The sequence below is a fragment of the Coturnix japonica genome, chromosome Z, assembly GCF_054131305.1.
Source record: "Coturnix japonica strain WE chromosome Z, WE-NBRP24, whole genome shotgun sequence".
Classification (NCBI taxonomy): domain Eukaryota; kingdom Metazoa; phylum Chordata; class Aves; order Galliformes; family Phasianidae; genus Coturnix; species Coturnix japonica.
The window spans coordinates 40,185,600-40,247,822 of record NC_140702.1 but is presented as its reverse complement, the minus strand read 5'-3'; the positions used below and the strand labels follow the sequence as shown (position 1 = coordinate 40,247,822).

At 40.5% G+C, this 62,223-nt stretch overlaps 1 protein-coding gene across 2 annotated transcripts; it reads left to right on the top strand.

Moving 5' to 3' along the window:
• Positions 1-13,631: 13,631 nt before the first annotated feature.
• Positions 13,632-45,063, top strand: GDA (guanine deaminase). 2 transcript variants are annotated; one of them, XM_015849128.3, is made up of 14 exons: positions 13,632-13,814; positions 18,737-18,825; positions 20,496-20,667; positions 23,751-23,838; positions 25,024-25,129; positions 27,793-27,820; positions 29,142-29,249; positions 30,047-30,154; positions 32,808-32,905; positions 33,624-33,691; positions 34,099-34,245; positions 35,872-35,990; positions 37,055-37,082; positions 38,442-45,063. In XM_015849128.3, the coding sequence occupies exons 1-14, from the start codon at positions 13,692-13,694 to the stop codon at positions 38,510-38,512; spliced, it is 1,353 nt and encodes a 450-aa protein (XP_015704614.2). In that variant the 5' UTR covers positions 13,632-13,691; the 3' UTR covers positions 38,513-45,063. The 2 variants fall into 2 exon arrangements, with proteins under 2 accessions (XP_015704614.2, XP_032297138.2); XM_032441247.2 differs by lacking the exon at positions 13,632-13,814 and adding an exon at positions 13,821-14,064.
• Positions 45,064-62,223: the final 17,160 nt, after the last annotated feature.

Genomic DNA, 62,223 nt, shown 5'->3' with positions numbered 1-62,223 from the left:
AACTGACTGCGTATACAAGGTCTTGAATTCAACTATTGGTTGTCAGAGTAGCTCCATTAAACACCAGCCTATGAAGTGAAATGACCTGTGAGTGTCAACATCTAGTACATATACAATATTGAGGACCTTTTGAAGCTCAGTAGAGCTTTTCTAATGACCTGATATAAGACATAAGAGGACTAACCTTCCCTACTAGCAAGAATGAATAAAAATTTACTGATGGTTCTCAAACTGTTAGCTAAATAAAAAACAACAACCACACTTTAAATGATGTTAACATGAAATAGAGGAATGACTTGGAAACATATATTATGCATTCAGTAATCTGGTGGTGATTTGTTACTGCAGAAAGCATTCCCACAACTATCAAACACTGCATTTCAAAATTAAAACAAGATACTTCCTCAAATGTCTACCTCTTCGTAAACAGATGTTAACTGGGGAAGAAAGAAGCAGCAGTTATATCTAGAGTTCTGAGGAAGAAATTGCATTAATAAGGAAAATTTTCCTTCCATTTCTTCAAGGATGTAGGGTTGATTTTTTTCAGAAAAAAAAATACGCAAGCTTGCTTATTTGGTCCTTCCTAGTACTATTCATCATACCATCCATAAATCCTATCTATGCAGTCTTAATCAATTTTTTCTGTGGTTGCTAAAGGTGCATAGCTGTTGAAAGAACTGCATTGCAAGAGCTGTATTCATTTATGGAGCTTCTAATAGGAAAAAGTGATTTTATTTCCCATGTGAAAGACACGAGTAGCTTTTTCTCTTCTTCCTTCCCCTCTTCTCCTCAAGCTGGTGAAAAAAAATCTGTATCTTAATCTAAAGTTCATCTAACCACAGATTGTTGTAATTAGGGGCTTGAAATGGCTCGGGGAACAAACATGTGATTTGAAGCCAGATCTTGACATGACAGAAATTGCTGTAGCTTTTGAGTCCAATGGAACATAGTGATTATGAAAGAACAACTTATTAACTGAAAGAACTAGCCGAAAGAACAACTAATTGTAGAGACCACTCCATTATATGGGGCACTGTGACCTCAGTTTTGTCTTCCTACACAGTCCTCGAACCCTCTCATTGATGCAAAATGAAAACTTATAGATTCTTAAGCAGTAACCTCATGGATCACTTAAAATGCTTTGGTGGTAGAAGTCATAGGGCTAATGTAGCTGTTATACATCCTTCTTATAGAAACCTTCTCCACATAACTTCTACACATTGGCTAGCAACCCAATAAGCAAATTTTATTAAAACTTTTTTTTTTTTTTTTTTTTTCCTGCAGGAATTGCTGCTAAGAGAAACATGCAATTTGTGGACTTTAAATCAGAAAACAGGAAAAAGAACAGCTCAGAAAGCACTAATTAAGCAGTATGTGCAACCTTAGCTATGCCATTTGTGGAATTAGATAGTTTGTTAGCAAGGAGACTTTAACTGTAAAAGTGTGTAACTCATTATCACACTGAAAAGAAAAATCTCAAGACAATTTAAGCTGGTGTGTTTGAGCATGACATAAAGAAATGAATTCTGAACAGAGCAGGTGGCTGCAAGTGGGAAGTGAATGGAACTATTTTGGGGTTAGGAGTTACTTAGTTTTTGTGAGTACTGTTATTTTTGTTTAAGGCATGGGAACTGGGATTGATGTTAAGCATTAATACAGTCTTCAGCTGATCAGTTGCATAACCTTTAACCACTATCTGCGTCTGCTCAATCTCAAAACTATTTCAAATCAGTTGCCTAGAACATGAAATACAAGTTGGCTTTTCTGGTTATGTCCTTCACTGTGCAAACTTATTTGACAATATAAATATTCTTTACAAGCCTTCTCCCTGGATAAATAAATTGGTCTCTATCAATTATAAAATAACTAATACACACAAAATCTTGGGTCTCTCTTCTTCTGTCATCCAGCCCAAAGCACAGATGCTTGTAACCACCCCCAATTTCATTTTGTGATTAAAAAATTCCTCAGTTGACCATTTCCTCTACTGCTAACAGGGCAGTGTGAGGAGCTGGAATGCCCTTGGCTCTGTGCAGCATCACTCAGCCACAGCCAAGACACAGGTGTGTTATCATCATTATGCTCATCTTCAATCCATTACGCAGCACCATACAGCAGCTACTAGTAATAAAGCTAACTTTATCCAGCTGAAACCAGGACAGCAGTGACTGATGCCGACCCTTTCACAGTTGCACAGCCATGGGAAAATCAGAAGATATAATGACCATAATTATTTCAGAGTCACTACCAATTAATTAGTTCAGTCATCTTCTGTATGCGTCTGGATTCCCAAATGTACACAGGATTTCTACCTTGCAGCAAGCAGGCTTGCTTTTAGGTTGGAGTTTGGAGAGGACGACCACTCATACCACGTGGTTAATAGAGGCACCTTGGAATGTTCACGAATCTCTCCGCTCAGAAACTTTGCTTGGATATTTCACTCGTCTGTACTGTTCTATTGGTGTGATACTCCAGGTCTGTCTTTACTAGAATGTGGTAACTCCCTTGTTTAAACCCCTCTAATGTTGGCAAGCACGTATCTCTGAAACAGCCTGATCCCAGATAATCAATCATTAGATCAGTAACTACTTGAGATAATTGCTTTCCATCGGATATCAGCAACCCACTTCCACATAGTGCAGTGGATAAATCATTGCTGCAGTGCTGGAGTCCAGGCATATTACAGCTTCTAAATCTTTCCTACTATATCCTAGAATCCATCTATCCAGTGACTCCACTGAAGGCTGAAGAATGTATGTGATGCTGGCCAAGCACTGAGGTCCTTTGGGGGCACACAGCTAATGTTAGAACAGCTGTGAGCTACCTGTCTCACTTTCCAGCTTTTAGAAAGTAAAAAGCTTTACTTAAATTTCTTGAAAATAGAACAGTTAAAAAGCAAAAGGTAAAACTGAGCATCTTCTCTAACATCCCTGTTGAGAAGAAAACTAGAAATAAGTACCGATATTGTGAGAGATAAAGAATTCCTCCTGGAAACGTAGGGGAGCTTTTTTCCTTCTCCCTCAACTCAGCAGGTGTTCTGCCTTGGGAGGTGATGTGGCATGGAGGCACATTAAAAGTGATGTGGCTGCAGAGTCAAAGAGATGTCCTCCTCAAACAACAGAGCCAGAGGAGATACAGTTCTTTTGATTAGTAGCTACCTGTTACTCCAGTGATCTATTTCTCTTGCTCTGACAAGACAGCTGGTTAAATTCATCCCCTGAGAAATGAAGCATTCACAGATAATCCACGTAGGTGCCTATGCTGATTTTCTCCAGTGCTGACTGTGTGGTGGACAGAAGAAAGCAGCCCATTTGAAGGCTTAGATTTGTTTCTCTGTTGCATCTAATCCAAAACCTACAAAAATACAGCACTTTAGCACTGGCTGTGTGTGAATGACATACCAGGAACCAAGATTCTCAAAGGAAACAAGTCACTTTGCCTGCTTCGCCTTTTTGTCACAGCCTACTATTTCAGGAGCCACACTTACATCTCAAAAGGGCCTGTGAGTCACGAAAATCATTCTGAATCACAAAAAACAATCTTGCTTGTGCCATGTGTGAAAAGAAACATCTTAGCTGTGAGGGCTACCAGGCAGAATATAATCAGGTAGAAATGCGCATGTGAGATTTCCAAAGCTGAATTCCTGCACTCCCAATCAGAAGCCTGATGCTTGCTAATTGCAGCTGGAAGAGGAGACTGTAGTAAAAGTTGCTAATACCTGACCTACAATAAAAGAGATACCTCCTGAGTCCTCCCACTTGTAAAGAGACACAAGACAGAACACATCATTAAAAGGTTGGTCATATGTCCTTGCTCTTGCACACAGACCACTGAGCCCTGGAAAGGAGCTGCTGAGGATCCTGGATGTAGGAACCATCCTGGAAGTGGAAGAAGATCCTGGTGGTCAAAGAGATTTGCAGAGGCAAGCTCCAGGGATGCCCTGCACCATTAGCCAGCAGCTCCTTGAGGCAGACAGCTTCCAGCAGGAGCTGGTAAGGGTCTCTGACCAACCATCCCAGATTGTTGGTGACCACCCAGCTGGAGCTGGCTGGGCTTTGGGAACATAGTGCTGGGAAGTGAGGGAGGGAGGGAGGGAGTGTGTGAGGAGCCTTACTTCTATGGGTTCTGAAACAGACCCTGGCACTCAGATTCACTATGAGCTGTCATTTAACTTGCTTCACCTGTAGCAGCTTGACAGGTTACTCCATAGATATTTTGGTGGATTCTGAAAGCATTTCTGAGCTGACATTTAATAGTATGTGCCAGTTGATGCACACAAATCCTCTGTAGTAGAGATCCTGCTCCTCTTCCATACAAGTATCAAAAAGTGATGAAAACAAAAACAACAGTAACAGGGTCAAACTCAACCAATCATCCGAGTGTTTTTGTTGCTTTTTTGTGTTTTTGAATAAGAATTTTTTCCTGCAGTGAAATAATAAAATGCAAAAATAAAAAGCAAAATCTGTTTACAAAATATTGAAAATTCAGAAAAACATCTTCAGGTTGAATGTTTTAGCAAATGCATTTTATCAGATAAAACACAGTATGGCATACCATACACAGTCTGCTGTTGACCACCGTCTCATATTACAAACCAGACAGATATCTAAGCATACTATAAATGCAGAAGTACTTTGTGGTTTGTGCCTCCCACAATTCTTCAGATCCTTTTGGTTTGTTCTACATGGTTATTGCCAGCCATTTGGAAGAAAATGCAAAATCATCATTGTTATAGATCTTTAAAGAGAGGAAGGATGGGACTGTAGTAAATTACAGAGGATACAGTTCTCTGATTTGAACAGCTTAACTACCTTGTCTCAGAGAAATAGGCCGTACTTCAACATAAACAAACATACAGCGTTTGCTAAGGAAAAAGGAACATAGAGTGTATTCATTCAGCTGCTAATCATACCATAGGCTTGAGTGCGATCAATATTTGAGTGAATCTGACTTCCCAGTGCAGCAGCAGGAGCAAAATCACAAATATGATAGTTCCAGAAGTATAAATAGGAACATTACATAACCTCTGCATTTAGCATTAGCACGATTGCTTCTGGCATACTCTGTCCAGTTCTCAGTGTCCATGAAAGACAGTGAAATCAAAGATGATCCAGAAAAGAGCCATTAGAACATTAAAGGATTGGAAAACAAGCTAAAAAGTGAAAAGACAAAAAGCACTATCTATTTAGTTTGTCAAAGGAAGGTAAATGGATCTGCTTGATCACAATCTAAAAGCATGGTGTTCAATAGAGGTTTCTTCTAATCAGTATAAAAATATTGCTTGTCTGGGAATCCAAGGTACAAAAATTCAGACTACAAATAACATGTTTTATTTCTTTATTTTTGACATGAAATGTAATTAGCAGTAATAATAATTTGGCATATCCTACTATGGGTCATAATGAATTCTCCATTACTGGCAAATTATATATCAAAATCTTCTTAGAGATATACTCAAACATGCATAAGCTCAAGGTGCATACTATGTAGGCTGCTTCAAAAGTAATGCCTCCTAGTTACATCCATGGAAATGACAAAAGCTACAAAGAGTACACTAACGCTTCCTGATAAATTAGATTCTGAGATACAGAATAAATTTTTTAACATAGTCACCACCATGAGCTATGCGCTTTTGCCATCAGTGAGCAAGGGATCACATGCTGTGCTGTCAAAAATCTGCACAAGTGGAGGTGACCCCCTGTCCCTGTTGTCACTGCTCAAACACACCACTTGCTGCCTCACTGTGCTCACATCCACTGTTTGGTCTCCATAAAAGCTTAGCAAGTGTTAATGAATATCAATGAGTGTCATTTTTTCTGCATGGTGGAATTCAGTGTTACCTCTTTGCTTCATATGCACTTCCACATCAGACGCCATTGTGTCTGACTGCCGCTCTGCTGCCATCTTTCACATGGCAATGAAATGCAATGGAATACTGATGGGAAGGTTCAACTTCCACTGCCATACCACCAACTTCCACCTCTGGTGCTGTGAGCCAACATAATAAAATATTGTCTTAAGAGAAGCATTGTTTTAAGAGAAGCCTTTCTAGATGGATGGTCAGACAGTATTTCAGTCATACCTTCTTTACTCCTATAAATTTATCTGCATGTAATATGTGAAATTGTACAGTGTGAAATGTGTAGAAATGTCCAGTGTGAAAGAATATTATAATGCACAACACTGTAAGAACCTTAAGTATAGTGTGTTTCAACTTAAAATTTGAAATAAAAAGGGAATCTCTTAGTATTGCTAACATGAAAAGCTGAAAAACGTACTTTTAAGGAAAAATGGGAATTTTACTTAAAGTTTTATGGAAGTCTAAAGAAAACACTATATAAATCATAGAAAGCCTTTAATGCTGCAGACCAGCAAGCAAATTTGAAACCAAATCTCTAAGCAATAGAAAGACTGCATGATAAACAGGAGCTATGGGAAGATAGTACAACAAAGGTCTACAAAACATGATGAAAAAATAAAGAATGACAGAACAATATTTTGCTTAAAAGGAGTACTGATGCAGTGATTCTTATCACAGAGACATGGCTGCCATGACAGGTCACCACACTGTGTCATTTTGCTTTGTGGTGGTAAGCTGTATGTGTTTGTGCAGTCAGTATGGCTCCTCTACAGCTTTTGTGTTTCTAGCAGGACTGTTTAACCTCAGCACTGGTTTCACGAGAAACCTTCTGATATTTCTGTGAATTCTGTCAGAATTCCTTTCTGGTGGCATCAACAAGAGCACAGGGCGTATGACTGTGGTTCTCAGATAACAGCCTGGGATTCAGGAGAAATGGCACTATAAAATTATGAACAGTAGTTGGAAAAAAAAAAACAAACCACACACACAAAACCCAGTATCTCCAGAAGTAGGCAGATTCTCAACGACTTAAGGACCCTGACTCATGAGTGTGTCTCAAAGGGACAGAAATTTCATCTGATGCTCTTTGTTGCAGCCCTAGGCTTGCAAGATCACATTCTGACTACCAGCAACACAGTTCATGCTACTTGCTATCCCTGGGCATATCCAATGTCCCCACACCTAGCAGCTGATTCCGAGTTGAGTATGCCTGTACAGGGTAAGTAAAATCACATTTCTGTACTGCACATTGCCTGTTCATTACTAACAGAATCGTGCTGTACACATTTAGAGGTAAAGTTCCTGGAGGACCTTGTAGACATATTGCAAGTGAGGACCATTGTGTGATTTTCTGTATAGAATGTAATCATGGATTCCCTGACACAAAGAGGGAAACCCAGAAGTAGTGAACAGAATATTAACATGACTGTTAAGTATAGGCACAAGACAAATATGCATTAAAAAAAAAGAAAAATGTCTTAAGAAATGTGCATCTTCAGCACAGTAAATAACTAATGTGAACAGACTGACTAAGTCCTAATACGGCATACACTTGTAGTAGTTCTGCTTCACTGAGTCAGTGAGCATGGTAAAATAGAAGTCTTTCATACCAGTGAAAACCCAGAAGAAAACATAAGCAAAATGCACACATACACACACACACGCACATGAAATAAAGGACTAGAAAAATGGATACAGAAAAGATTAATGGCCTATTGGCATCTGTTCTTTTGCAGTCTTTGTTAACCATGCTTTGCAACATGGCGTGGTCCCAGCAGATGTTCTTGATTGCTACTTGATGTTATAGGTCTTCTTCGTACACAGCATCCTGAAAAAGTCTACAAGGGAAGATGTGAGGCTGTGAAACACTTGGCAGACAGTAATAAATTTTGTCCAGCATCTGAGTGATGTAAACTCCACATTTTCCCACTCGTTGCATATAATTGCTTTTTGGGAGGCAAAGGAGATCTTATCAACTTCTCAGTCTGAATGTGGGTAATAGGTGAATGGTTGGACTGGATGATCTTTTAGGCCTTTGTGATTCTGTGATTCTGTGGGTAAACAGAATGCACGTATTCATCTATGTAATAGCTATCATCAGTCTCTCTCTTTCTTTCTCCTCCCTTCCCCATTCCCTCTCCCTCTGCCTCTCTAAGAGGAACTGACAGGAAACTGGAGATGCAGTATACCTCAAATAAGAACATGATGCTTTAGAAATCCCCTCCTCTAAATGAACAAAAAAAAACCAAATACACTTTCAGACAACTGAGCACAGAAGAAAAATCCCTTTAATTTCCAAAGCTGGCAACCCATTAAACTATGCAACTGTAAGTGAATATATTTGCTTTTTCAGTTACCCACTCCACTATCACCACTGGAATTCAATGACTGAGTTTTTAGCTTTTATTTTTATATTCCCATGGTATATCTCTATTTGTTTTACTTTTCGGGGTGGACAAAGTGATGAAATAACAGCACGGTGGTATTGTTTTCATATCTCTAGTAGACTTCCTCCAATCTGATCAGAAAATCTTTTTGGAATTATTTTACTTCTTAACTAGTATGTATGAAGGGGTCTTTCGTACAGTTTAGAAATGCAGCTACTGGTCAACATATTGCAATAATTCAGCAGTTTTACAGGATTATGCTTGGGCGCATATGTTATTTTTTACATTTCTAAGTTAGACTACTCAATTTTGTTCACAGATCGCAAAACACTCCATCATAAACTGGAGTTGGAGAACTAAGTTCCTCAGGATCATCAGTCACCACTGTCAGGCAAGGTTAGAGACAGAAGTCATTTGCTCTTTTTCAAGTAGGAGAGACATTCTTGTGTGGGCAGCGTAAAGAGAATGCCAGTAAGAACTGCTCATTTCAATTCCTTGTGACAATTTATTTTTGTCTATGTCTTAAGGGTTTTATCTTTTGCTAGTAATGTGAAGTCAGATAAAAGTTGCATCACTGGCATAACCTTGAAGTGCATTATTTGGCTCTTTGGATTTTGAGCATGAAAATGAGACTAGCAAGTAAAACAGTTAATTACAGTGGTTTATGATAATGTCTAAATTGACTAATTCTGTTCTCTCTATTATATTTGTTTCATTTACCAGATAATGGTATTCCCCAGGCAGAATTTTCCAGGTGAAAGGGCTCTGTCAACTACACCTAATCTTGTTCCAGTTTATTCCCAACAAGCCTCCATTACAGTAGCAGATATCTAAGTTCTGTTCAATTCCTTCTTAACACAATCAGAAGTAAAGTCTAACAAGGCTATTAACGCATGCTGTCCATCTTGTGCAAATGGAAAACATATTTGCAAACAAAATCTTCTGGCAAGTTTTACTCACTGATGCTTGTAATTCTAGTATATGCTGAGCTTTTCTGATGCACAAAAATTTTACTCACAGTTACATAGTATTTCTGGCTTTCTTATTAATTAAGTAATTAAGTGAAGTGCCTTTCACTTAATTACTACAATTCTTTGTAGGAACAAGCCTTTGTAAAAAATCAGAAAATCTTTAACAGTGTTAGGACAAATACAGTCAATCTGAACTTCAAGTATATAGACATAGATCACTCCGAAAGTAATGCCTCCTATTTATTTCCATGGAAACTACAACAGACATAAAGAGCACAATAACAGCATTTGATAGAGCATACTCTCAGTTGAAAAACACCACCACATGGTTCACAGCCACCATATGCATTCCATAGCTAGCAATGAACACAAGCCAGTGTGCTGTGTTCATAAAAATCATCACAGCCATACCACCAACATCTGCCTCTGATATCATGGGCCATTATAGTAAAACATGAGGCATTACTTTCAGAGCAGCCTTCGTGTATCAAAAGACAAGGCAAGTATGATCTTTAAATTTTAGTCATGGGATACTTTATGACAGTATTGTGTCAGCGCTGGACTCTTTTGGAGGTGTAAGACATCATAAAGTAGCTACAGCTTCCTTGCAGATGTCTTCCCAAGCCCATTCAGACTTGAGGACCCAAGGCTGAGAGCTCTGCCCAGGACCCACATGGTGGGCAATGGACAGGACCTTATACATAAGATCACCTGCTCTTACTCTTCTTGAGTGGGGTGATTTTCAGTTTTAGGCAGATTCAGAAAAGTAAGGAATTGCTAATGGATGTTGATTACATAAATGTTTCAGGGAACACAAAGTGTTTGAAATGGCAGTACTAGGTTAACCTCAGCTTCCAGGTTTAATGCTGCACATATCTGAGAGCAGATGTTTGTCATGCTTCACTTCTTTCTTTTTTTTGAACAGCTCTAAGTATCTGCTGCACACTCAGCGCTTTAATTTTTGGACAAAAGTCATTCAATAGCAGATAAATCAATTATATTTTGTTGTGCCATTGACTTAGTTGCTATGTTACAAATTATACATGGGGTACATTTTGACAATCACATGAAATAAGAACAAGCACTTCTGTATCAGAACAATAATTATTGTGCCCTTAATGCTCATGCTTTGAAAGCATTTATAGCAGTGGAGTCCTAAAGACAGAAGCTTTTGTTTGGTGACATGTACCCAATTAACTATTTTCTGAAAGCAGAAGGAAAAACAAATTCCATTTGCTCACATTTCTCAGATATCTAGGATCACCTTACGTGCCCCAAAACTTTGAAACAAGCTGCTGAAATCTGGCCTTGCACAGTTCACCAAGTGAAACAAAAGTTCAGAAAGTATAAATTTTAATGGGAATAAAGGTGAAATTGGTCTTTGTGCTCCTAGATGAACACTGACTGAATATCTTACAAATTCTCAGCTTAAGGACTCTGATGAATTTCCAAAGTTGGCTAGAAGACAGTGATTCAAGACGGCATCTGAGAAGGTTCTGAATTGTGAGACAGACAATTTAACAGCACTAGATCAAAGTACAGTGACTATGCACTTTAACGCAAATATGTTAAACCAGGCATGATGATTTCAAACAGCTTTTAAAGCTAAGCTTTATTTTAAAATGATTCTTAAGCAAAGTATTTCATTATTTTTAGAAAGCTAAGTGTTCTCACTCTAGACCCGTAACCATTTCACAAAGTAAATAAAGATCTTTCAGCTTTATTAGTAACAATCACACCACAGCATTCAACTTCTATCACAGCAGGTAGTGCCTAGCCGAGTGTATCCCACCAAACACACTCCAGCTTAACCATCTAACAGTATTTTGGAAGGATGGTTCAGTATTCGATGGCTGGCCAAGTCTTCAGTCTTCCACCTGCCCTCATAAGGGTCTTGTAGGTTTTCTCATGCTGCAGCTGAAAAAAGCAGAAGAGCCCACTACTTCTTTTAACCGCCAAACTATTTCATAGGATTTAAAACATGCTTATGTAAAAAAATCCTTTGTTATTGCCTCTTCTCCCTAGATATACAAAAGGAACAGACTGTTTTCTGATTTCTTCTCCTGCATTAAGGCTGAATTAAACCTCACTGAAGCTGCTTTGTGCACCCATTGTGTAGTACCTGGAGGTAACCTGTGAGGTGCTGAACAGGAAACTATGGCTGAAGCAGTCTCAAAAGCTCAGGAGCAGCACACATCCCCATCAGAGGCAAATGTGTGCTTCCCAGGAACACTGAATTAGTACATGGATGGAGTTCAGCTGAGCATTGCTTTGGACAGCAGTGTGCCCATGCCTGCCAGCTGAGAGCTCAGGCTGTGTAGTGAAGAACCACGTATAGCTCAGTGCCAGTCAAATAAAGCACATGAGTCCCAAGGGCAGCTTGGCCTCAATGGGCTTTGGAAAACGGGGTGAGCAGTGTCCATAAAAAGAGGTAGGTTGAATCAAGCAGTGGCCATTGCTGGTAAAAGTTTTCACTCTGCAGGAGTGAAAACGTTTCACTCATTCACAGGAGGAGCAGCAAGCTCACTTCTGCAGGGCTCAGTCTCTGTTTATCCCATTGCTCAGCTTTTCTCCTTTTACCTTTTGGCTCTCAGTGTCAAGAACAGTGTACTGCTCACTTATTGTCCTTCATAAAACAAAAGGCAATTTTTTCCTCTTGGTGGCTCAGCTTGGAACACAGATGGGTTGAGCTGCAGCCTTAACAAACCCAGGAGTATCACCCTGAGAAACATCATTGCAAGAGGGATTTTCATGTTCTAATTTAAAGGAGTTCTTATGTTTCTTCTCTTTCCTTTTTCTTTTCCATGTATTACTCCACTGCTGAAGGAAAAATGAAGTACTATAGTCTTGAAAGCAAACAGAATTGCATGAAAGATTATCACTCCAATTTCCTTCGAAAACTACACTAACTAGTTTTGTTTTGTTTTGCAAGCCTATCTGGTCAAAGAGCTTAGAAATACAATGAAAAGCTGCCTAGTGTCTTAAAAAGCCATTTTCTCTCTCTGGCATCTTCTTTAAAGGCAAGACCTCTCACAAGATGTTAACAATGTCAGAATGTAAGTCCATTTTATTTAGGACAGTCCTTACGGCTTGCTGACAGTAAAGTCAAGGAGGGTTTTTATCTGGCTTCAGTACACTCACATGGTTTTAAACTTGCTTATTGGTAACCTAAAAGATTCTTGCTCAAAAGAAGACAAGATAAATGCTGATGATATGCCCATAGCAGACCAAAATTAAATTAATCCTGTGCTTTTCCCTTTTTCTCTTTCCACCATTGATCTGGAGAGCTTGCAGAAAAGATAACCTCTGCTGTGAGTTTGTACACTGTCAGCACAGAGGGAAGGGTAAAGGTCCTTAATGGCAAACTTTGCATTGCAGCTTTGACATGAATAGTGCCAGCACCCGGGTGCCAAGTTCATTCATTACCTGGCTGCCTGATTGTGCAGGGTGACTTCTGACAGGAGTTCAGAGAATGCTCATGGCCTTAACTATGCTTGCAACACTGTGGCACCATGAAGCCTTATCCTAGTATTTTCACTAGTGGTGCTCATAGCATATAGCATCATAGGATCATAGCACTGAGGGAGGGAAATGGATCCTTAAAGGCCATCTAGTCCAACTGCCCTGCAACAAACAGGGACACCTACAACTCAGTCAGGTCCCTAAGAGCCTTGTCCAGCCTGACCTTCAGTCTCCAGAGACAGGGCAGCCACCACACCTCTGAGCAGGATGTTCCAGTGCTTCACCATCCTTATTCTGAAAAACATTTTCTTTATAATCAGTTTAAATCACCCCTCTTTTAGTTTGACATAAACATAAACATATATTTGTATTGTTTTTCAACTTAGGTTGTGGTCCTGAAAGTGTAGTTCTCTGGGTTCACAGCATCGATTCACCTCTACTTTTTGCTTCTCTGTAGCCTTTTTCACACACACTGAAGGCCACCTCCATTGATTGAACAAGGCATCTGGCTGCTGCTTGGCAGCTCAGGCACCTGGACTGGCATCTATTTCCTGCTACCAACAAGCAGCGCAGGATCTAAGGACAGGAGATACAGTCAGTGAGAGATTTATCGCTGATAACTGGGTACAGAATGAAGTGGTAAGCGCCATGAAGTGATACTAAAGATACATATCTAATGATTGCCATGGTTAAAATCGGGTCAATTCCTTCGAAAACGTCCAACAGATTTGCCAGCGACCCGGGCTCAGTGCAACAGGTGCCAGCTGGACCGGGAGACGCTGCCGACGAAACTTCGGGAAGCGACCTCAGCCTCCCCCGCACTCCACGACCAAGCGGCACGGTCGGACCGAGGCTGGGAGCGGGGCGGGGGCCGCCGAAACCCCACCCCGCGGGGCAAGTCACCAGGGGGTGGGGAGATGGTGACAGCTCCAGGAAGCCACGCTCGGCAGCGGCAGACAGCGGGAAGCAGCTGGCCGCAGCAGCACTCCTACCAGCGCAGCCGTCCCCGCTATGGGCTCCCCGCAGCGCCCTCCGCTCGCCCATGTCTTCAGGGGCACCTTCGTGCACTCCCGGCCCGACGCGCCCATGGAGATCCTGCACGGCCGCCTGCTGGGGGTTGACGACGGCGGCACGGTGAGAGACGCGGGGCCGCGGGGCGATGCGGGAACCTACGCCGTACGGAGGCGGTCGGGAAACGGGGACCTGTCCGATCGAAGCGGGTGGGGTGGGACCTCGGGGAAGAGATCGGAGTCTGGGGGCAGCCGGAGGGGACGGAGCAGCGTGTCCGCGGGGAGCTCCAGCCTGCTGTGGGGCGACGTATGTTCCCAGAGCACCTGGAGCGCGGCTGTGCTCGGCTGGTCTCCGTTTTCCTTCTGTCTTACAGGTGAATTTGTCATTCTCCGTGTCAGAACAGTAAGAATGGGTGTGGATAGTTGCCGAGTCCCCCCTGTACAGAGTGGTCTTTTTCTTCTTGTTACAAGAAAAAGCATGGAATGTGCCCTTAAAAAGTTTGGAGAACGGTACCGCTGGGCACGTTAATGGCACAAACTGAATCTAAAACGAATGTAAAACTGATAGCACAGGGCCGGTCCTGGCAGGAAGCTCAGCCATGTCACTGGTTGAGACTCAGCTTCACGGTGCGTAGGCAGAGCAGCAATTTCGCCTAGACTTAGCAATGCATGTAGCAACCGTAGGTATAAGGAGAAAAGTCATTTTCTTTTCTTCTGATGACTGTACAATTGCATCAGGCTTTGGTAATGTTTGAAATACATTGAAAATACACAGTTAGTTCCTGCAGTTCACCATCCTTCACCATCCACACAGGTCCATGAAGATCTCCTTCAGGTCAGTTCTCCTACAGCTATTCTGAGTCTGGCACAGTGTATAGCAGAGTCCCTGAAAAGCTGGATAGGAGGTGAATAAAAAGATAGAAAGTTATGTATTGAGAGATGTCAACTAAAAGCAATAGAGCCGAATGAATAAACGTTTTGGTTTGTGTACCTTGGGCGCAGGAAGTGGAAACTTCTGTCTCTCATCTTCCTCTCTTAGTGCTAATTCTTGGTAAATGTCACTATGTTGTGTTCTAAGCAAATTATTGCTTTCCAAGGATTTTCTTGAAAAACACACACTGTATCTGTACCATGCTCTATCTATTGATTTCTGCCTCAGGAGAGTTGCTCTCCTCCTCTGGAGGTATTCAAGACCCACCTGGGTATCTACCTGTGTGGCTTGCTGTAGGAGGCTGCTTTGCAGGGGGGTCTGGACTCAATGATCTCTGGAGTTCCCTTCCAACTCCTACAGTTCAGTGATTCTATGATTCTGTTTCTCTCTCCCCCTTCTCTTGGTGAACAAGGATGCACTGGATGTGTTTGCCATGCATAAGTTGATGCATTCCCACGCTGTTTAAGAAAAAAATCTGGTAAAACACTATTGTCCAAAAGGAAAACTTTAACCAGAATAGATTGATAAGGACTTTCATAATCTTTTCTGTTTGGGAATTCGTGACATTTTACAATTCCAGGGTCTAGCACAGTGCGGTTTGTTACCATTTAGCCTGTTATCATAATTTTGCTACATGGAGAACTTCCCCTGTAATCACTGAATATGTGCTTCTATGAGAAGGACATGGTAGTTCAAAGATTTTTACCTCTATTGTCAAGATATACACCAATACAATTTTGCTATTGCTTCCAAAGAATTAAGCTTAACTAGGTTTAAATAAGCTTAACTTTTGCCTCACGTTGCTGATTCCATCATGCAAAGTTGATCTCAGGAGAGCTGAACGGCTTTTGTGGTTAGCCAGGTGCTGTTCTCACAGCCGCAGGAGTGCACAGCCAGGACACAGAGTGCTGCCTGGTCCCGTGCTGCATGCTGAAACACAGCTGTAGAGCCACAGATGGGGTGTCAGCTCTCTTTGCTTTGCCTTCAGATGAAAAGGGAGCTTTAATAAAGAAAGCACTGCCTTCAGGAATGCACACCCAAATTATCGTAAGTTAACAAAGTAAGTCTATGTTTAGAGTGGTTTGCAGAGCAGCACAATGCTCTTGAGGAGTTGCCAATAGAAAGGGTAACATTTGTCAAGGTAAGGAAAATAAAGCCAGCTGCAGACTGGGTTGTTGTTGAAATGCTGGTGTGAATAATATAGCTGAGTAAAATATTAAGAAAGTAGAACAAGTATCAAGATAAAAGCTTCCTTTGAATGACTAGGAGAAAATGTAATGGAGTAAGTGTTGATATTGTCAAGTAATGACAATTTGGCTTATACCAGCTGTGATAGCAGGCGTCATGTGTTAGCTGACAGGGGAGGAAGGTATCAAGTCAAAAACTGGTATGTGGGGTTCATTGATTCATCCTTCTCAGCAGTTTGGGCTGTTGAGTTTTTGAGCAGTGTAGTTTGATAAGCAATGCTGTCTCTCATCTAACCCTGTATTTCAGTTTTGAGAATTAAATAAGCAATAGACATCATATCTGTAATGATCAAACTGTTGAAGATGGTAGCCTCATTAAACAGTGCTGACAGCAGCTCAGTGAGGCCAAGAATGGGACAGCATAATGGTAGGAGGCAGGAAACAGCTGTGTTAGTGCCAGCAGCTGACCACTGTGGGCACAGAGTGAGATGTGAAGGATGTGGGAGGGAGAGAAGAAAGGACTTGTTGCTCATGTTCAACTCAATGTCATAATTGAAACAAATACAGATACTGCTGCTGGATCCAGAGGGAGGAAAAGATAAAAAAAAAAGAAAAAAAAAAGAAAAAAAAAGCATGTTTCATAGGGCAATCTAACTCACGTTCTATCTTCTTTCTCACACTATAGTGCTTGGTGGCACTCAGGGTTTACTGTATCAGGGTTAATATATAATTAACTGGGCCATCTATGTGCTCATGTTGTCTGAGGCTTTGGACATCTCCTGAGATTAAGAAAAGGGGCTGATGATGACCACTCAGCTCATCATCTTCTGATCCTTTAGATGTATCACATGGATGGCACATAATAGTTGATTAGCAGCTGTTGGCAGCTGGTAGTAGCTGTTGATCTACCTGATTTTTGTGATAATATCTTTCTTAATTGCTGGTTACTGTCCTTGTGTTCTGTATTTACAAGAGGAAATTCATAGCCTTACCAGTGTACTTTTCTGATTCTGTAGTTATCTTGGCGCAGAATTTCTTTTTGACTTCACAGTGATGGGTGTAGAACTAGTTAAAAGGTTTGGTTCCCAGTGAATCATGGCAGCTGTATTGAATGTACAAGCAAATATTCCGGATAATAGGCAAGTCTCGGTTTGCAGAGACTTTAAGCAACTCACTGCTAGAAAGACGGCCAAAACAAAGGCCTCATGAAGCAGTGGAGAATGTCTTGTGCAAAACTGAGCAGTTCTATTGGGAAGTTTGTTTGAAAAAGAGTACAGATGCCCCGCTTATTCATCCACAGCTGTATTTGGCAGTAATAGACAAAGTGCGAGGGTTAGTGCTGGTTTTACTTGTCCGTTCCCTTCAAAATTATTTTTTTATTTCTTCCACAATTTGTGTGTTTTATTTATCTGCGCTGTATGTAATAGTCACTTTTCCATGGCAACGCCTGTTTCCAGCATTTGCCATTTCTTTTTCTTTTCTTTCTTTCTTTTTTTTTTTTTTTTTTTGGTTTAGCAGCTCTAACATTAGTCATTCTGAATCCATTTTTACTTCAGCATCTGAGTGACATTTTCTTTATTGCTCATCAGAAATTTTGGTAGGTCTGTTTTCTGATCCCTCAGCAGATAGAGCAATGGAACGGGCTGAAGGGTTTGAGCATCCTTCTTGAGAAGGAAAGAGACACTGCTTCTTGTGAACCTGTAATGGACTATAACCTTACAGTTATTTCTGGTATGATATTTACTGGTACCATATGATATTAATAGCTTTTTTTCTGCCTAAAAGAGTAAAACCTGCTCTTTAGACAAGGTAAAAAATACAACACAAAAAACCTATATGTGTCCTAAAAGATCAGTCTTGAGCTTCTGAGAAAAAAGCTCTTACTTACACCATGGGACCCAGGTGACTATGTGTTATTTTTAGGCAGAAATTGTGGTTTGGCAAAAATTTATAGGCTCTGAAAGCCCAGAATATACTGTCTTTGGTTGGAGGAGGCAGTGGGTTCTTCTGCTCATCCAGTGCCATGGAAACCTGGATCCTGCCTGGAGCTTGTTGCAGCAATCTCAGTGCCTGGGCTCCTGCTCCTTGTTTCTTGCAAAGTTGTTGAGCCTAGCGTTGTCAGATGAGAGAACTGAAAAACTGAGAATTCAGCCTGCAAGAGTCATGTTTTAGATTAAAATACCATGGAATCTGAAAATAGAACTAAAGTGTGCTAAATCTCTTAGTTGGCAGCAGAAATGCACCAGCAGTGGAGCTAATGTCCTCTGGGAGCAGAACAGGAATGAGTAACTTGAGACTGTAGGGTTAAGTCTTTTTGGTTTATTTTTTGGTTTATTTTTATTTTTATGATTATTATTAATAATAATCATAAAATACCCTAGGCGTATTTTAAATCCGTTCTGTAAAACTAAGAGATTATTTGATTATTATATTTTTTCCTTTAGTTTCTTTCACCTTGCTGTGGTCTTAGAAAATAAAATAAACGACATTGAAGGTATGAGCAGAAAGTTAGGAAGTACTTAGTTCAGTGCTAAGTCTTGGACAGAGTAGTTAATTTTGACCCCTCCACTATAATTACCTTCCAGTAGGGGTGTCACCTACTTCCATAACTATTGAGTGTACTGCTGGCAGCATGGTAGTTTAAAGGAGTAATACATGTTACAGGTACAAGTACAATTCTACTCGTGTATTACTTCTGAATGAATTCATTTTTTTTCTTACATGTTAGAAACAACTGACGAGGGTTGTTCATTTATTGTGGATAGTTAGCTGGAAATCACAGCTGGCAGTTGGGCAAGTATTTCAATGCAAATTTATCAATTTGTGTAAAATGTGTGTAAAATCCATTGTAAGATATGATGTCCTTTGCCACCATTTAAAGATAATGTGGGAATTCTACTTATATGACTATTTTTGCCTTCCTTTCAGATTGTGTTTCTGGAGCAAGCTGATCAGCAGGAGCAACTGGCCAAGAAGTGGGGATTCAAAGCATCTGACATAAGAGAATTGACTCATCAGTATGTGTTTTGTTCAGATCAACTGCACCAAATGCATTTCACTCTCTAAGCAAAGTAGTGTAGGTTCATGTGAATAGCTTTAGGCAGGGAACATGTTAAATCCTGTCTCAAGGGCAAAGATCTCTTTCAGTTCTGTTGCAGTTTGTAGTCAGTGGGCTGCCTACATCCCGTGTGAGGCCTGGAGTACGAGCCTCTACTTGTGTGTATTTTGCATTCCCCAGTTTGAGATTGCAGCCATTCATTGCAGTGAATTCTGCTGGCAGACTTGTACTGCACAGACCAAAGTGCCATATTTAGTTCTTATGCATGAGTTCCTATGCCTCTTTGGCTCATACAACAGTATCAGACAATGATCACCCTTCAGATGGTTGTCTTTTTTCACATTTGTTTTCTGAGCAGGGGGCTGTGCCTTGCTAGCCAGCTTGAAACTCTAAACATGATAAATGTAGATAGCCGTGGCATTTCAGATACAAAACTAAATTGCTTGAGCTTTGACACACTTCCTTTTAAAAACTAATAAAATTAGAGGATTAGAACTTCTAAAAGGAGATCCTCGTATTTCTCATTGTATTGCAGCATGAGTTTTGTTGTTGTTTGTCCAATGAAATTCCTCACCTTCCTAGTAAGTTTTGGATTGTAACCACCATGCTTTACTGTAGCACAGCTGTAAACAAGGCATGGCTTAAGGACTAGAACTGCAGGGTAGCTTTAGAATTCAGTTGTTGAAAAATCTGTATGCCTTGTTGGAACACTAATCATACAGAATATATGAGTCATCAGATGTTTTCCTCACTTGAAATAGCCTGGGGAAAATGGAAGGTGCTGGGAATATGGATCGGACTAAGAAAGATCTTTCAGCATTTCCAGTATACAGGGAAACAGAAAGAAAGGAAATTATAAAGAGACAAAATCACTGTTCATTCAGTAGCCAGGGAGAAGGAAGGAAGGCTGGGAGCAATGTTATCCTCTATGGAGTTCCAGCACCAAACAAAATAATTATAGCAACCTCCTAATGATATTGCTATATTCATCCCTGTTATCTTGTGAGTATTGCATGGCAACAAACTGTATTACACTTTCATTGTAAAGACGCCTTTCCTGTCAAGATACTGAAGAGATATTTTTTTCAGATGCATCTTTATTTGTATTGGTAGATAAACCGTCTATTCTTTCATTGAACCTTGAAATTCCTAGGCTGAGTAGATGCATAGATACAGATACATACACTGCGGGAAAACTGGGATGCATGCAGTTCACATTTTAGTAAATGAGTCTTTATAAATATATCTATATTAGGAAGCAAGAGTGTATTTTCTTTAAGTGAAGTAACGTTAGTTGTTGTGAAGCCAGTTAGCTTTTACTTCTTATTATTTACTCTGGGTAAATATTAAACACAAATAGATTTGTTGTGCTCTTAACATTAATATCTAACTCCAGATTGCTTTTCTGTCAGGTAGCTGTCTGTTATTCTGTATAAAAGATAGTCAGCTTGGAGCTTGGGTAAGGCTGTAGAAGGAGTGGATATGCTGATGCTGAAAGAGTAAGGTTAATTTCTACTTGTGTCTTACTCCTGAAGCTTCTGCTTAAGCATACTGCTTAAGGCAGAACTACTTACCTTGAAAAAAACTGTGGACTTTTTTTACTATTTGAGTTTTCTTTTCTATTCCCAGTGAATTCTTTATGCCAGGACTGGTTGATACCCACATTCATGCTCCTCAGTACTTATTTGCTGGTACAAGAGTAGATCTACCTCTTTTGCAGTGGTTAACTACTTACACATTCCCAACAGAGGCGAAATACAAAGAAAGTGATTTTGCAGAAGAAGTGTACACCAGAGTTGTTGTAAGTATTGCAAATGGTTGTACGTATTGACCACATTTCTATTTTAAAATACATGCAAGTGTTCAGAAGGTCAGCAGAGCTAAGATAGCGCTTTTTGATGTCATGAAAATCAGATAAAACTGACAACACACCCACTGTTGTAACAGCCAGCCAAGTTTGTTTCCTACAACTTCCAGTCTTGTTCTGACAGTTAATTTAATCACATGATAGATTAACAAACATCTTTTCTTATATCTGAGTATAGTGACATGTACTGAAGAGTACTTTCAGTGTACGTTTAGAAGTAGTCAGACATAGTAAAAAAAACCAAAACCATTCAGAGATTGATTCTTTTTATGTGCACACCCTCTGTTTGATGAACATATACTGTGCAAAGTTTTGGTGAGGAAAGAGACGAGTTTCACTGACAGCAAAATGGGTGTTTTGGAGCAACTGAGAAAGAAAGTTCTACAGGTTAAATTTCTGCAGCAGGAATACCTTTCACTGCTGCTGAAGTCTGTTGATGGTATTGTGGCACAAAGGAAGAGACTGTGTTTGAGCTGTGCTGGTTCTGAGCAACAAAGAAGCTGAACTTCTGAACAATAAGCAGAGATGTCATCTTGCAGGGTACTGATTCTGTGATATAACTTAGAAGTATCCTTTAGTATTTTAGGCTGAAAAACCTTCACAAGATTAAATGACTTGACCAATGTAAGCTGCCTTGCATTTGTATTATTCTATGAAACCATGCTGTCAAAACAATAATATAGTGAATCTGAAATACACAAATCTCTAAAAAATGACTTTATGTCATCTTACCCTAATAATAGCAACTAAGAGAAGCTTGGTCATAAAATTTAGCAGCAAGCACAGATGTCTTCAGGTATGTAGAACGTGGAGGTGATCTCACCTTCCAGCTGTGTATGTCAGCAAACTGTTATGGTCTCCATCAGTTCAGATGGAGTGACATCAGCATAGATCAAGTGCTCACTGTGCAACATATTTAATAACACCACCTGGAAAAGAATTGCCAGAGAGAGCTCAGAGTTAGCTGAAGAAGCATCAGCACAACAGTTAGACTTGTCTTTTTTGTATCAAGGTAGATAGGGCAATGTCAGGAAAGTGTTTTTATGCCCAAATGCTGCAGAATATTTGCAGGTCTGCAGAGCTTCATGGCCAAGTGTCAGAAAGGTATCCAGCTGTATACATAGATAATACTTCCAGAATTGTCTTTAATGTCCCTTTGTTGACAAAACAAAGCTACAGAACCAATAGTTTCCTATCCAAATTGGAGAGTATAAAAAGACTCAAGGCATAAAGGTACCCTGAGAACCACCTTCTCAGTGATTCTCTGTAGTCTTAAGTTGGAAGACAGAATGAATATACTACTTCTCAAGTAACTTTGACATAATTGTTATAGGTTAGTAAAACACCCCCCAAATCTTCAGATGTGGTCTTGGAAGAGGCATTTGAATGAGTGAAGTTCTGTTATAAATCAGTAACACAGCATTATTTTGAATTTTTCATGCAGAGCTGAGAGAAGGAGGAACAGGACAGAATGCACTGGAGGTGGAAAAGCATGGTCAAAGATATGGGAAAATAGGATGAGAGGATAAAAATAGTTGGTCTGTTTAGCTTATAAAGGCAGCAAGTAAAGAATAAGACAAAAGTCCATAAAGAGTAACTGGCCTAAGTAAGATATACTGGAAGTTATACTGTCCAAGTGCTAAATTTGAAAATGTAATTTCTTTAAGTTTGTAATGATGTGGAACTTCCGCATGAGCTGAGACCAAAGGTTAACAAGAGTGATGGGTGACTAAACTAATGAATTTGAAAAAATTTTGAAAATTATCCCCTCTTGTTATAATGTAAAGATTGTGACATTTCTTTTAAAGGACTCTGATCGTGCTTTGGTAGTATTTTATGGTAGTATTCAATTGCTAGAAATAGCCCTAAGCCTACAGGAATCAGATATGTGTCTTTGTACTTCTGGAGCTGTAATTAAAACATGGTGAAAATTTAAAGAAAAAACAATATTCTGTTTACAATAATCGCTATACTCTGTAAAGCACATGAACTGAGTGAAGTTGGCTGGATTGTAGCTGGAAAATCCTCTGATGCCTCAAATTTTGGAAAAGCCAATTCTCCCTGCTGATATTTTCAGAAAATAAATAAATAAATATATGGTTTTAGTCTTCACTTGACAATGATTTTAGGAATCCATAAACACAGAATCTGGGATTTCAAAAGCTGAGGAAGCAACTCTAGCCATTCTTAAAATATGCATTGCATGGAGAGTCCCACCTTTTATCTTCTTTAAGAAAGAATTCTCAAATTACATTGTAGCCAGAATCCAATTTAACCCTTTACTGTGGATAGGAAGTCAATACACCATCCATTAGTCCCCAAATCAAATGAAGTTATGAATGACCTCATGACTTAACGTAACTTTAAATGAGCCTTCATCTGCTGTTATGTCCTCCAAAAGTAATATGAACAGGAATCAGCCACCCTCTTCTTTCAAACTGTGTAATTACATAAATAATTAAATTTCTCTCTGAGCTGTTCTCAGCTTACTTTTACCCTGGAGTTTGTTACTTTGGGTTCAGGGATAATGAGGGATTTGTGTACCTGACAATTTATTACGCCATACAAAGGTGCCAAAATGAAAACCACTACTTTATTCCCAGAGTCTTGTTTTTTTCCTTCACTTTAAGAAATGGAGAGCCTTTCCAAATGAGGAAATAACATAGATGACTGAATGTTTGTGTTACTCCATATGGTTCTAGATAAGCATAAATCAGAATTCAGTTTTCAGTTTGAATGAAGAAAATACAGACTGGTTTCTATGGGCTTAGCAATTGTTGAAGACCTACATCACTTTGAAAGAGGAGTTTTTGTATTTCTTAACATTCATACTCTAAAAATGTGATTATGGAATTAGAAGGCTATATTTTGCCTTCCCTCTTGACTGTAACTCCTGCGGAATTTCACAATAACTGAATGTTCTTGCAGTTTGAAATCAGACTGGCAGTTCTGCATTCTGACAGCTAGACCAATTTTTTTTTTCCCCTGAAATTACTGAAACTGATTTCTTTTTATAGAGAAGAACTCTGAAGAACGGCACCACTACAGCTTGCTACTTTGCAACAATTTACACAGATACTTCTCTTCTTCTGGCTGACATCATAGGTAAGACTGCTGGAGTGTGTTTGGAGGGAGGTTGTGCTGGCTGCTGAAGGAAACAGAACTTGGCAGTTTTAAACTAGCAAGGGATGTGTTCTTCAAATAAATTGATTTTTTTTTAAATTATTTTTTTCTGTCACTCCAGCCCCATTAACTTTCACTTAATCACTTCTCTCCTACTGTTTGCTCCTTCTCTCTCTGCTTTTCATCCTGTTCTTCTTTCCTAAATCAGCTGCTGACTGAGCTTGAATGATGTATGCTGGAGTTTTTCTTCAGCTGCAGTCCTCTGCTGTTTCCAGCCTTTTTGCTGTTTGAGGATTAAAGGGCTGAATGACAACAGGTGCAGTGAGTGCTTTAATTTCCTGATACGCTGAAGTTTCATATAGAAATCAGCATAAAAAATTTCCATGCACCCTTCATCTCTTCCCTCTTTCTGTTCATGGTCACAGATGGCTGCTGTTTCTGTGGAAGTTTTATGTTTGTTGCAGGATTTCTTGAAGGACATCTCCTGCAGGAAAGTGATTAAATCAGAATCTCACCCAATATTTACCAGTCTTCCTGATTTTTGTAGGAAACCTAGGAATTTGAAGCCAATGCATTCATCAAATCAGACATCAAAGACAGGCAAAATAAATCCAACTTAGAAACATTTTTACAAGCTTATGCATTTTGTTTGTGTTACACCTGACTTCTCAATCCTGGTATTGATGAATCTCAATAAAGAGGCTGGAAGTAGCTCCAGCCACAAATGGGAGGCATGCTGGAGCCCTCTTTTCTTTTTCTTATGGAGAGAAGGTTTGTTGATGTCTTCTTGGCTTTTTCAGCTCAAAGTGCTCATCTGCTGGAGGACATAATCCATGAGTACCTTGAAGCATGAGTTCCTCATGCATCAATTTGCAGCAGTCATCTTCAGTCACTGCCATGAAGAATTTTGGTTGCGACCCTCAATTATAACTCAGAGTTGGATATTAATGTGAAAAGGGAGAACTCCTACTTATCTCATTTTTGGTTTAAAGTTTTCAAGTATAGCCCCACCTTGAAGATTCTTATCTTCAAATACCATGGATTCTCTTCATTTTAAGTGATGTTCTCAGGGGTGGAATTTACTATTTTGATTTCAATGCAGTCTTTGGGAGCAGTTTTTTAAGAGAAGCAGTAGTTTTGAATTTTATTTTCTTATCATCTCAACAGATAAATTTGGGCAAAGAGCATTTGTTGGCAAGGTCTGTATGGATATGAATGACGCTGTACCACTTTATAAAGAGACTACAGCTGATTCTGTTCAAGAGACGGAAAGGTAAGATGGTTAAAAGGATGGCACGGCCTTTAGAAGTAAGACATTTTAGTACATCTGAGACATGAGCATGGAGCTGATCAGGGATTTACAGATGTAGGAAGTGTTACTAGGAAGTGATCTTCCTGCAGTATTGTTTTCTATTGTTCTAGTGATTCATGCTTACCCAGCTGCTGCACTGCATATGCAGTTTCTCTGTGGCTCTTCCAAAGGGAGAAACTGCAGTGGCATGGTTTGGAAAGGACATATCTGTATTGTAGCCTGGCTTCTGCTTCCTCTTCACAGTTGTGTGGGGAGAAGTTATATGACCTGACAGGAATGGTGGGTTAGGGAATTGGTTCCTTTTCCCTCATTAAGTTCTTCTCCCATTAAGTTCTTCTTCTCATTAACTATTTCTCCTGTTTAGAATAAAGTTTGATTCCTAAAGTGGTAGGAATTGGCAGTCATAGATATTCTGTGTTCCTCTTTTCCTACAGTGTAACACCATTGAAAACACTCTAACTTGCAAATGAGTGGATGCAGGAGAATCAAGTAAAAACAATATGCATGGTGGATTTACTGTAGCTCAGAGGGGAATCCAGGACTGAAGCATGGGTGCCTGCTGACTCGGGTTTCCCATGTCTTCTGTGTCTACCCTCTGAAGATACTTAAACACCTTTGCTGGACATTTACAGCATACAGTTACATTCACAGCATTGAAATATGACTTTGCTCATGCTACTATTTATGCATCCTCGTAAATGTTTCAAATACCTTGCTGTAAGAGAAAATACTGAACAGTATTTTAAATCTCTTACAGCACTTCAGTAAAATTGCTAGCTTGTTTTTGCAAATCATACTGGAACAGTGTCATTAAAACTTAGAAACAGTAATAGGTTTCTAATGGTGTTTATATTTGAAGACATTTTAAAATTTATAGTATTAGTCATTTGTGCTGTGCTAATATTTGCTTTTATTTATCTAAATCCCTCTTTTTTTGTAATACGGTGAGTACTGATGAAGGGGCTTGAGACTGTCAGAACTAGCTGTGCCATTTTTAAAGTATCACAATGAGCTATATAGCTTTCCTTTAAGTACATTTCATGTCTTTGCTCCATTCTCATGAGGTTTGGTTAATAAGTGATGTTCTTCAGCAGTGGGTGAGAGTGTGCCACAGATACTCCACAGCCCTCTGGAGAAGTTTGCTTGTTGGTGGCACTCACCTAATCAGGCCTGAACCTCACCAATACAAGTTTAGAAGAACAACACAAAACCAAGATAAGAAATGTGATATATCATACCATCAGAAAGCTTTCAGTTCTTTGCAGTTAACCTATGGAAATATTTGTGTTGTATGCATGGAGGCAGTGTGCAATTCCAAGTGTTTCATTTCAGTCTGCCCTTCTGCTTTGAAGAGTACGGAAAAAAAAAGCTGATGAAATGAAAGCTAGAATACTGCATGTGCCACTGGTAACGGTCCACTTGGAAGAGGAAGACCCATGTCCAAACCCATTCTACAGAAGATGTTTGAACCTGAGCTTATTTCTTTATAGAGAAGTGTGCATACCAACGAAGTATCGATTGATTATGGCTAGGTTTTTCATTTTCAAAATAGTGCTGCTGACATTTAATGGATGTGTAAAGGAATGAAAATAACCATCCTGAGGTTTTGGATGATGCTTGTGTTGCAGTTTGTGATATAGCAAATATTCAGTTGACATATCGGATGAGTCAATAAGAAGAAAGACAGAAATCCAACTCATATTGTCTGGCGATGGCGTGAAAGTTCCTTTGCTCATTACAGAAACTGAGCATAGGTGTCACTTCCAGATGGTGATATGGCACCAGCACTGGTATTGTGAATCTAGCCTCCTGTATCATTTTCTTTTCCACCTGAAGAGAAATGTGATCCAGTGTTTGTTGTGACTAAATTGAGGGTATTCTTGGACTAAAATCTGTGATGTAAAAATTCAGAGGCCCTGTCCAATTTGGGGATTTTGTTTCCCTTCAAAGCCAGAGAGGATTTCATTTGCCCCACGTTGCTCCATGAACAGCCTTAACTATCCGTATTGGCAGTTTGGAGCTTTCTGTAGTTGTCCCTGAAGTAGCTTCTTTTATGTAAGAAAGTAAGTAAATCTGCAGTGTATTTTCTTTGATGTACAAGCATTTCCTGAAAATCAAGGGTTCAGTAAGTGGATGAGGATGTTTATAATTACTGTAAGCAACATATGAAATATGTCTGCATCTTTTAAAAGTGGTATTTAAATTCAAACTCTATTTATTTCTGGGACTGAAATTTGTGGATAGGTAAGATTTCTTTTTCTTTGAATTTGCAGCAGCACTGTACAGTTATATTTTCAATGAATTTACTGTAATGTATTTTGTTTCCAGTAAGAACTCAAAGTAATTACCACTTGTCTAATATTATTGTGAATGAAGAAGCTTTTGCATTTTCAGGATCAAATTCCTGTCTAGAATAATGTCTTGTGACTGTCCTGACGTGGTTGTGGTGCACATTTTTATGTAAACTGAGATTCTGGTCCAAATATTAACCTATGCCTCAAGTGTTCAAAAGGACATTTAAGTAAATATTTTCTGTTTTTTTCATAAATTATGATACAGATTACAGATGATATTTATAACAGCTTTTTTCTTTCTTTTTTTTTTTTTTTCCAATTCATTTTCAGGTTTGTTAGAGAGCTACTGGAAAGGCAAGTAAGTAGAGTTCTCCTATTCTATTCATACCTGTATTCAGAAAATGTTGTGTGCATACAAGAAATAGTTAATCCATTGACAGATTCTGCTGACTTCATGACAAATCAATAAATACACAGACCTTTCTGAGTAGCAGACAGAAGTCATCGTTCTGCAAAGTGTTCTGCAAGTCATGATGCTGTGAAATTGATTCATAGCAAGCAGATTCAGATTTGTCAGAGCACAAAAATGTAATGTTCTGTGAATTTTCTTTATTCACTTCAAACTGTTAAGCATCTGGCAGAGAACAGTTTTCTGTTAAGGAAGGGTGAAAGTCAGTCCCGAAGTCTCTGGCACGTAGCTAGATGAGTAATAGAAGTTTTCAGCAACAGGAAGCAATGTCTTTTCAGCACAGTTACTAATCCATTATCAAATCAGTATTTTGTGTCACCACGTCTTCCAGTGTGTTTCTAAAGATAGACACAGGCTGATGCTCCAGTATTGCAGTCAGGAGTACTACTTTTCATATCAGCCTTTTGTTCTTGATGGTTTAATTTGTTGTTAATTATATCTCTGCACATTTGAGGATAGACGCCTCAGGCTTAATATCTAGATCATGTATATTAATGAGTAGACTGAAGTGCAGATGCCTTGAGCTTGTTGTGTCTCAGAGATGGTATAAGAAATTGCAAGCCAAGTTACCACATACTTTCCTCTGCTGGTTCTATGTGCACAAGAAGGGGAGGTACTGCCAGTTTCTGAAGGCAGAGCTGCAAAGGCATTGTCTAACTCTTCATGACAGTTTTAACCCAGGAGAGCTAAAGTAGTCCAGGTAACCACTGTTTCCTCCTGTACAGTGTATCTAGTGGTGCCACTAATCATCCTATCTGTTCAGTATAGGGATGGTAGGAGCAGTTTGGTCCACTGCAAGGTGAGAGGAGAGGACCAAGCAAGCAAATGCTTTGGCTTTACATAACTTTGCAGTTTTACTTTACTAGCAATTTGGTGCTCACAGTTGAAGGACTCAAAAACAAATCTGGTTATTCATCTGGCTCATTTCTCATGATGAATGTGGACTGTGAGCAAATATGAAGAAGCATCCAGTGATTCTGCTGAAGTCTTGTAAAATCACTGGAGGAGAGAATTCTAATAAGAACTTCAATTCATTAAAGCTGTTTTCAGAGAAACCTTGATTCTCTTCTTGTGCTGACATTTCTGATAAAAATAAGAAAATGACTATAGTTTTATCCATATGTAGTAAGGAATGACCAGTAGATATTGTTATAATTCTGGTTGCTAATACGTATGAAGGATCACAGTCATGTCTTTTTAATATTTTCAGTATCCAAGGGTACTGCCCATAGTAACCCCCCGCTTTGGCCCTTCCTGCACAGAAGATTTGCTACGTGCACTTGGTGATTTAGCACAAACTCATGATCTCCATGTGCAGGTAAGTTGTGAGCTCTGCTTACAGTATAAATGTTGTGGGCAGAAACCATAATGACCAGCCAATTTAAAAAGTTTCCACAAGACAATTGAATGACATCGTTAACTTTTAAACTCTTCTTAAATTAAAATTGTAACGGTACTGTACAAGAGCACAATGACCTCTACAGTGCTCATAGCTTGAAGGATTCACAATTCATCTATCCCATATGGTGCATTAAATGGCAGACTGGCACAAAGTATTGTGAGTTAGAGCAACCCTTGTGTTGGTAAAGGTCACTGACTCTTGTCCAAGGTTGCACTGTCTGCTTCTCTGCCATCTGCTGTTTCTGTACAGGGCAGATGTGTAGAAGAGAATTCCTTATCTTTCTGTCTCAGTTACTCATCTTTTTTTTTTTTTTTTTAAAATCTTTTTTTAAAGCTGTTAATGTTCTAGAATTTCCTGTGTTTGCCTGACTTCTGTGGTACACTGCTATTCTTCTTTTACATCATGATCATAACTATCGTTTTATTTACTACTTTAACATCTGCCAAATACCTGATGATTTGCTATGTTACCAGACCACTGGGATGGACTATCCAAGCATATCTTCTCAAATGGGTTTTAAAGGAACAAATGGAACTAATTTTACAAGCATCTCTCCAATGAAAATAGAAACCTAAGTGCTATGTCTAACAATAGGCTTTACAAAGATTATTTTGTATCATTATGCACTTAGCAGCAGCAGGTTGCTCAGAAGTTTGAAATGTCAGGTTTAATGCTATTTAAAGAACTCACTGTTATTTATTTTCTTATTGCAGAGTCACATAAGTGAGACTGAAGAAGAACTCAAAGTTGTGGAGAATATGTTTCCTGCCTACCAGAATTACACAGATTTGTATGATAAAAACAAGCTGCTTACCAGCAAGGTAGCTGCATATAAGCTTCCACAAAACAGATTAGATTAATCTGTGTAGAATATATAAGCAGGTTAATTGTAGTTATCTGGAAAGTCTGTATTGTTCTGTCAACATAAGTGGTATGTGGGAGAAATTGTTTCTATGTTCTGCGTTGCACGAGTGTTAATGAAGGTACTGAAATTTTAGACAAACACATGCTTTACCTCAAATTATGGGAGAGAAACACTGTAGTATGCTTATGTGAATTTCTTGACTGTGAAGAAAAAGGGGACTGAGGGGTGTTTGTTGATGCTCAGCTGAACATGAGTTGACAGTGTGCCCAGGTGGCCAAGAGGGCCAATGGCTTCCTTCTGTATTAGAAATAGTGTGGCCAGCAGGAGCATGGAGGCAATCATATCCCTGTACTCAGCTCTGGTGAGGCTGCACCTTGAGTACTGTGTTCAGTTTTGGGCCTCTCACTACAAGAAAGACATTGAAGCCCTGGAACGTGTCCAGAGAAGGGCAACAAAACTGGTGAGGGGTCTGGAGCACAAGTCCTATGAGGAGCGGCTGAGGGAGCTGGGATTGTTTAGCCTGGAGAAGAGGAGGCTTGGGGGAGACATCATTTCACTCTACAACTTCCTGAAGGGAGGTTGTGATGAGGAAGGGCTTGGTCTCTGCTCCCAGGCAACAAACGGGACCTGAGGAAATGGCCGCAAGTTGTACCAGATGAGGTTTAGATTAGACATAAAAAAAAAACCTTTTTCTCTCAGAGAGTGTTCATGCACTGGAATGGCTGCCCAGGGAGATGGTGGAATCACCATCCTTAGTTGTGTTCAAGAGGCGTCTGGATGAGGAACTACAAGATATGGTTTAGTAGCTTGTGGTAGTAATGGTGATGGGAGGATGGCTGGACTGGATAATCTTGTAGGTCCTTTCCAAACCTGTGATTTTATGATTCTATGATTCTATGTTCCCTGAGCCTGTATCCAAGGATCTTCAGAGGACTGGGTGGAGACTAGGCACCACTGGTAATGTAGGACTGATAATTCTTTGGCAGTACTCCATTTTCCTCATATTTAAAATTTAAAATTTTCAAAGGCATGAAGGAAAGCTGGAAACTTGACAGGGATTAATGATTGAACTTCCCTTTTCTGTCTTTGAAAACTTGCACAAGCAGTATTAATTTTGTTCTGTTGCATTGCACTGTCCACAGTTTGTTTGTATCTATGTAGTAGAGGCGAAACTTGTGCCAGGAAAGATTGAGTCTCAATTCTGTCAAATGTTTATATCTGTAGCACTGACAGTGGTTACTTAAATGTGGGGTTACCAGTCACTCTTGATGCTAGGCTCTTTGGTGTGGAAGCATCCTATTAAATACAAGCATAACAAAACAACACTCTCCTCTCCCATGCCATCAGTACTAAGATAACAGATTTTTTTAATGATCTTTCTCAGGGCTGTGGCTGAAATATTTAATAGAAACATAGCATGATTTAAGTTGAAAAAGACCTTCAGGGACATCAAGTTCAGTCATCAACCTGATCTACCATCACTAAAGCATTATTGTCATGTCATATGTCTCTTAAATACACCAGGGATGGGGCCTTCACAATTTCCCTGGGCAGCTTGTTCTAGTGCTTGACCACGCTCTCTGTGAAGAAATTCATCCCAGTGTTCAAAAGTCAATCAAAACCTCCCCTGCTGCAACTTGAGGCTGTTTGCTTGCATCCTGTCATATGTTACCAGGGGAAAGAGACCAGCACTTTTGCTACATCCTCCTTTCAGATAGTCGCAGAGGATCCTCACCCTCCTTCTTTTCCAGACTAAATAACCTCAATTAAAATGAAATGACAGCTACCAAATCTTTGTCCTTAACTTAAGATGTGACTGTTCCCCCTGCTAGCTCAGTTTAATTTGAGCTTAATTAATAAAGAAGGCAAAGATACAGTGACACTAGTAGATGCTTAGCGAAAATAGTCCCAGTGCACTTGTCATTTTTATCATTAGATTACAGGGCCCAACAACTCTTGCCATATCGTATTCTTTTCTTTGAGTGGGTATTTGGCATATGAAGTAATCCAAAGTAGTCTGATCTAATAATTGTTTTATGTCCTTTTAAATGATACTATCACATTTCTCTGTTCAACATATGCAAAATATACTTACTTATAAAATCAGAAGCACAGGGCAAGAAAGCAAACATGGACACATAGCAATTAAGCTGGTTTGATTAAAAGAATATTTCAGATGCAGTCTACTTTGTTAAAAACTCTAGATGCAGTGGGACACGCATTAAATGTTCAGCATATACAGTCTTCCACTTCTTGTGGTAGTTGTGAATACACATAATAAAGTTGCAAGTGTTATGCTAAGTAGAGTGTTCTTGATTTTGTTTCATGCAGCTACTGTGTGACAATCACAGCTACCAAAAAGTACCGTAGCACCCTGTCTTTCTGTATAAATAAATGCATAATAGTTCAGGGAGCGATATGCCAAGCCTACTGATGCTAGTGAAAGCTCCCCTCCCCTCTTGATTTCAAGAGCTTCATACAATATGTGCATTTATTTCCCTTGCTGGTTGCAGGTGGCCTATTGGCTATTAAAAGCAATGCAGCAAAGATACACAGGTACTGAAGTAAATGCTACTTTGAGTAAAATTGGTGATTCTCTTTCTTTTTAGACAGTGATGGCTCATGCCTGTTATCTGTCTGAAGAAGAGCTGGAACTTTTTAATCTTCGAGGAGCTGCAGTTGCACATTGCCCTAGTTCTAACTTTTCGTAAGTTAATAAAAGAAGATGATGGTGTATGTTTGGATAGAGCTGTTTTTCACAGAGTACCCTCATTCCAACAGCAAGGAGTTTACTCTGGACTGACTTGTAATCTTTGAGTATAATCACATATGTATGAATATTTCTTGTTTAAAGCTTTATTTCTTATATCTGTTGTATTAATGGCAGATTCGGGCCAGCTTCCCTTTTGCCAAAACTACTTACTTATTTTTGCAAAATGGGAAGGTGCTGCATAGTCTTTCATATTTTAACTGCAGTGAGATACGGAGCAGTATATGACCAGGGAACTGTACTAAATGTTAAAATGTCATTTTGCTTTTAATGTGATTAGTATTATCTTGTTTGCCATGACTTAACTGGCACATGTGAAATGACCTCCCACCTTCATGGATTATATTTTATACCATATTTGGATTTTTTACACATATGTGCTGAGAGCTCATTTTCAGCACATAACTCTAAAACTATTTTCTCAGGAAACTAAAATTTTCTGTTGGGAAAATTTGCTTTTACTTTTAGTGTTTAAAGTCTGTCATCCAGATTTATGAATGTAAATGCTCTATTCTCATTTAGAAGACCTGATCCATCACGTGTACCCTGAGAACCCTTCTCATGAAACTGCCCTAAAACTCACCTCTTACTGAGTTGCAGAAACCAACCTTTCACTGTATGTATCACACAGAAAACATTTCTTGTTCCAATCCAGGTTGCGCAGTGGCATCTTAAACGTAAGAAAGGTTTTGAAGCACAATGTGAAGGTTGGCCTTGGCACAGGTTGGTAATTTGCTTTAAGAAGGGTCTCTTGTAGAAGACACAAAAACTTACCCTCATGCTTTTACTGGAAGTCAGCATGCCTCCAACTTGTGGACCTACTTTTTTATCACTCTCTGGAGGTGGTAAAAAAAATAAATTAAAAAATTGTGAAGTTTTGTTCCTTTCACAAGTGTGAGCAATGCCTGAATAACAGCTTTTCTGATTTTTGTTTGAGTTCTGCATTGTGCTTTATTTACCTGACCTTGTATGTAAGAACACGTGTTAGGAATCACATAATTAAAGACAGTGCATAGCACTACACTTGTTGTGTTCAACACCTCCTACGCTTTGTAACACTTAAGTAAAGCTCATAATAAATTACCAAAGTTGTTTCCAGAGTGTGTTTCTAAGTTTCTGATCCCTTCTAGATGTTGCTGGTGGATATTCAGCTTCTATGCTTGATGCAATCAGGAAAACGGTGATAGCATCTAATGCCCTTAAAATTAATAAAGTGAGTGAAGCAGGACTAACTCTTAAAGAAGCTTTTCAACTAGCAACTCTAGGAGGAAGCCAAGGTAAGAATAAATTTACTTATGATATGCATTGAAAGCCACCCCTGTTTTTGATATGATGTCTCTATGTGTATAAAGGTGACTGAAACTCAAGGATTTCCTAATTCCAGAATGAAGTTCAAAACACGTTTTTTTGGGCAGAGATATTCTTCTGTTTCATAACAGTACCATGATCATGGCAGTAATACGCTTCTGTAAATATTGATAGTTTAATAAAAGCATCTTAATGATTTTCTAGGGCTGTACATTTTCTTTGAAAGAACCTTAAGCCCTTATTCATTGGTGCTTGTAACTTTGTCACACCAATTAGAAAGACTCATGGATGGTTTCCATTCCTAGGTACTCTCAGGTGTTTTTTTGTCTGGGCTCTTAAGTTTACAAGAAAAATTGTTTTATGTGCTGGTTTTGAATTGTTCTATTACTTGCAAGGGTAGAATATAAATTATTAGTACAACCTTCCAGTACCATTGCTAAATACAATTCAGGGAAAGTTAAATTAAATTTTTTTCTTACCATAACTTGATTGCTGAAACTCTAAATGCTTGTCACCCTCTTGTGTTTATTCTAAAAATTGCATTCTGCTCACAAATGTAAAAAGAATACATCATATTTAAACATTTTTAATGTACTGTGAAGTTCTTGGCATGCACTACTTATAACTGAATTTCCTCTGTCAGATGGGAGCTATATGAAAGCAAGTGGACAAATTCTTTGCAGAAATTAACTTTTTTGATAACTTAGTTTAACGCCTGAATGTTGGAAAAGCAGATTGAATATGCAGATGATTTAACAACTTCAGACTATCCTGAATTATTTACAAGAAGCCTCAAATGTCTGTGTTAAGGTATTCCTTCCCGCCCTCCCTCCCCCCCCCCTTCACTTTGGGTGAAACTACTGATTTTCAGTGTTTGTGCACCTAAGAAGCAGAGACTGCAGTGATGCTTGGATTAACAAAGCTGGATAACAGACTGTAAGATAAGTCTGACAGCTGGGCATGGGACCAGCATACCTGGATGCAGCATTTCTGTCACCATACTGTTCTTGGTTGTTATTAATTACCCATAGTCATCCTCTCAGCACAACTTGTCATTATCTACTATTGTAAGATGTCTATACAACCTGCCAAAGATACTTATGCTGTTTTATAAACACAAACAATTAAATCTTTGGCTTCTTTAGCAAGGTGAATGTTATTATATACATTGTTATTTCTTTTACTTCCTCTCACTGCCTCTTATAGAACTTCAGTATTTTGGCATTGTTAGTAATTATTATTCCGCTTTTAACAGCTAGTTGTCTTTATGTAGGATCTGCAATGACACAAAATCAGACGACAATATTCAAAAAACAAAAATTAAAAGAAAGGTTGCAATTGTTTCCCAGATTTCTTTTACCCTTTAATGATGCCTTTCACAAGTTCACCAAAATAGGCATGATTTTAAGGAACAGTTGCTTAAAAACGCTGCTGACCTACTTACTTTACTTGCTTCCATGTTTTTTTCCATGCATTCATCTAAATTCTTGCTTTTTTAAAAATCACGAACACCTGAGGTAAGTCCCTAGCTGCTTCCATATAACAGAAAGAGACTTGTGCCAAGGATCTGTGCAAAAGCTTGTTTTCTCTCTCAGCTCTAGGACTGGATGATATTATTGGGAACTTTGAGGTTGGCAAAGAATTTGATGCACTGCTGATCAACACTAAAGCCTCAGACAGCCCTTTCGACTTGTTCTCTACTGATACCTTTGAGGTAACCTGATCATGATTAATGATCCAGAAAATAACTGGAAATAATGTAGCAAAGGTCTGTGTTATAGCCGGTGTGAAAGTCTCTTCGTGGCTGTTCCAGTAACAAGAATTGTGTGAACTGCCCTACTGCTGTCTGTAATTCAGCCCAAGAGGTGCAGAGGTGTTTTTATAAGGTTTCTGTCCTCAGTGGCAGGCACAGTTATGTCAGTTTGAGGGGAAATACATGTAGCATGTCAATGCACAGATTGTTAGAGCTGGCTGATCGTTAGAGCTCACTATTTGCAGTACCAAAGCACTGCCATAAAGAAAAAGCAACTTATTAATGTTCTGAATTCACACTCAAGAATGGCAAGCTGTTCCTAGTTAAAGGCTGAACTACCATGGCTTCACTAGGACTGTAAACTGGAGGAAGAGCTAAAGATAACTAATCTGAGTTCAGAGCACAGCTTTTTTGCAACATATGAGAACATTTCATGTTAGATAGTGGAGACACTTTCTCAAACAGATTTTTGTATGATCAAAAAAATTCAGTGAACAGCAATAACTTGAATTTACTGATGAGGCCAGATGGCTATCACTGTCTCTATTTACCTAGAAACGTGTGCATAACTGGATGAGGTAATTTTTTTCTTATTCTGTTTCAGCTACAAGAATTTGGGTTAGATTAAATTCCGTAATTCAAAATCTTGTTCCTAATTCAAATAGTTCCAGAACGAGTTATTTTTAATATCTGTCTGAACCTTTTTAGCTAAATTATCAGTTCCTAGGACTAAAAAACTTGCTTAGAATTGTGTCTTATTTTCCTATAAGTAAATAAATTGGAGAGCTTATTATTGTTTCACTTATATTTTTGTTTATGTTGTCAGACTTGTGCAATATTTCCTTTCAGACACATACAGCTTCTTTGATAAAAATCAATTATGCAAAAACATGTAGACTAAGTTTGTTTTAATTTCATTAGCATATTTACAAAAACTATTCTTATCAGTTGTTTCAGATTTTAAATAATTTTGATCTGGGACTGTAAATATTGCTTGTTGAATGTTTTTCTTCTGTTTCTCACAGGACTGTCTCCAGAAGTTCCTCTATCTTGGTATGCTCAAAATATTCCTGTATTATTGTATATGTCTCTGTTCTTCTCGCAGTGTGGAGGTTGCTTTACATTCATTTCAAACTGCTTGGTAAAAATTGTGTAGTATAATTTTTGTTCTTTCTGACATACTAAAGCATGCAGTTTGACATGAGTGGATACACAGGCTTAGCTGCCGGATTTGTAACCACAGTTTTCTTCATCTGTGGCATGAGCTAGATTGTTATTCACGGTAAAGTAGCATTGACTTTTTTTATGCGTTGCCAATCACCAGTTCAGAACAAACAACTTATGCAGGTCATTTGCTCTTGTAGTACGTGACTGGTACTGCCACCTGTTACCTACATTAGTTGAGACAATCTGCAGCAACTGTCACTGTATAGATGTATACTTACAGGTTTTGTGTCTACTGAATTGCATTTGAAAGGCCTGGACAGCAGGCCTGGAACCAAAGGTTACCTCTGGATGAATCTCACAACTGAGCGTTATATGCCATCATCCTTGTCTGATCACTACCAAAATGTTTATGATCATTAGCAAAATACGTATCTCGGACAAAAGATCCTGTCAGCAAGAGATGTAGCTTAGATAAAGTGTTTTGTTGTGTTCACGTTCCTTGTTTAGAAGCCTGGTGTCAAGGCCTACTTGTACACAGACTTCCTTGATTTCTCTTTGAGCTCTGACCAGGCTTGAGGTAGAATCCAGAGGGTGAATGAAACCAGATGTTTCTGCCTAATCCTCATGTAAACTTGTTTATTCAACTACATAAAAATGGGCCCTCTTGTAGCAAAGTTGGAGACCTCACCTATGCATAGACACACTGTGTAGGACCTCCCAGTTTCTGGGAAAGGCTCTCCACATCCTCGCTGCAACCAGGGCTCCCTAGTGACTGCAGATCCGGATGATGGTAAAGTATTAGGGCAGTTGGGGATGTATCTTTCTTAATCACTGTTGCTATCCTCATGCAGTAATGGTTAGGTGTATTGTCTTGTTCTGTATTATTCTTGCCGTATCATTTCACTTATCTCAGTGCTTTAAACTTAAGATAAAGGCATTTCTGTAACTTGTCTGTAAACTTTGTGCTGATCATCTCCACTGGCAAAACATAAATAGATACAAAATACGCGACTCAACTGCAGCAGCTGAATGCTGCGTTTATTTCTTAAGATAAATGATGGTAGTCCATTGATCTTTGTTGTATTTATGGTTAAATACTCAGGGAAATACACTTTCTCAGTTTTAAGAAATGAATTTAGGTTACTGAAAATTGTATATTCCAAAACTAATTCTGAGGATTGTAACATTTCAGTTACTTAAATCAGTGCAGAGATTTATGTGCAAATCTCTCTTCTGTTATTTCAGGTGATGACCGGAATATTTCTGAAGTGTACGTGGCTGGGAAGCAAGTGGTTCCTTTTTCAAGTTCAGTATAAATCCATTCCCCTTTTGCAAAATGTTCTGCTGATTACTCTGTATCTGATTTGGAAAATATTTGTTTAAAACAGTGCCTGATCATTTTGGAATGACACCTCATTTCTGTTTCAAATCTTGCAAATTTGAAAAATTCTGTTAGACCTTTCAGGAATTGTGTGACCAACATTGTCACAGTTCTAAGAGAAAACAAACTTCTAAATTTGTCTGTAAAAAAAAAATAACATGTGCATGGACAAGGAGTTTGGTAAGATTCTTACTTCAATAAATAATTGGTGTTCCTTTCAGTTATACCATAGAAAGTATTAAGAAGAGCAAGGAAGCTCTCACTGCCTGTATGGTATTTTAGTTGAAAAAATGGCCAGTGCAAGTAAATTGTTCTTGCAAATAATGAATGTCACAGAAGAATGTAATTTCCTTTATATTATCACCAAGTATGGAAAAATTAGTGGCATTTGGGGGCATTTGATAGTGTTTTTCATTTTTGTTTATCCATGTGGTTAATTTTAAAATACTGACTTCTTTTAGAACATAAGAAGTGTCTATCTATACGTAACTAAGAGTTCTGATTATCATCTAGCTCAGGTTTGTCATAGTAGTCAGATAGAAGAGAACTGGTGGAAGAAGAAAGTAAAAAATACACAACTGGTCCAAGAGCTGCAAGTAAAGGAAGACTGCACAGTTCTGTGATGCTATAAGCTGAAGCAGCATTTTCCTAAATGTTGCTCTGGCATCTGGAAGCAGTCTGCTCAATCTTCCACTGCTTCTATATCCATTTGACTAAATCTGCTTCAGCTAGGCAACCACTGAATGAAACTTGTGATAACCCAAAGGCAAGTCTGGAGATGCCTGAGTGGGCTTCTCTGTGGCAGAAAATGAATGGATTCTTTTGGACTAGTGGGAGTGCTTCCTCTGGTTCAGCCTGTTGTAGAACCTTACCAAATTCATTTCCTCCTGACTGTTTAGACTATGAGTGATAACGGTTTCCCTTCTCCTTTCTGTAGCAGAATTGGGTAGGTTTAAAACAAAACCCGCCAGAAACAGACTGTCTCTGGCTGTTACCGCCTTTCACTTGAGGTGTAATTCCTTAATGAAAGAAGCAATTCAGCTTTAATGTGCTTTTTCCTTTTAGCACTGGAACAGTAACTACAGCCCTGTACAATGCTAGGTAAAAAATGTGCCCTTTTAATTTTGGTAGTCTGTGTTCTTAAAAAGTCTATTTTCCTACTTGTTATTACAGCTTTTTTAAATTGCAAGATTAGTTTGAGAATGGGGATACTTCTTGTTTCTTTATTATGGTTGTGTTTTTTTGTTGTTTTATTTTGTTTTGGTTGTTTTGCAGTGCAAAGGATATAAGCTTTAATGTTAGTGTTAGTGGAGACAATATTGCACTACCTGCTATACATACTTCTTGAGTATGGTTTTAAGGCCTGCTTCAAACACCTTTGATTTTGATGTGCTTTATTTCATACCTTTATCTATCTGTCTGATGATATAAAGGCACAGCACTTCCCTGTGCTTCTAGAACAAGAGAGGTAACTGCATGAACATCTAAATTTCTGTCTGTATAAGGGAACGTTTGGTCTGACATCACTAACAACTTGCTCTGACTTAAAGCTTTGTCAGAGCTTACACACTGTGCAGGTTATGACTACATGAGATAGTATAGTGGAAACATAACCTAGACTAGGCAAAGAACCTGGAATCTTTTTCAGTGTTTGTGTTTTTTATTTATTGTTTGTTGTTGTTGTTGTTTTGCTGTCACGGAGTAGCCCTACTGCACAGCATGGTATTTTGGCTTGCATATGCCACCCTAAAGCAGCTGCACTGCTTGCTCATTTAGAGCTAGCTCAGGTAATTTCAGATGGCACTGCTCTGTGCCATATGTTTGCCGAGTTACACTCTTTGTTTCCATTATGTTCAACCATTGCTAAGGCTTTAGGATTAGAGATTTAAAGATTAAGATTTCATATTCCATCAGGGTGTCATAAAAGTTTTGTTTTTCACATATCCCTGTAACCTACATAGTAGCAGACTTTCTTTGCAAATACAGCCTGCAGTTCTTTAACTCAGATTCCTGATTCAGGGAGCGTTTTTCCTCATGAATTTTGACATGAATTTAATTGACCAAATTTCACATTCCAAAACCAAAGAACTGTGAGAGACATGTTTTAATCCTTCAGCTACTGTCTGAAACTATTCTTAAGGAGTTGCATGGTTTGCAGCTTTGACTTTCCTGCAGGAATGTATTCTGGGATAGAGAAAGATGACGCAGCCTTGTGTACTATGTATGTTCATGGTGTAGTACTTTGCTTCCAGAGCTATGAATTATATCAGCACTTTTATTTTAGTGATAGTCTAAGCTGTGCTTGACTTTAGTACTATTTTGTGGTAGTGTTAAGAATGTGATTCAGTGTTTGTTTCAAATATATGGAGAGAGGGAGGGGATGATTATTTGCAAACTAGGAGTACAGAAAAAAAACTTTAACAATCTCACCACTGACTGCTGGTGGCCCAATTACAAAGGGGCTCTCTAGAATATCTGCTGGGAATAACTTCTGGCTTTGAATATTGGCATCTCATAAGAGTTTGGCTCTTGCTAAATTCCAGGACAAGGCAGGAATTCAGATTCTTGATTACTGCTTTTCTGACTACCCAGACTTAGAAACAGAGAATCAATGTTCCAGAATCTCAGCAGGGGGAGGAACACTGCCCACAAGTAGTAGTGTCATGGGCTTTCTGCAGCACTGTACATTGCTGGTGACAAGCCTGAATTTGGTTAGAGGGAGCCAGTGGAAGAACTGATACAGCCGTGTAAGAAACACACTGGAAGGTGTCTTCAAAAGTAGCATCTAAATAGAATTGAATGATGTAAAAATACTGTAAAGCCAGGGAAAAGCTCCTTAGAGGTAGACCCAGACCTTTCCATAGAAGGTAGCTTACACATAGAAAGAGACTCCTTTAAGGAGATACAGAGGATGTAGTACTCAGACTTCTCTGAAGCCATTTTGGGGAAGGATCCTGCTGTGAAGTATTTATTAGCCCTCAGGATTCTTTGGCAATGTGCAGATTGCCAAGATGCTTTGTGCAGTTGGAGAATATCAGTAGGTGAAAGCAGTAACTGCTGAGACTTGTAGCTCTGCACCAATGCCTACATATGGTCTGATTCCTTGTACTCCACTACATATGTGGTTTGAAGCAAGCCAGGTCATTGGTGCAGACTCTTACCATCTCTGTTAGAGGCTGTATTTGGTGTGTGACTGCACCTCCAGTGTAGCTTCCTCCAAGAGAAAATTTTGTTGTATGCCAAAACCACACTGCAAGCAGAAGCAGTGTTCAGTTATTGGTGTGTAAACGCTACAACTGTCTCAAAAAAAAAAAAAGCTAATGGACAGTATTCCCCCTCCATATTCGCTGGCATAGAAGACAAAGCAACTTCTTTTCTCCTCCTTCTTTCATAATAATAATAATAATAATAATTTTAAAAAAATAATAAAAAAAAACAATAAAAATAAGGCAACCATACACTATGGGGGCATGACTAAGAAGAAGAAAACATCAGGATAATTTTCAGTCAGCATAAACTGACATTGTGCTACTGACATAAGATAGAGCCTCTGGAAAAATGTACATGCAGCTGTTTCCAGATGTCAGTCCCCATTAGTTCTCTTGACAGATTGTGGATGAGATCTTTATTTTTGATGTCTCTTTGTGTTCAGTGTCAGCCCACCATTCAGACAGAGAAAAATAAGGGTAATTTGTGGAAAGCTTGCTTGTTGGGACAGTATGCTTAATGTGTTCTATGTTCGGATGAGCACTTATTTATTATAAATGGAGTGTATTTGAATTACTTTTATATGTTGATCTCATTGTGTCACTTTAGGTTTTGATTATTAATGAAATGCGAGTAAGTATCGCTTATGCATTATGCAGCGTTATTTGAATTATTCATGTGTGGCAAGTGGAGTTCTGCACTTTAAAATGTTGGCTTGGCCTGGTGTTTATATTTATTCTGTGCTTTTATGCAATCAGAAAGCTTTATGGGGGAAAAAACTATATTTGTTCTTTGTGCTGAGCATTTTCATTATTGTAAGTGGAATTCATTTCTAAAAGAAATGTTAAAACGACCCCTTTTATAAGTCTGTACCTAATTATGCACTCATGAGTGAAACAACTATAATGGTTTTGTAAAATCTGACATGAATAGCAATGTTACACTTTAAAAATATTTACAGAAAAATAATTTTTTAATCTAATTATGATTATGCAGTGCAGATTAGTAAAAGTTAATTAGTCTTGCTATGTATCTTCAAGTCCACTGAGCAAAGACTATAACTTTTTCTGATTATGCATTGAAGAAGAGTATGAATGCTTTGAAAAACAAAATATTTAGATTCTTTCAGAGAATAGCTCGTTTTAATATGAAATTACATTAGCAAAAGTACTCAGAGAAATCGTAAAATTTTTTTTTTCAACATTTCCATAAACAACCTGTAACAGATAAGTTGGGCAGCTTTTAAAATTATACTGGATTGGTATAAATATGTACTCTTGCATTATGTGCAGTCCTGTGCTTAGCACTGAGCAACTCATCTCTAAGGAGATGGTGCACAAGTGGAAGGAATTCAGGAAAACTCAAGGGACATGGGAAATTTGAGAAGGGACTGTGAAAAAATATAACTTGAAAAGGCAGCAGAATGCAAAATAATGCAAAGCAGAAAGAAGCTAGATCAGAGAAAGTCATGCAGACACAATGACAAGCTAATGAAGTTTTAGGTGGGTAATGCTAAGGAAAGAAAAAAAATTTCAGGCACAGTTCTGTTAAATCACAGACTTGATTTCTTCAGAAAGTCATTAAGGCCCAGGGACAGAACAAATTTCCAGAGGGAAGCAGCTATTTATATGCTTAAGTTACCATGGCTAATTGTGATGCTTTTCCTCTCTCTCAAACTCTACTTCAAGATTTAAACTAAAGCTAATTGCAACAACTCCAAAAGAAACCTAATATAATATTATGTTTTATCCAATGAAACATGAAGACGTCCTGGCATTCAGCAGGTCAGATAGTAAAGTTGACCTTAGGGGGAGCACCTGTACTGCCTCATGCAACATCCCCTGTCACATGCCTCATGGTGCAACTATGACAGAGTTCAACAACACAGGAATGCAAGCCTCTGGCATAACCAGAGTCCCTGCAAGTAAGCTGATTCAGTTATCAAACTGTTTTGAAGTTCAGAACGCACAGAGAGTGCAGCACATTTTAAATTGCACAATCAGCTTGAAATGTCAGTTCACTGCTTAAGAGTGATCTCACATGTACTAGGAACTTTGTCCTAAAGCTTATTTTTGAGCCCTGTTAATATGTGTAAAACAACTCCCACTTATTTCAACAGAAAAGCCAGCAAATGGCATCTGCTGGGCTCTATTTACAACATAAACAACAGCAAGAAAAGCAGCTCTTGGGAGACCAAAAGGGCATCAGCAACAATCTGTTGTGTAAGGTTAATAAAACAGTTAGTTTTCCTCGAAAGGCTGAGCAGTGGCTTTGGAGGCTATTTTCCAGGAAATTTCAAGAAAAACTTTTTTTCTTGGAAAGTGTCCTAAGCAGGAGTGGGGTGCTGCAAGCCATGAGATCCTCTGTGACTTCTGCAGAGGCAGTGATTTGTGCAGACATAAACACAACAGTTGTGCCTAGAGTCATCCTTTCTTTCTGCTCAAGACTTAGACTTGTTTATTTGGTTTGTGGTTTCTCACGGACTTCATTCTAGTTGGAAAATAGCTAGGGTGAATGAATACAGTTGTGCTTGAAAAGCAGTCTCATAGCCACCCACCTAACACTTAAAAGATCTGCCCCATCAGAAAAGTATTATGCAGCTTGTGGGCTCAGTGTTTTGGCTTAATGATTTGAGTCAGCTGGTAACAAACACAGCCAAGACCAGAATGTAAACTGTGAGCAGCTGACATAAACAGAAATATATTTTACCTTGGTCTGCACTTGAGCTGCTGAAAGCCTTGATTAGCCACAAGACCTTAGGCGCCTTCAAATAAAAAACTGAGCCTTCACTAGAAGGGACCAATATTTCTGTTAACTAAGCTTTTTATTTCTGTGTCTGGCTGATCTCTGGCTTTTGAGCTGAGCTGTGTGTCCCTTAAAAGCTTTTGCTGAAGGAGGTTTTAAAAAGTGGTTACATGTTCTTGTTATCTGTTAAAGACAGCAGCAGGGATACTGTCAACCATTGCTTCAATAAGAGCCTTCTTTCCCCAGAGGAGAAATGACGTCTCAGTGGAGTGAGCTTTTCTGATTCTGGTCCTTGGTTTTGTCAGCTTGTCACCTGTTTGTAGGTTCTGGTTGGTTCTTTTCTGAAAAATGTCTATCTGGAGTTAGGCTGTTGAATTCCTCCTACCTGTTCTGCTCATGTGTAATTTCAAGAAAGAGCAATGTATTTGGAAAAAATGGTATACGTGATTTCCTTTGTTCTGCTTGTTTTTGATCATGCTAAATGGGAATTGATGTACTGTTGAAACAAAATAAAGTGGCCTTGTGTTTACACCAGCTTTCATCTGTTTCTGTGTTTGACTTTGGAGAACAGAAAGTGAGGGTGGCAAGGTGAAAATTTACAATGAAGACAGTAATACATGGCAAGGTGTAAAAGAAGCACAGTGTGTACCTGCTCCCCGAGGAACTCAGGCACACCCACTGTAGTGGTTTGTAAACTCTGTTTCATATTGTGACATAATTTTAAGGGGCTTTTTCCAGACTCAGAACTCTTTAAACATTTATTGTAGTTTTATTACCAGACTATCTGGATTGTTAAATCAAAGCAAGTGCTTCTGCAACATTTTTATTATTTTGTGTACAAGCAGACTATCCTGAAATACGTTCTTCTTGTGCTTGGCAGCAAGCACAAGCTCACATCTCCTTTCATGTATTTTTCCTCACTTTCCTACTTTTCAAGGCTAAGGCAATAGAAGTAGTCTAAAATAGAAGTAGCTCTGAAACACACTAGGAGCAGCATATTTCCTTAAAACAAGATTTCCCATAGGAAAACCACTAATTACACACTGAGGAATTGTATGCTATAGTTTTGAAAATTATGTGCAAGTTGTTATCAACAAATGCAACATTGTGCAAAAGGAATAAAGTTGATCTGTATTTTCTTAACCAACTTACCAGCAAAAGTCAGGCAACTAAAGAGGAAGGGCAAAATGAAACTGCTATCCACATTAATGTTCTTAATAGAAGGGCCCATTTGGGCTTTCAGCATAGGAATTCTGGTACTTAACTTTTCAGTTTGAACAATAGCAATTTTTTGTTAGAATACTCTGTTGTGATTTTATCTGACACATCTATTTAAAGCAGTATAAACTCCAGATGTGAGCACAGCACATGTACACCCACTTGGAAATGTGAGAGATTTGGGTATTTGTCAGTAACTCTCAGGCTGCAATTACCTGTTTCACTTCAGTGAATAGATGGAGATGCAGTGTATATTTGTAAACACAGAATTTGCAAGCTTAAAGAAATGGTCATTGAATAATCATGAACACATTACCAGTGTAATTTTCATGTCTGCTCCCATGGCTATCCTGGTACTGAAGAAGAATGAGATAGATGGAACTGGCTGTCCTCCAGTCTTCAGGCACATCTCCCATTCTCCAAGACCTCTCAAAAATGACAGAGAGCAGTTCAGCAATCACCTCTGCCAGCTCCCTCAGCACCCATGGTTGCACCCCATTGGGTCCCATGGATTTATGAACATTAGTGTTGCCTAGGCACTCACAGACCACCTCTTCCCTGACTAAAGGGAGTATGTTATCCCCTGTATCAATATGTAGGGTCACTGATTGTTATTTCCGTACTTTTCCTTTCCTTTTGGAGGACAAGTTGGTAAACAACCAACTTTTACCCACTTTACCCACTTTTAATAATTTACCCACTTTTAATAATTCAGGCTGGCGGCGAGGAAGTTGACAAGGAAAGCCTGAGGTCTATCAAGAAAGACTTCAGGGGAATGGGGCGAATACTTGAAGGAGCCAGGGTGCAGGTGGTCTTTTCTTCTATGCCTGTGGTGTCAGGGAAAGGTACAGGGAGGATCCAAAAAACCCAACTCTGAAATAGATGGCTTAAGAGCTGGTGCAGACACAAGAATTTTGGCTTTTTTGACCATGGGACAATCTACACTGCACCTGGCATGATGGCTGCTGATGCAAGCAGCCTGTCCCTGAGGGGTAAGAGGGTATTAGCTGAAGAATTAGCGGGACTCATTGACAGGTCTTTAAACTAGGAATGAAGGGGGAAGGGGGCAAAATAAGGGCTACTGGGGATGAACGAGTCATTCGAGGGATGGGCAATTGCCCAACTCCGTGGGCAATGATGGCTGAGTGCAAAGGAAGGGAGTAGGGCAGGGTGATGCTGGGGATGCTGCTGTTCTAGTGGATCCTCGATCCCTTATAAAGGTGGCGAGACGGACAGCCCGGCTGAAGTGCCTTTATACTAATGCACGCAGCCTGAGTAACAGGAAACTGTGATGCACTCTGAAAGTTATGACATTGTTGCTATCACAGAAACATGGTGGGATGACTCCCACAATTGGGATACTGCCATTGACAGCTATAGTCTCTTTAGGAGAGATAGGCGAGGTAGGAAGGGTGGGGGCGTTGCTCTCTATGTCAGAGATTGGTGTCTCACTCCAATTTGTAGGAGGGAGGCAAGCTTCATGAAGCGAGTTTTGAGACAATAAAAGAAAACCATTTCAGTCCTTTACAATTGGATAAACTGTGAGGAGCTCCCTATGAGAAAGAGTCAGGAACAGGTTGAGAGCCTGTGGGTTAGGATTAGAGATGGGACTAATAAAGGTCACCTGGTATTAGGGGTATACTACAGGCCACCTGATCAAGGGGAGGCTGTTGACGAGGCTTTCTTGCTCCAGATGCGTGAGGCGTCTGGCTCACGTGCTCTTGTCCTGGTGGGGGACTTCAACCATCCGGACATTTGTTGGAAAAACCACACGGAGAGCTGCAAGAGCTCCAGAAGGCTCTTGGAATCCATTGATGATAGCTTTCTGGTTCAGGTATTGGACAGACCGACCAGAGGTCAAGCGTTGCTGGACCTGCTGCTCACCAACGCTGAGAAGATCATCAAAGGCGTCAAGGCTGGAGGCTGCCTGGGCTCCAGCGACCATGCCCTGGTTGAATTTGTGACCTCAAGCGATGTGGTCCTGGCAAAGAGCGGGACCAGGACACTGAACTTTAGAGAGCAGACTTCAAGCTACTCAATGGATTGCTGGCCAAGATCTCCTGATGCATTGCCCTCAAAGACAAGGACGCTGAGGAGAGCTGGCTGCTCTTCAAGGATGCCCTCCTGGCAGCACAAGAGGTTTCCATTCCCCTGAATAAGAAAGTGAGCAGGTGAGGTAGAAAACCGGCATGGCTCAGCAAGGACCTGCTGAGAGAACTGAGGGAGAAGAAAGGGGTGTACAAGCTCTGGAAACAAGGCTGTGTCACCTGGGAAGAATACAGAGATGCCGTCCAGATTTGCAGATGTGGGATCAGGAAAGCCAAGGTGCAGGCAGAACTGAACTTGGCGAGGGACGTGAAAAACAATAAGAAAACCTTCTACAGGTACATTGGCCAGAAGAGACAGGCCAAAACGGGCGTACCTACTTTGGTAAATTTAAAAGGAGAAATGGCTTCAACAGATGAAGAGAAAGCTGAGGTGCTGAATGAGTTGAAGAACTCGGTCTTCACTGGTGGCCAGGATTCTAGTCTTTTTCACGTCCCTAAGCCCTGCACCCCCATACCTCTATGTGGGGACCAAGGAGGTAAATCCTTCCCCACTGTAAAGGTAGAGCAAGTCCGAGAGTGTGTCCTTAGACTGAATGAGTACAAGTCTATGGGGCCAGATGGTGTGCATCCCAGGGTCCTGAAGGAGCTGGCTGAGGTGGTTGCCGAGCCTCTCTCCATCATATTTGAGAAGTCGTGGCTGTCAGGTGAGGTCCCGGATGATTGGAGGAAGGGTCATGTCAATCCCATATACAAGAAGGGGAGCAGGGAGGACCCGGGGAACTACAGGCCAGTGAGTCTCACCTCCGTGCCTGGGAAGATTATGAAACAGATCCTCCTGGACAACATGCTCAATTACATAAAGAATGAGCATGTGATCCGAGACAGCCAGCACAGCTTCACCAGGGGAAGGTCATGCTTAACTAATCTTGTGGCCTTCTATGATGGAGTGACGGCGTTGGTGGATGAAGGGAAGGCGACCGATGTCATTTACCTGGACCTGAGCAAGGCCTTTGACATGGTCCCCCACCACATCCTCATCTCCAAATTGGAGGGAAGTAGATTTGATGGGTGGACAACTAGATGGATAAGCAATTGGTTGAAAGGCCGCAGACAGAGGGTGGTGGTCAATATGACCAGCAGTAGATGTCTTAATTGTAAATGGACCCCCTCTTTCCACCAGGTCAAGGCCACGTGCTCAATATTCTGCTCTTTGAATCAGAGATCAGGGCTTCCTATTATCATTAGTGGTTGGGAAATCTCCCAGTTCCCAGTACTCTTCTAGCTTTGTCTTCTCTCATCAGGATACAATATCCCCTGCTAAGAAATACTCTCCAAACAAACTCAGTTTCTGTTTCCTGGGGCCACGCAGAGAATTCCTCCTGACATTTACTCAAATAACTGAGGGAGTAAGGCACAGTACTAAGTTGCTGTGGTCCTCCCTGATCTGCACCCACAGTCTCAGTTTTAACTGGAGGCTGCATGGTAGCCTCTTATATCCCCAAGGGATATATTTCCCTTAAATACTCCAGTTCCATTAGAGGGCGTGAGGATTTTGCCTCACTCTCCCAGACAGAATCAATGTCTATGTTTTTTACTCCACTTTGGAAGTGGACGTCATCCACTCACTCTCAGTTTTTTTTGTTTTTTTTTTTTAGTCCAAAAACTCCACCAAGAGCAATATGTAGCCTCTGGTTAATTATCTGCACATCAGCAAGCTACTCAGAAAGACTCTTTATTTCATTTGCTATTTGTTCTGGCAAGTCCTTCACTGAGTCTTCTTTCTCTGCTTGTTTCACTGTGTGCTTTTTTCCTGTTGGGCTGCCAATAAAGTGGCTCCCAATACTGCACATATCATGGCTTTCCCTTTTCCATGTTTCATCTTCTGTTCTTGTGCCAGCCAAGAGATCATGGCTGCTGAGCTTAAGAAATTCCATTGGGCCAAGTTAGGGTGAAACAATGCCAGCCAAACAGTTAAATGTTTATTAGTATCCCACCACAATACTTTGTATGAGACATGGAGTATGTATATATTTGTATATTCATACCTTACTGGTAAATAAGCAGTGATGATATGCCTTATGTTATATTCTGATATAACTTGAAAGAGACAGAGAAGAAGAGAGAGAACATTAAGGGGAGGTTCATCACTTTTAGCTGTAGAGAGCCTCTCCCTTATCATGTTGGTCACACAGGCATCTCTTGCAACACGGGAACTTCAACCAATTTGCACAGGAGGTCAGGTCAGCTCATTCTCAAATGTACTCCACATCCTTTTCAGCAAACATTTGTGGTTCCCTGTTCTGATCACAAACTAAGGAAAAAAATTCTGCTCATTTTTCACTTAGCAGGGACCAGTGGTCGAGACACTGAAATAGTTTTGGACATTTTTCACTTTACAGAACTTTAAAGTGTCCCTCAGGGATCTGTCTTGGGACTGGTGATGTTCAGTGTCTTTATCAGTGGCATAAACAGTGAGATTAAGAACATTCTCACAAGTCTGAAGATGATACCAAGATTTTTGGAGCAGTAGGTAATACAGGAAGAATGGATGCCATCCAAAGTGACCTGAACAGGCTTGACACAAACATAATGAGGTTTGACAAGGCTAAGTGCAAGGTGCTGCACTTGGGCTGGGGCAATCCCATATATGTGCAGACTCAGAAAAGCACACATTGAGAGCAGCCCTGCAGAAAATGAGTTAGAGGTCATTTAAAGTTGGACATGAGCCAGCAGTGTGTGTTTGCAGCCTGGAAGGCCAACTGTAATCAGAAGAGCAGTGGCCAGCAGAGAGACGGAGGTGATTGTCCCTTTCTGCTCTGCCCTTTTAAGGCTCCAACTGGAGTACTGTATTCAGGCCTGGGGCCTCCAACACAGGTAGGATGTGGAGCTACTTTAGGTCCAGCAGAGGGTCACAAAAATAATCAGAGAGCTAGAGCACCTCTCCTATAATCAAAGGCTGAGGTAGATGAGCTTGTGCAGCTGGGAGAAGGCTCCAGGGAGATCTCATTGTGGACTTCCAGTATTTGAGGGGATCTTATAAGCAAGATGGAGACCAACTTCTTACATAAACAGGTAGTGTTAGGACAAAAGGTTATGGTTTGACACTACGAGAGGATAGGCTGAGATTAGATATTAAAAAGAAAAAATTTACTCTAAAGGCTGTTAAGCACTGGAGAAGATTGCTGTGGATCCATTGCTGTGGATGCCCCATCCCTGGGGTTGGATAAGGCTTTGGGCATCCCTGTCTAGTGGGAAGCAACCTTGTCCATGGCAGGGGGTGGAAATGGGTGATTTTTAGAGTCCCTTCCAACCCAAGTCATCCTATGATGCTATGTAAGAAATGCACCTCTTATACTCAGTGGACATTCAATCCACAGGGCTGGACCAAAGCTAGTCAATAACAAAATGCTCAAAATGCATAATGCAGAAGTCAGCTCCCCAGCAATATCTGCTCTGCCTTATGGAGCTGCTGATATAGCAAAGTATTTCTTGCTAATGTCAGCATAGCTAATATTGACTTGAAGCAGACTGTGAAATACATTTCTGTTACAAAATTTTAAGATAGCATAAGTGCTGAGGCATAAAGCTCATCCCTTGGATCAATTCTGTCATTAGTTTATTGTTATATATCAACTTACATTATTTTCTAACTTAAAGATATGTTTGTTTTTCCCTGACATTATCCTAACCAGCACATTCTTCATGATCTTAATAAGTGAGAAATTACTGGCAGAACATTATGAAAAACTGGAGTAAAATCATAACAAAAATGGAAAGAAAAGGAATAGTAATGGGAATATATTTCCAACCATATCAGAGCCCAGAATATATCATCGCCCCATGAAGAGAAAAGAAGCCAGTGTTGTTTCCTAGACTGTTTACTTACTACATACAGGCAAACAAGGATGTTCTGACCAAATCCTGCAAGACTCACAGACCCTGCACCTCATATGCTAATTACACCAGATGTTCCAGTAAATCTGAAATTAACTAATGCCAAAAATGTTTAAAAAGATAATTTCTTCTCCTAAAAGACATGGCTGTGCCTGCTCTTACTTCAGGATTAGTTCATAGAGGAAACGGTGTTTTGCTTTCGTATTCAGATTCATACAACTATCATGCTGGTAATGAAGTTACATAGCATAAGTCAAACTGTTGAAGTTTATTAAATTTCCCTCAAGAGATATTTAGCACGAATAGACTTTTGTTGTTGTTGTTGTTGTTGTTGGCTGCTTTTCTGTCTCTTTCCAAACACAAATGAGTAGGGCAATTACAGAAATGTACAGGCTTTGAATTTCCCATTGAACCTTCCCACTGTTTACAACCCTCTTGTTCTTTATTTTTCAGTCCTGTCAGGTGGATCTTCAGGTGGATTTAAACCATTTCCTGTTTAAGTCATAATCTAAGGTGTAATAGAAAGTTTAGACATTACTGACATCTTGTGTTTCTTTCCTACAAAATATATAAGATACAGCTTGTAAGGGCACATGGATAATGCTTATTTCCTACTTTAAATGTATGTTAACAGAGATTTTTAGAGTTTGAAAAAAAAAATATATAAACTTCTTCCATTAGCTCTGGTACAAAGTCTGTAGCTTTATAAGGTCAGCAATAAGTCCTTCTTCAGAGTCATGTGAGGTTTCAGATTGTTTTCCCACACGATCCGGGCATAGATCTGCTGAATAAATCTGTCATGAACTTGAATAAAAATTAGCAAACGGATGAAATTTTAATTTCAGAATTTCTTTCAGAATAAACAGTGAGAAGTCCCTCCCCTTCCAAGCGCAAGACAGAACCTGACGGTGGACGCGAACGGAGCGAGATGCAATACAGCCGCCGCCGCCCGGCAGAGGGCGAGACAGCTCTGCGCCGCCAGCAGCGGGGTGCTGGGGTTGACAGCCGGCGGGAGGCGGGGCGAGAGGTGAGGGGGAAGGGGAAAGGACGGGAAAGAAGGAGAGAAAGGGAAGGAATAAAGGAAGGGGAAGGAAAGGGGAAGGGAAAGGAAGAGCTACCGCGGGCTGCCGCTGTTCAGGAGTGTCTTTGCAATCTCACAGGAAGGTGCACAGCTTAGAGATGCTATTACCTGCAGGCAATGCGCAGCTGTTGCTCTCCAAGGCTACTGCTGCCTTCCACTTCTTTCTCAAGCACTAGCGCTGTGGGGTTGCCTGGTGCAAAGAGCATGTGCTACGTTGGCTGCACTGCTGAGAGATTTAGGCTGCTGGAGCTGGAAATGCATGCTGAGCCCAAAAGTGCGTGGGGTGCCTGCATGGTTTGGTGCCACTTGTTGTGACCAATCTGCTCCTCAGGACTCTGCACAGCAGGGTGAAGTGCACATTTGCTTAGCACTGGTGTTCATCATGATGTCTTGTCTTTCATGGTAACGGAGGATATAATTTAGGTGCTGGGAACTGGCTTAGCAGTCCATATGGAAAGAAATGAGATGTTACTTTATGGTGGTGGACAGAGGGGCAAGCAGTAAGGAGTGGGAGAAGGGATGGTAAAGACCTTCTGCCTTTTGCCCCATCATTTCCTCACTGGCATGCATCACAAGCACAGTGCCAAAAATCTACATTATTTTTCCTTTGAAAGACTGCTTTATCACAGCCTGTGAATGCAGGGAAGTTCTTTGCAAAGTCAAACCTTTGCTGAAGTAACCCACTCCCTAATTTGTCTCTGTCAGAAGAGTTAATGCTGTGTGTTTCTAAGAGGAAAAACAGACTTGAGCTACTAATTCTGTGGAAATATGACAAAGTAAAAATATTCTTTGAAGTGTTCTGTGGATTAATGACTGCTATAAATGAATTCAAACAGTGGCTGATGGCACAGGCTAATAAATCACAAGCGAGTGGTGCCTACCAACAGGCAGGAGCTGTGCATGCAGTGCCATGGCTGTGGGGCTTGGGGAAGCCCATGTGCTGTTCCACTTCACTCCTGGGTGCAGTGCCAGTAGGGGGCAGGTTGTATCCTTTCTCCCTTGGCTTAGGAAGCCCGATGAGAAGGCCTTCTGCTGCCAGAGTGATAGCAGCATGTACCTTGCTGTATATGGACATAGACCTCAACGGGGAAGCATAAAGACCAAAACCTAATCCAGTAAAAGCATGAGTTTTCCACCAGGGAAAGTCAGCTGTTGTAGCCCCCTTTATCTGGTGATACTGTGTTCTTCAAGGAGGAATTTTTTAATATTAATGTTCTGCATTTAGACACCAGAGAAGAAAGATGAAGTCTAGCAGGAAGAAAGAATGGATCACAATGGAATTTATTCTAAATATGCTTTTATAAGCATCATTAATCCCTGCTTAAACTAAAGAGCATCTGTTGTTAAAGCTGGTATGGGCAGTCTTTGTTTCTGCCCGTGCTGATAAACAGCAGTGGGAGACACATGCATCCAGGCACAGCTGAGGGAAAAAGATGATGGATGCAGTAAAAACTGAAACTTTGCAAAATTCAGGAAAAAGAAATGACACTGCCTCATTGTCACGTCCCCTCATTAGGCTGATGGGTAATTTCAGGCACAGGGGCTTTAAAGACAGTGTGCAAATTGTGGTATGTGGGGCAGCCTGCCCCTCCAGGCACAGGCTGGTACTGGGGTAAAGGACTGGTGGGGGGGATTTGCAGGAGAGGATGCCGGGAAGGGCACAGACAGAATTGCTCAGCTTTCCACCACCACACAGTGCCCACCTCTGGCTGATGCAAACATAAATAGTGAAAGTGGGAAGTGATGCTGCCACACAGCTACTTCTTTGCAGAAGGAGAAAAGGGATTGCCCTGCTTGTGGTATGCTGCTTGTAGACTTCAATGTGAAGCATTTGCTGGTGGAAAAATATCTTTTGATGTAAGTGCTTTTTTCCAGCGTTGCTTCCTTCCTGGTTCCAGAAAGACAGGGAACTATTGGAAAGTGTTCAGCAGAGGGCTACAAAAGTTCTCCTTATGAGGAAAGGCCAAGAGACCTGGGACTATTTAGCCCAGCTACTTTCTCACATTACACCTATCCAGTGCTTCACACCATCACTTACAGCTGGCCCTGGTGGTGCCGGGAACGTGGCAGCCCTTGGCATGCACCAGTGTTTCTGCCGCAGCCCATCCCTCACTGCTGCTGCTGAGCTGTGCCTGAGGTGATGTAACAACTTATCAAGTGAGGAAAAGCCAAAACAAGCTGTTAATGCACTCTCTCTCAGTTTGATTCTATATATGTTTTATGCAATGTATTCAGTTCCCATAATTGGAATATGGATAGTCACTTCTGGGTATCCTCTAAATGCAGCTTATTCACCAGCAGCAGGAGGTTACTGCATGCTATGGGTTGTTTAGTGGCCTCTGCTGATAAAAATCATAGAATCATTAAGATTGGGAAAAACCTCTAAGATATCTATACCAACCATCAACCCATCCCTGTGCCTACTGTTTCTTGAACACCTTCAGGGATGGTGACTCCACCACTTCCCTGGGCAGCTTGTTCCAATGTTTGACCTCTCTTTCTGAGAAGAAACATTTCCTAATATCCAATCTGAACCTTCTCTGGCACAACTTAAGGCCGATAACTCTCATCTTGAGTGCTCTGAGTGCTTCTCCTCAGAGCAGTCTGCTCTGCAAAGAGCTGGTGGCAGACCCAGGCTCTGCAGGCCTGCTCTCTCCCTCTCAGAGTCACTCTCCATCTCCACAGCCTCCCACTCCTGCCTGAGATTTCTCATCTCTCCCCTCACCACACCCCATACTTTGCCCCTCATTGACACAATGTGAACTAAGCCTTCCTTGTAGCCTCTCCTGCTTCTGGCCAGGAACTAAAAGAATTTTAAAGACAACATTTCAGCAGGAAAGTTTGATTTAGCTTCTCAGTTTCTGTAATTCCTTCCTGAAATCATTTATATTTTTGCTTTCTGTCATACCCAGTGACTGTGAGTCACATTCATTGATTACGTGTTGGGTGATGCAGTCATTTCTTCTCTTTGTCTTAAATCATTTGCCTATATAGATGTCCCTGATTGCTCCCCTGGTACCTGAACTGCATCCTGTAGTGAATAATTGTCACCTTTACCTTGAGCATCACTGTTTTTGAAGTTGATTTCAAGGAAAATTAGGAATTTTTGCTACTTTTTATTATTTTGGCCCATATTTATCAAAACAGTGTTTTCATTTATTAGTTTCACCATTTGGTTTGACAGGGAAAGCTTGAGCTGGACTGTGAACATGAAATGGATGGGGATGGTTTCACAGAATGCACGCAGTAATGGGCAGTTCTGCCTGCCCCAGACAGAACAGGACATTTGTAGATCTGAGAGGAGCAGAACATTTTGTACACATTGTGAAAGGGCCAAACAGCCTACGGTTTGCCTGCTACCACGGAGACATTGGCTGTCAGCCAGCTATGGCTGGTAGACAGCCTAATTAGACATTGCTGAAGGACGGCGTCAGGCGCAGGCCTGGCCAGACTATAGAAAAAAAAAAAAGTAGGCAGCTAACGTCCTTATCCTGGTACAAGAAAAGATTAACAGAATCAGCTGCCCATAGTTTCATCCTCCACATGTGATGTCTGGGGCCAGAGCTTCTGTATGTGTGACAGATAAAGAGAGGGGAGAGGCAGAAGGATGTTGTTTTCTCCTTCGTCACCACTGGCCTTTTCACATATAACACCAAGTTCTCAAACGAGATCCTTTCCAATAGAACAGGAATACAGGAAGAGCGTGGTTATTTTATCCTCCAGGTGAAGACATAAGAGAAAATGGTGACATAGTTGGCAGTGGTGTCACTGTATGCACATCCTTCCAAATCTGTTTTGCCTGCAGACACTATGCAGGTTCTGTGTTCTGGGTCAAGTTTCAAACCTTGCATCAAACCACAACAAGGCTTAAGATGTGACCTCAGCAAACCCACAGTTAGAGCAGCATGACTGTAAAGAGAAACATAAGTGCAGAGTACCCCTCTAGGTCATTTTTCAAACTTGCTGCAATTGCTTGTACAGGCATTCAGAAAAATAACATTTTGTTTTCTAAATTGCACTCCCAAGTTAAACATTCTGATACCAGGGCAAGGAATGTGGGATGAACAACATGATGTAGAATACAGTAAGGGTAAGAGTTTGTAAAATGTTTTCTAAACTTAAGATTACCCTGCAACCCAGGCTTTCTTATGCACACAAAGACCATGGAAATTTCATCTGACCTTGTGGAAGAAGGTTGCAGAACCCAAATCCAATAATTTATTTGCATTGTCATGACAATTTTTAACTAAGACTTACTCTTCATTTTATACTGGAAGGCAAGAAAATGGCCATCATCCTATTGCTTTTCTTCACTTCAGCAGAGATGATATGTGCTGGATGGGGTAGCTGCTCCCCTGGGAGGGGAGGTAGTGGTGTGCACCTCAAGATCTTACCTGCCAGCTTTGTCTCTCTTTGTAGAAAAAACTGCCATTGTCTGCTTTCACAGGTCTAAAAAACCTGATCAGGCAGGCAGTGAAACTCCACATTTTCTTGCTCTGAAAACAAAGTTCGTGCTGTGTTGCAGGAGTTAAACATTTCTGTAAGCATAATATCACTACGTACTTCGACTCAGCAGCATGGGAAGACATTTATAAAGAGGACTCCCATTCAGCAAAGAAAGCCACACTCTACTTTCTAATATCCCCTTAGTGGCTGTGTTGAACATTTCTGCTGTTTCTTCCGGCTTATTGAAGTGCTGATTGCATAGTGATACCAGTGCTAAATGCACTGAGCTGGCTTCTGCGTTTGCTGAGATCATGACTCACTAAGTCCACTGTGCCTCTACATATGCTTAACTTTAAAATATGGGGGCTGAGCTAATGGATTTCAAAAAGGTTTTTAATAAGAAGATTCCTCCACTGCCCACACATGCACAGGCTAATAATTAGAAAAAAGAAAATAAGTACAAGCCTGATTTACATAGTGTATCTCAATGGCATAAGCAGCTCCTGCATTCAACTTTGCGTTTCTCCATGCCCATTTACTTCACAAGGGATTGTCACCTTTGGGGAATTGTGGCCTTTTCAATATTACATTAAAAACTGAATGTGACAATAGACACTTGCATGCTGAACTTTGAAATTTTTATTAACAGTATGTCCTATCATCATATAAGTAGAACAAATGCTATTATATATTGCTGTTGCATGTCAGATTACCTAAACGTGACATATAAATCCTGGCTGCAAACTTCTATAAAATCATAAAACAGACAATAAAAAGAAATTACCTCCCCTGTCCTGCCAAGAGATCACTTCCTGCTTAGCACTTCTGCTTATTTTCTTGCTGTCCCTCTTGCACTTTGCTTTAAGCTCTCACAATTCACCACTGTACTCACGCTAATTTGAAGAGTATTTGTATAATACAGAAATTCCATCTTCATTGTTTTGAAAAGCAGAAGAGCATCTTGGAAATCAAACAAAGAGATGTACGCTCATTGGAGTGAGCCCTATGGCAGTACGTGCAGCTTTGTGGAGACCTTAGTGGCACATCTGTGCATAGGTAGAAGTTAGGCCATATTCCCTGGGTATTTTCAGTCTTCCTTGGCACTTGCAGTGAGCATGGGGGTGTGAAAGGTCAGAAACAGTGCTGGCAGAGGTGATGCCCTCCTGCTCCCATGCAGGCTGAGCCAACTTCAAGTGTTTTCTCCAGCTTTCAGTTATTTATCCCAGTGTGGCGGGGCTGGCTGAGGCAGCACAATGGAAATAAGTGCTCAGCCCCTTCACAGGGTGCCTGGCAGCTGCCATTGTCACACACTGCCATATCCACACCTGGCCTCAGTGCAGCAGAAGGCATGGAATGCAGCCCTTGGTGCTCTGCCAGGAGCGTGGCCTTCTGCAGCCTGCTGTGCGGATGGAGCCCTGGGACCTGTGGGGTGCTGCTGACATGCTGATGGCGCCCCACATTATCAGAGCAGATAAAATAAATTCGTCTGCCCAAAATATTTGGTGGGCCTTGCAAACATTCTCAAGAGATAAGCTGTTGTGTTTAATGATTTCTTTGACTAACCGAGTGGGGAAGATTCGTTCTTAGCTTCTTGGGAAAGTAAAATCTTAAAACAGTGATACCATTGCCTTGAATTTATACCTAAATGTGACTTCCTTATATTGAAAACCGTAGAAAATGCACAGAGGAAGAAAGTAACACAAAAGTTCCCGTTAAGCAGTTACTGTCAGGCTTGCTGGGGCTGGAGAGGCCCTGTGGGACAGGACAGGGGTATGGGCAGGGAGCACAGCCCAAGACATGGGGCTCCTGCAGCCAGCCCTTCTTCTAAGACTGACTCCAGGCAATCATCTTCAGATGTGTCTGTGGGGAGGCAATGGCACAGGCAACACTTTGGTGAGCCACAGGTTATTTTAAGCTGAATCAGACTCCTGAGGTGGCTTTTTTTTTTTTTTTACTGTGTTTGTGGGCTGCAAAGGGCTTGTTCCTTGTAGTAAGAAAAATAATTATACGCTATGCTTGTGGCTGTAACCCTGTGTACATGGAAGGTTTTTAAAAGGCAAAACTGTGCATTTGATCTCTGAAAAACACAGAACTTTGATTCTCTACTCTCAGCATTCAGATGAGGTGGAAAAGCAAAGAGGGGCAAGGACGCCCAGACACAGCTCTCATCCAGAGCAGAGCCACTCACAGAAAACAGCTGCTTGAATAGTGGGCATTAAAATGTAAGCACTAATTCTGGGAAAACACAGGGAATTTCACATGGCCCTTTTGCCCTTGCTGCACCTAGATAAATGTTATTTGGTTAAAAATACAAAGTGATAGCTGAAATGATGACTGTAGAATCATAGAATGCCTTAGGTTGGAGGGGACATTAAAGATCATCCAAGTTCCAACACCCTGCCGTGGACAGGGTTGCCACCCAATAAATCACAGGATGGGACATCCATAGCTTCCCTGGGCAACCGGTTCCAGTACCTCACCCTCTAGGTGAGTTTTTTTCTGCCATCTAAAATAAATCTCCCATCTTTTAGTTTAAAGCCATTTCTCCTTGTCCTACCACTTTCAGACCTCATAAAAAGGTCCCCCTGGCTAGAAGCTCCAGTGGAAGGCTGCAATGAGTTCTCCCCAGAGCCTTCTCTTCTGCCTTCTCCAACCTGAACAAGTCCAGCTGCCTCACCCTTTGCTGTCAGGAGAGGTGCTTCTTCCCTCTGATCATCTTTGTAACTCTTCTGTGGACCTGTTATAACAGTTTTGCATCTCTCCTGTGCTGGAGGCTGCAGGCCTGGACACAGTACTCCAGATAGGGCGTTAAAAGTGCAGAGTAGAGGGGGACAATCACCTTCCTCTCTCTGCTGGACACACCTCTTCCGATTGCAGTTGGCTTTCCAGGCTGCTAGCACAGTTTGGCCCATCAACAAAATGAATTAATTTATCTTGTTCTTCTCTGCAGGGCTGCTCTCAGTGTGTTCTACTCCAGTCTGTACACATATCTGGGATTGCCTCAACCCAAGTGCAACACCTTGCACTTGGCCTTGTTGAACCTTGTTAGGTTCATGTGGGCCCACTTTTCAAGCTGGTCCAAGTCCCTTTGGATATGATCCCTTCCTTTTATTGTACCAACTGCAGCACTCAGGTTGGTGTCATCTGCAAACTTGATGAGACTACACTCAATCCCACTGTTCATGTTATAGATAAAATGTTGAAGAGTACCAGCCCTGAGACATCCTCCTAGAGAGCATGACTCGTGACCAGCCTCCACCTAGTTGTAGAGCCACAACCCGCTGGCTATGACTGTCCAACCAACTCCTTAACCGCTAGATAGTCCAGCCTTAAAATCCATCTCTCTCCAATTTAAAGATAAAGATGTGGTGTTACAGCCATGTAAAAGGCCTTGCAGAAGTCCAGGTAGATTACATCAGTTGCCTTCCCTTTGTCCACTGATGACTCCATTATAGAAGGCCACCAAATTGATGAGGCATGATCTGCCCTTTGTGAAGCCGTGCTGGCTGTCTTGGATCATATGTACCATAATATGTCTCCCAGGATTATATGCTTTACTATCTTTCCAGGCACACGTGTGAGGCCGATCAGTCTGTAGTTTCCTGGGTCCTCCTTTCCGCCTTTCTTAAAAATGGAGTAATGTTTCCCTTCTTCCAGTTACTGGGAACTTAATCTGATAGCCACAACTTTTCAAATATGATGAAGAGTGGCATAGTAATGACATCAGTTTCTTTGGAGCCCTGGAATATGTGTTGTTCTGCCCTACAGACTTGTGCGCATTCAGCCCCATGAGGCATTCTTGGACTTACTCCAGTCTTTCAGAGGGAGGGATTGTGCTCCCCTGAACCCCAACTAGAAGTTCAGGCACATAAGAAATATGGGAAGCACAAGTGCCAGTAAAGACTGAGACAAGTAAGTTGTTGAGTGCCTCAGCCTTCACCATCTTTGTTGAAGCCAGTTCTCCTTTCTCATTTATCAGAGGGAGTACACTCTCCTTTGCTCGCCTCTTCTAACCGATGTACCTACAGAATCTGTTCTTGTTATTTTTAACATCCCTCACCAAATTTAGTTCCAACCATACCTTTGCTTTTCTGATCCTATCTCTCCATGTCAAGATGACATTCCTGTATTGTTCCCAGGCCACCCATCCTGGCTTCTACTGCCTGTGCTTTTCCTCCTCCTCTCTCAGCCTGATCAGCAAGACCTTGCTCAGCCATGCCCATTTCCTGCCTTCTCTGCTTGATTTCTTACGCTGAAGAGTGGAAAGCTCTTGCGCTTGCAGAAAAGTGTCCCTAAAGAGCTGACAGCTCTGCTCAGTTTCTCTGTCTCTAAGGTCAGCTTCCCAGGGGATCCCATCCAATAATTCCTTAAACAGATGAAATTTCTCTCTCACGAGGTTCAGGGATCTGACTGTGCTCTTTGCCAAGTTTATATTCCTTGAGATCACAAAACTCAACCAGGGCATAGTCACTGCAGCCCAGTCTGCCTCCAGTCTTAACCTCTTTAATAATCTCCTCTGCGTTGGTGAGCTCTGGGTCTAGTGATGTTTCACTCTTGTTGGTGTTAGTGAAACATAACCCATAAAAAAGAGTATAGTTAGCAGAAAAAAAGTAGAAGTTACCCTGACTGCTTACACCTTGTGGTCAACATTGATATCCTTTTGTCAGCTTTTAAAATAAATAGCCTTCTATTTACAGCCCCAAACAGTGCACTACTTATACTTAGAAGCTGGCTGTCATATATTTGCTTTCTTTCGCCAGTACCAGTCAGCTCTGTGAAGACACGTTCTTGGTATGATCATCAACCTCTGCTGTTTAAAAATCATCCCACTCAGCAGCTTCACAAACCACATGCACTGCTTTGAGGAAATTGCAAGCAAGCTGGCTCTGGCGGGCACTGTTGTGAAGTGCTGTGGGAAGATGGGGATGACGACAGAGGGGAGCGAGTGCCAGCAAGCTGATGTACTGCTGAACAAGCCAAGACACAGTGCAGGGGGGATTCTGGACT

Coding starts and splice junctions, on each gene's coding strand:
- GDA (XM_032441247.2), top strand. CDS start 13,840: ATGCGGGAACCTACGCCGTACGGAGGCGGTCGGGAAACGGGGACCTGT. Junction 20,668..23,750: donor AAGTGTACACCAGAGTTGTT/GTAAGTATTGCA, acceptor TTCTTTTTATAG/AGAAGAACTCTGAAGAACGG. Junction 27,821..29,141: donor GAGAGCTACTGGAAAGGCAA/GTAAGTAGAGTT, acceptor TAATATTTTCAG/TATCCAAGGGTACTGCCCAT.